Raw genomic sequence first — 72,089 nt, 5'->3', positions numbered from 1 at the left:
AGTCTTTCAATTTCATGGCTGCAGTCACCATCTGGAGTGATTTTGGAGCCCAAAACCATTAGAGTGGTATCATCTGCATATCTGAGGTTATTGATATTTTTCTTGCCAATCTTGATTCCAGCTTGTGAATCATCGAGCCTGGCATTTCACGTGATGTACTCTGCATATAACTTTAATAAGCAGGGTGACAATACACAGCCTTATAACTCCTTTCCCAATTTTGACCCAGTCAGTTGTTTCATGTTCAGATCTAACTGTTGCTTCTTGACTCACATATGGGTTTCTCAGGAGACAGGTAAGGTGGTCTGGTATTCCCATCTCTTTAAGAATTTTCCACAGTGTGTTCTGATCCACACAGTCAAAGGCTTTAGTGTAGTCAATGAAGCAGAAGTAGATGTTTTTCTGTAATTCCCTTGCTTCCTCTATGATCCAGTGAATGTTGGCAATTTGATCTCTGGTTCCTCTGTCTTTTCTAAACCCAGCTTATACATATGGAAGTTCTCGAGTCACATACTGCTGAAGCATAGCTTGAAGGATTTTGAGCATAACTTTACTAGCATGTGAAATAGGTGCAAATGTATGGTAGTTTGAACATTCTTTGGCATAGCCCTTCTTTGGGATTGGAATGATATCTGACCTTTGCCAGTCCTGTGGCCACTACTGAGTTTTCCAAATTTGCTGGCATATTGAGTGCAGCACTTTAACAGCATCATCCTTTAGGATTTGAAATAGCTCAGCTGGAATTCCATTATGTCTACCAGTTTTCTTTATAGTAATGCTTTCTAAGGCCCACTTGACTTCACATTCCAGGATGTCTGGCTCTAGGTGACTGACCACACCATTGTGGTTACCCAGGTCATTAAAACATTTCTTGTATAGTTCTGTTTATTCTTGCCACCTCTTCTTAATATCTTCTGCTTCTGTTAGGTCCTTAGTTCTGTTTCTGTCCTTTTTTGTGTCCATGCCTGCATGAAATGTTACCTTGGTATCTCCAGTTTTCTTGAAGATATCTCTAGTCTTTCCCATTCTATTCTTTTCCTCTATTTCTTTGCATTGTTCATTTAAGAAGGCTTTCTTATCTCTCCTTGCTATTCTTTGGAACTCTGCATTCAGTTGGGTATATCTTTCCCTTTCTCCTTTGCCTTTCACTTCTTTTCTTTCCTCAGCTATTTGTAAGGCCTCCTCAGACAACCACTTTGCCTTCTTGCATTTCTTTTTCTTTGGGATGGTTTTGGTCACTGTCTCCTGTACAGTGTTACGAACCTCCATCCATAGTTCTAGCACTCTGTCTACTAGATCTAATCCCTTGAATCTATTAATTACCTCCATTGTATAATCATAAGGGATTTGATTTAGGTCATACCTGAATGGCCTAGTGGTTTTCCATACTTTCTTCAATTTAACCCTGAATTTTGCAACAAGGAGTTCGTGATCTGAGTTACAGTCAGCTCCAGGTCTTGTTATTGCTGACCTTATAGAGCTTCTCCATCTTTGGCAGCAAAGAATATAATCGATCTGATTGTGATATTGACCATCTGGTGATGTCCATGTGTAGAGTTGTCTCTTGTGTTGTTGGAAAAGGGTGTTTGCTTTGACCAATTTGTTGTCTTGAGAAAACTCTGTTAGCTTTTGCCCTGCTTCATTCTGTACTCTAAGGCCAAACTTATCAGTTATTCCAGGTATCTCTGAACTTCCTACTTTTGCATTCCAATCCCCTATGATGAAAAGGACATCTTTTTTGGTGTTAGTTCTAGAAGGTCTTGTAGATCTTCATAGAACTGGTCAACTTTAGCTTCTTCAGCATCAGTGGTTGGGGCATAGACTTGAATTACTGTGATCTTTAATGGTTTGCCCTGGAACAAACCTAGATCAGTCTTTGTTTTTGAGATTGCACCCAAGTACTGCATTTCAGACACTCTTGTTGACTCTGAGGGCTACTCCATTTCCTCTAAAGGATTTCTTTCCCACAGTAGTAGATACAATGGTCATGTGAATTAAATTTGTCCATTCCCGTCCATTTTAGTTCACTAATGCCTAAGATGTTGATGTTCACTCTCGCCATCTCCTGCTTAGCCACGTCCAGTTTACCTTGATTCATGGACCTAACATTCCAGGTTCTTAAGCAATAATGTTCTTTACAGCATGGGACCTTACTTTCACAACTAGCCACATCCATAACTGAGTGTTGTTTCCGCTTTGGCCCATTGGCTTCATTCTTTCTGGAGCCATTAATAATTGCCGTCTATTCTTCCCCATTAGCATATTGGACACCTGCCAACCTGGGAGGGCTCATCTTCCAGTGTCATGCTTTTCTGCCTTTCATACTGTTCATGGGGTTCTTGTGTCAAGGATACTGGAGTGGTTTGCCATTCCCTTCTCCAGTGGACAATGTTTTGTCAAAACTCTTCAGTATCACCCGTCTGCCTTGGGTGGTTCTACACATCATGGCTCATAGCTTCATTAAGTTACACAAGCCCCTTTGCCACAACAAGGTTATGATCCATAAAGGGGATACTGTATTTATATCTTCTAAATCCTTGATGAGTTCCTTTCTGTGGTTGCTGTTGATTCCGTAGAGAAAGGTGTTTTAAAACCCTGACTATCGTGTGAATTTGTCTACAGGTCTGTTCAGTTCCCTGAGTTTTTGTTTTATGTTTTTCAAACTCTTCTTTGAGGGCCTACATATTAGGATTGTTGTGTCTTTATAATTTCTGTGGTCAGCCCTTGAAGACCCTGGGCCAGACTGTCACTTCTTTACATCAGGTCTAAGGGGATGATGGTGTAGCCATTGGTTACTAAAGGGAACAGCTGCAGGCCCTACGAGGAGCCAAGGTGAGGACACTTCTTCAATAATTGGCAACCAGGCATGTCAGGACTGAGAAATACCAACAGATTAGTCAATACTAGATATCCCATTGTAGGGGTTGTGGCTGACACACCCCTTCACTTTTTTATTTTTCTGGTGTTCCAGGGAAGCAAGTGCCTTGAAGTGGCAACTTCACAGCAAGGGAGGGGACCAAAGCCTAGTTAATAGTTAAAATGATGATCTTGAATGTGTCCTAAGAGTATGACTCACTCCAGAGCACAGGGAGCCTGAATGCCAGCCCCTTCTGTCAGTCCAGTATACCTTAGGCAGGGATAAAAGGCCTCATCCTAAAACTCCCTGTGCCTTCCGCCCTAGGTATATTAGCTTCTAGGACTGCCATAACAAGTACCACAACTTTGGTGGCTACAATAGCCATAAATTTATTCAGTCACAGTTCTGGAGGCCAGAGGTTTGAAATCAAGTTGTTAGCAGTGTTGGTTCCTTCTGGAAGCTCTGAGACAGAACTTACTCTATGCTTTTCTCCTGGCTTCTGGTGGTTTGCCTCTGACGTCAGATGGCCTTTTTCCCCTCTGTGTCTCTTCTGTGTCTCTATGTCCAAATCTCTTTCTCTTTTCTGTTACAAAGATACCAGTCATTGCATTTAAAGCTCACCCTATTCCAGGATGACCTCACCTTAATTTGATCACATTTGCAAGGATCCTGTTTCCAGATATGGTCACATTCACAGCTAGTGGAGAATAAGACTTGAACACATCTTTTGGGAGCACACAATTCAGTCCACTATATCAGAGGTCTTAGGGGGCAGGAGGAAGAACAGCCCTGTGGGTACCTAGAATAGTGCCCTCAAGGAAACCTGCAAAGACTGTCTTTATTACAACTAAGGAAGTATCTCCCTACTGAAGATGAGCACACCCTCTATACTTCTTCCTAGTGGATTGGCATTACCTACTCTCCTGCCCACACTTCTGCCTCATGTCCCTGGCCAGTGTCACCATACCTTGGGAGCAGAGGAGTAAGAAGTTTGGTGAGAAACACCAAAAATCCCAAAGTCAGACACCTCCCCTCTTATTTGGGGGGATATTCTCCAGGGCCCCCCTGCTGCTGGCATTCCTAGGAACTTCAGAGAGCCACACCCACTACCATAGTTTTTGCAAGTGCTTCAGCATGAGATCAGATGAAGGTGCCAGGAGCCAAGATGAGAAAAGGATAAGCACCTTTCATTTAAGAGCTGACCCAGAGACCTTCTAATGAGGAAGCATAGTACAGTTGACAGTGCAATTCCTGCTGCCCAAGTATAAAATAAGAGACTCACTACAAAAGCAAACGTGTTAAAGATTGTCAACAAAAAGCACAAGTACTACTTCCCTGAAATCTTCACAAGCACTTCAAGCTGATTTTTGGCATGAATGTAGAAAAACCAACCCCAGAAGTCATTCCTATGCCTTTGTCAGCAAGTTGGACATAACCCACAAAGGGAGTTTGACTAGTGGCAGGGAAATGCAAAGACTGGACTCCTGATGCCTCTCCTGGGTTCGGTCTCCATGAATGACAGTTATGCCACTGAGGAGGAGATCCTTGGATTCCTGAATAGTGTAGGGGAATACGTTGGGAGGAGGCATTTAATTTGGGGGGAGCCCAAGAAACTCCCCATCAGAGATTTGATGCAGGGAAAATGCCTGGAGTAGGGGCAGATGACCAGAAGTGATCCTCTATGCTGTGATCTTTGGGGTCCAAGAGCCTGGCTGAAACCTGCAAGATGAAAATCCTGGAAGTTTTGGCCAAGGTCAACACTGCTGTCCCAGTGCCTTCCAGTCCTGGTATGAAGAGGCTAGGAGAGATGAGAAAGAGAGCTTGAGCAAGAGGTGCAGCTAGGACTGGCACTACTGCCATGGTCAGTTCAAATTCCAGGGCTATGTCAGTAGCTTTTCCTGCCTCTGGTGAAGTCTGAGGCAGATTCTTCATGTTGTGGATGAAGAATGAATCTTCTTAGTAATGGAGGGCCAAAGTGGGGCTGTAGGTATCTCTGTGTTCCTGTTCTGTGTGGATAACTTTGTGACTTACCTTTTATCTTTGTTTGTTTTTTAATGCTGTCTTTTTTATAGAAATTTTATTTAGCATCAGAATCTAAGTTTATGAATGACATAGATCACAGGTTTGTTGCTGTTTATCAGGCTTAAGAGTCTTGGTATTTTCTTGGAAATAAGAAAAAAATCACATAGTGAAATAATTAGGATCACAAAATAGAAGGGAAATAAAATAGTTAATTATTGGTTTTTTATATTTTAGTATTTCTTTTAGTAAAAGTAAAGACACAGATGTGCTTAGCTTATTCAAGAATATAGGAGAAATAAAACCATAGTTAATTAACCTTTAGGTCATAAGCCCTTTCATCCTTCAGACATTATTAGGCATCTGTTCTTTGGAAGCCTCCTTATTAGTACAAGGAATGCTAAAATAAAGTTGGTCCAACCCTTGCCCATGGTACTTTAGAGTCTAGGAACAGTTTTCACATGATGAAGATGGTGAAACACTGCACAAATCAAATAGAACAAACAAAAGGAAGGAGTTAAGCAGGATGGGCTGCAGATGAGAACACTCAAATATAAATCTCAGAAAGGAAGAATGTTTGAGGTTTTGGACCTGATTGTTTCTTCAATGGGAGGTATTTTTTTTTTTTTTTGGGAGGTATTTTTTAAGTTAAGTTGGATAATGGGCTAGATGAGGCTGTCAGTGTTGTGAGTAGAAGCCAGACACTCCTATGTATCTTAGAGTTGAGAGACTAAGCCTGAAATGAAAAACTGTTCATAACAGTTATTTTGATATTTTAGGTAAGCCAGAGAGAACTTCTACTTGTGACAGTAACGGAAGGTGGCCTGTACTTCGTCCCAGCGCAGTTGAATCTAATATAAAAACTAGGTGTTTTATGTATATTGTGTATAGAGAGTTTCTGTGGGAAAAAGTCTGTGACTTGATTGAGGTACGATGTGAAAAAGATGCTGGGCCTGCAGTCTTTGTCTTTGGGCTGAGAACTAGAGCCTACTCCATTAAAAAGGACATTTGAATTGTTATCTTGAATATAATTTGTAAGTCTACAAATTTTCTGCTTGTGGTGGAATGAATGAAAATATGTGTGGTTTGGATGGAATGGCACCTGGGAGGAGTAGAAGGTGGCCCTTTACACAAATTTCAGGAGCTGTGAATTGTAGCCAAATGGAGAAGACTCTAAAGCACTCAAATAATATTTTACTGAATGAAAGTCCATGTGCCCAACACACAGTGAGGCCAAACACCACCAAAAGGTTGGAGTCTGGAGCAGAGAAAGGCTTATTGCAGGGCCTTGCAAGGAAATGGGTGGCTCATGTCTTAAAAATCCAGAACTCATGGTCTGTCAGATCACACAATCTTCCTGTAAATTCCAACTGCACAAATGTTATTTTCTGGTTAGGTCATGGTCAGGTTATCCTGTATATTTCAAGCTATAGGCAATATTCTTTTAAAGAAGGTGCAGAGCCAGCATGACTAAGCACAGGCACCAGAGCACAAAGGTTACAGTAAGGTTAAAGTAAAAGGAACACATCTAATATGGAGTCAGATTTGTTCTTCCCTACTACATTATGTCTTCAAATGGGGGAAGTTGATGATGTTTTACTTGCAAATCAGCATTTTGGTTGATTTACTATTCCATGTCCTATAGCACTTCATGCTCTCTGAGACATGTATTCACAAACTGTTAATCATCTCAGATATGCCAGGCACTATGATATATGCTTTAGATGTATTACCTATATTCCAGCAATCTGAGAAGACAGGGCTTATCAAACCCATTTAACAGATGAACAGCCTGAGGCTCATAGAGTTTGGTAATATGCCCATGTTGACAGGGCTAGAATATAACAGAGCTGGGACTAGAAGCGTGATCTGAATTCTTCTAGAACCAACTGTTCTGCTGTCATTTCTTCATAAAAATAGTGCTTTTTTCCCCATTTCTCTGCAAAGGCTTTTTTTTTTTTTTTAATAAATCAAGCAACATATACAAGTGGTCTATTTGGAGACACTCTATTTGGTTACTTTGGTCTATTTGCCCATGCCTGCACTTATGCCACAAACTCTAAAATATTAAAAATCTAAGTTTCTAATCCACTTGGAATTGGAATTTGTGTTAATCCATTTGGAAATGAAATATGTGTTGTGTGAGGGGCAGTTTTAGTCACATTTTGTGTTTAATGTGAATATCAAGCTATTGCATTGTAATTTTTTATTAAGACACTGTTCTTCTCCCCCACTTCTCAATAGTAGCTAACTTTCAATAAATCAGGATATATACAATGAGTCTGTTTTGGAACATGCCTGTATCTATACCACAAGCTCTCATTACTGTGATGTTTTCACAAATCTTAATGTTGTATCTTTCTTTTTCACGACTGTATTGGCTATTCATAGACATTTGCAAGTCAATTTAAATTTTACAATTACCTTGTCAAGGTTCACACACACACACACACATACATAAACCTTCACACACAAATTATGTGACTTTATTGAGAAACAGACATTATAGTTACTAGTAGATTAAATTTGGGGAAGATGAACATGTTTATGCTTACCTGGTGGCTCAGATGGTAAAGAACCTGCCTGCAATGCAGGAGACCTGGCTTTGATCCCTGGGTTGGGAAAATCCCCTGGAGAAGGGAATGGCTACCTACTCTAGTATTCTTGCCTGGAGAATTCCATGGACAGAGGAGCCTGGTGGGCTACAGTCCATGGGGTCACAAAGAGTTGGACACAATTGAGTGACTAACACTAAATAACATGCTTATAATATTGAATCTTCCATAGAAATACATATAATATTTTTCCATTTAGTTAGGATGTAAGCAATTTCAAGAAATATCTGTATAATTTTTCTATGGAGTCCTTATACTTTTTATTATATTTATTTTTAAGAATGAGGTATTTATCATTATAGCTTAAAAGTTATTTTTATTTGAATTCACCTTAATACTGTTTGTTACAGAAAAAGGTGCATTTTTATATATTTATCTTATATCTAGCAATTTTGTTTAAAACCGTTTTATTACTTTAACAGTTTTTCATTAGTAGATTTACCTCCTACATGCTTTATTGATGTTTAATTATATTAGCATTGTTTTTGTTTTCTGATGCTTATCTCTTTGGTTAGCTCTGTTTCACATTACCTTCCTATATAGTATCTTTGTTAAAGAGTAGGCTACCCACTCATGTTCTTGGGCTTCCCTTGTGACTCAGCTGGTAAAGAATCCGCCTACAATGTGGGAGACCTGGGTTCGATCCCTGGGTTGGGAAGATCCCCTGGAGAAGGGAACGGCTACCTACTCCAGTATTCTGGTCTGGAGAATTTCATGGATTGTATAGTCCATGGGGTCTATACACCCCATGGTGTATATACGCTATATATGCTCAGTCCGACACCACTGAGGGAATAAAAATGACGATAGACATTTTTGCCTACTCAATATTAAAAGATCTCAAGGTTCCCACAGCCTAGCAAAAGCCGTTATAAGAACGTCGAGCAAGACCAGCAGTCACGTCTGCTGAAACTGAGCGCATGCGTACAATGCCCACTCCTGCTGGGTGACCCCGGAGGTTCTTGGCTGGCGTCACCGGATGTCACGCCCCCTGACATTCCGTTGTAGACGGCAAGACTGTGAGAGCTTGGATCGAAAGCGCGAAGTCCAGTAGTGGAGCCGCAGGTGCCGCTAAGTGTCAGGTGAGCCTGTAAGTGAGTACCGAGGGGACCCCCTGCCCCAGAATGGAGGGTGCCCACCTAATGAGAACACCACCCGAACCCTGGTGGGGTTCCTGCCCAGGCAGGTTCAGGGCCGACCTATCACGCACTTCCTGTTTGGCCGTCTGATCGAGGTGGTGTCTTTTTGTGTGCCGGGCTCGGAGTCTCTGACCTACGGGTCCAAAAGCAAACGCCCCTTAGTAAGTCTAGAGGTGACCCGCCCCCCGCAGAATAGCAGTGACTCACTGATTCTCGACAGGGCAATCGGCCCGAGGAGCCTCTTACCCCACCCCGCCCCCACCCCCGACACCGCACCCCCACCCCCGACTCCTCACCCGCCCACCTCATTCCTACCACCCTACCCTCACGTGCCCACCACGACCCCCAACACCCCACCCGCCAATACCACCCTACTCCCACCCCTCACCAGTGGGAGCAAAAGTGCTGCTGCTTTGCTCAGCCCTTGGAGTCTGAAGGAGTTGACTTTTTTTTAGGATTGGCTGGCTTGATCACCTTGCAGTCCAAGGGACTCTCAAGAGTCATCTCCAGCACTGCACTCCAAAAGCATCAATTCTTCAGCTCTCAGCCTTCTTTGTGGTCCATTTTTCACATCTATACATGAATACTGGAAAAAGCGTAACTCTGACTATATGGACCTTTGTCAGCAAACTGATGTCTCTGCTTTTTAATATGCTATCTAAGTTTATTACAGCTTTCCTTCCAAGGAGCAAGCATCTTTTAATTTCATGGCTGCAGTCACTGTCCACAGTGATTTTGGAGCACACGTATAATCAAAGCTATGGTTTTCCCAGTAGTCATGTAGAGATATGAGAGTTGTACCATAAAGAAGGCTGAGTGCTGAAGAATTGATGCTTTAGAATTGCGATGCTGGAGAAGACTCTTGGGAGTCCTTTGCACTGCTAGGAGATCAAACCAGCCAGTCCTAAAGGAATTCAACCCTGAATATTCATTGAAAGGACTGATGCTGAAGCTGAAGTGCAATACTTTGACCACCTGATGCAAAGAGCCGCCTCCTTGGGAAAGACCCTGATTCTGGGAAAGATTGAGGGCAGGGGGAGAAGGGGTATGCAGAGGATGAAATGGTTGGATGGCATCACTGACTCAAGGGACATGAGTTTGAGCAAACTGCGGGAGATAGTGAAGGACAGGGTATCCTGGCGTGCTGCAGTTCATGGGGTCGCAAAGAGTTGGACACAACTGAGTGACTGAACAACAGCAACAATTCCAGAACAGCCCATTAACATCAAGCTAGTCTATTGCCCTGTGGCTAAGCATGTGAGATCTCTAGAAAGGTTGAGCATGTATCAGATAACTTCATCAGTTTTAGGAATTTGTGAGCCTTGGTCTAGAGAAGTGAAGTTGGTTCCATGTCCTGGCTATTATAAACAGTGCTGCAGTGAACATTGGGGTACACATGTCTCTTTCAGTTTTGGTTTCCTCAGTGTGTATGCCCAGGAGTGGGATTGCTGGGTCATATGGCAGTTCTGTTTCCATTTTTTAAAGGAATCTCCACACTGTTCTCCATAGTGACTGTACCAGTTTGCATTCCCACCAACAGTGGAAGAGGGTTCCCTTTTCTCCACACCCTCTCCAGCATTTATTGCTTGTATACTTTTGGATAGCAGCCATTCTGACTGGCATGAAATGGTACCTCATTGTGGTTTTGATTTGTATTTCTCTCATAATGAGTGATGTTGAGCATCTTTTCATGTATTTGTTAGCCATCTGTATGTCTTCTTTGGAGAAGGGTCTGTTTAGTTCTTTGGCCCACTTTTTGATTGGGTCATTTATTTTTCTGGAGTTGAGCTGCAGGAGTTGCTTGTATATTTTTGAGATTAATTCTTTGTTGCTTCGTTTGCGATTATTTTCTCCCATTCTGAAGGCTGTCTTTTCACCTTGCTTATAGTTTCCTTTGTTGTACAAAAGCTTTTAAGTTTCATTAGGTCCCATTTGTTTATTTTTGCTTTTATTTCCAATATTCTGGGAGGTGTGTCATAGAGGATCTTGCTGTGATTTATGTCAGAGAGTGTTTTGCCTATGTTCTCCTCTAGGAGTTTTATAGTTTCTGGTCTTACATTTAGATCTTTAATCTGGAAGGAGGATTCCCAAGTGCTTAAAGTATTCACAGTAAGAGCCCAGAGTTATCAGTGAGGAAACATTCACTCTCAGACACATGTGATCCCACAGTGTCCACAGATATTGTCATCCTAGGAGGTTGTGGACAGGGATATCCAGAGGAAATATTCCCTTGCTTCCTCTTTGGAAGTCATAAAAGAATGGGCATCTGGTCAGAAGAGGAGTCTTATACAGTGCCAAGAGGAATGTAGGAATTGAATGAGGACTAATGGGACACACCATTCCAGTGTAGGTGTGATCTCCATGAACTTCACTCTGCCTCTGCATTTAGCCCTTGTAAGCCTGAGGAAAGAGTGGTCGGAATTCCTACATACTACTTTAGTCTTCAGAGGGCTCAGGGAAGTGATTTGTGTTTATCTGAGTGGGGTCCTTGGGATTACCAAGGACAGAGTAGAAGGGGTTCCAGAAACTTAAGACACAGAATTAGAACGGAGAGCCTAAGTTACCCTAGGATGGGGTGGAGGGGGGTGGTAACAAGGATACACTCTTAACCATCAGTCCAGGGAAGCAGACAGGATGGTATGCTGCTCCTCTTCCTTCTTGGGCTTTCAGTGAGGAGAGTGTTGGGATATACAGGGCTTAGCACATGAAGTGAGCAAAGGATGAGTCCCAAGGCTTGTTAAGACCAAGGTAAGGTCCCTAAATGAGGTTTGAGGGGCCTGCCAACCCCAGAACAAAGGGGTCCAGATTATCTTACCCATACTGTCAACACTGGTAAGCCTGCTGTGGTGACTGGGTAAGATTCCCCATCCTTTCTTTCTCAGTTGTCTCAGTGAATAGATCTCACTTTTTTGGGGGGCGGGCAGAGATGGCCTTTGTTATCAGAAGGTGATGACTAAGGCCCTACTAGTTGCCAAAGTAAAGCCCCCGAGAAAGGACTGAGAGAACTTCCCGTCCCAGATGATAGGAACCAAACATAAGTCATTTTAGATCTGCTGTTAGCTTTGCGAGGCCCCATGCAGGGCTATCAAACTGAAACATCACCACATTTACTGCTTGGTGAATTCAGGGTTATGAAGATTGGTTTGTGAACACAATGTGGGATCCCATTACCTGTTATAAGTCAAGGAAAGTATCCTAATTGAGGCTTATGGGGATATCAACTCTAGAACCTTATGATCTGAACAAAGCTGCATTTGTCTGTCATGTTTGGGAACTCTGCATGTCAGATCCTCTTAATACTTCCTCAGAGGTTGCAGGAACATGACCTCTAGTGTGAGGAGCAACTTCTGGTCATCAGAGGGAAGGATTCTCATACACTGTCAAGATTCAAAGTAAAGACATTTTTTTGAGCCAAGAGCTGACTATCTACTCGAACATAGATGGGACACTCTCATATACCTGTCATGACTCTGTAGTCATTCCCTGGGATGTCCTAGACAAGGCTAGCCAGAAGTCTCATCAGCTCACTTCTAGGGAGGTGGCAGTCATGGTCTTGTCACGCGAGTGTATGCTCCTCGGTTTTTGTCTTGTCACAACAAAGATTTGGAGTGATGGACATTAAAGCCCCCCTGGCGTGTCACAGCTCTCAGGTCTTGGACAGACCGTGTTATAGCTCTCAGGTCTCTAACGGACCGTGTTATAGCTCTTAGACAAATCAGTGTTACAGCTCAGTGTTACAGCTCTATTTTATTTAGAATATAGCAGGAGAATCCATCTTTGAGGTGTGAGGGCACGTCAATCCAAAGACGCGAAGAGAAGAGCACCCCAGCGTGCCGGGGAGAGAGAGAGAGAGCGAGCTTTGGCTCCTCTTTTTATATGTCCCGCCCCCCCCAGCCCCGCTCCGGGCCTGTCCTATATAAATTGGGCCAGGAGTGCTGTTTGTTCTACCCGAGGTCCTTCCTTTGTTCTATTTTCGTGGGCTTTTCTCTTCCTTGTCTTTTAGCCACCGCCATTCTGGACTCCTTTTCCTTATTCTAACTACCTAACAGTGTGAAGGAGGTGGCTCAAATCAGGAGGCAGTACAATACTGTGTGTGGAGACACAAGAGAAAGACACAGTGGAATCCAGCCCAGAACATAGGGTTGTCAAAGAGCCCCAGAACTTTACCAGCTTAGGGAACTTGGTCAAAGATCTCATGACAACTTCCCTGCTTTCTTCCTTCTTGAGTGTTACAGACAGCTGATGTCCTTGGTCTATGTCCTGTATCATATGAGGTCAGCAAAGGAAGGAGGCCAGGGTCTGTCACAGTAAGGATGAAGAATAAGGTCTGAGGAGTCAATCCACCCAAGAAAAGAGGGAGCTCCACATTGTCTAGTTCTTATTATTGGCCTAAGGAAGACCTAGTAGAGGTAGTTAGAAAGTGTACTTCCTCAGTTCATCCTGGGCTGACTCTGAAAGATAGGGAACTCTTGTATGCAGACAGATTGGCACCAGTTTGCAGAGTGATCAAGTCTGAGGCCCTGCCAGTAGTCAAGGCAAAGACTCTGAATACTGAGGGAACACTGACCCCAGTAGAACAGGGATAACAAAGAGTTCAGCCCTGCACTGTTGTCAGTGCTGAGAGTCTATGGGCAAGGATGTCCTCCGATTACCCCAATTAGATCTCAGTAGGTCAGAGCTTTGTTCTGAGTGGCAGTGTTATGGCAGCAGGCAGAGATCCCCAGACTTATGTAGATTCAAAGTAACATAACCAAGTGAAACTAGGGGGACCACAATACCAACAGAGATAGCATCTACAATTTTAACTTTGTTGTCATCCCTGGGAAATCACAGAGATTCTGGAGAGGGTAACTCAGCACATCCTCCTCAGTCATTTTAGGAGATGTGACATTAATGGGTCCTAGGAGAATAGCCTCATATTTAAGCACGGGAGAAGAGATCCTGGCACAGGCCAAGGTAATGAAACTGAGTGAGGACCGATGGAACCACCCTTTTCAGAAGGGTAATGGTGCTACAGAGACACGATACACCTTCCTATGTGATCCCTGAGAATTTTTAGCCTGGGTTGACTGCCTGGTCCCTGAGGAACATTAAGATTCCTCCTTCGTGAGGGACACAGCAGCCAGGAGACCTGTGAGACCCTTACAGCACTGTTAGCAAAAGTCCATTGAAGGCAGCTTTTATCTGAGCCACCGCAGTTGAGTATACCAGCTGAGTCCACTCATATCTGCCTTCTTTCCCTTAGGTGGTGATTTTCCATTGTCCACACTGCTGCCAAATGCCACCCGTAAGAATCAAACTATCTAAGCGTTTTAAGAGTGCACGACGTGCACAGAATCAATCCCTTCAAGCCTCCACTCAGTTCCAGGACCTGGAGATTGCACAGATCTCGAGAGCTCTGGAGGAGACCCATCTCTTCTCCTACCTTCAAATGCCTGGAAATTTGAAGGAGGCTCCTGGTGGTGATAAACCCAATACTCCTGAGGGTCCTCAGAGTTTCTCCGCATCTTCCATTGGCATCACAGCCACTGCATCCAGCAAATCAAGTGAGGTCTCCATGAATCAAGGTGAGGAGAATAGTCCAAGCACCTCAGAGGCTGTGCCAGGCACCTCAGAGGCTGTGCCAGATTTCATGAATGTGCCTGTGGATGCTCTCGATAGTAAAATAGCTATGTTGGTGAATGTCCTGCTGTTCAAGTATCGAATGAAAGAGCCAGTAACAAAAGCAGATATGCTCAAGGTTGTCGTCAACGATTGTGAAGTCCACTTCCCTGAGATCCTCCTGAGAGCCTCTGAGCGCCTAGAGATGCTCTTTGGCCTTGATCTGAAGGAAGTGGATCCCACCAACCACCGCTATGGCCTTTTCATTAAATCAGGCCTCACCTATGATGGCATGATGCACGGTGAAGCAGGCGTGCCCAAGACCGGCATCCTGATACTTATCCTGGGTGTGATCTTCATGAAGGGCAACCGTGCCACCGAAGAAGAAGTTTGGGAAGTTCTGAATGTGACCGGGCTATATTCTGGGAAGAAGCACTTCATCTTTGGGGAGCCCAGGCAGCTCATCACCGAAGATTTCGTGAGGGAAGGATACCTAGAGTTCCGGCAGGTGGCCAGCGCTGATCCTATGCAGTCTGAGTTCCTGTGGGGCCCCAGAGCTCATGCCGAAACCACCAAGATGAAGGTCCTGAAGTTTATTGCCAAGGTTCATGGGACTGACCCAAGTTCTTTCCCATCTCAGTATGAGGAGGCTTTGCAAGATGAAAAAGAGAATGCTCAGGCCAGAATTTCAGCCAAGGGTCTCCGCCACTGCAAGTTCTAATGTAGAGACTAGCAGCTGCTTCCTCAACTAGGGGAGTCAGGGATAGTTTCTTCATGCATTGTTCAAAGAGGCAGTTAGTGTTCGTATAATTTAGATTTGAGGTGGGCTGAAAGGAGAATAGTATATATGACCGTGTGTCCCTATTTTGTATGTGTAACTTGAATATTCTTTTTTGATATATGCGTTGTTCAAATAATTCTTTTAATATAGTTTTAATTGCTTTCAAAACTTTATGATTATTGATGATGCATTTCATGCTATAATAAGATTTAATTTTAAGAGCTCTGTTGTTTTAGAAATTAATTGTGAATCTATCCATTTTGTCATCTGGAACAAGATAACATGACACTGCTGTAGACGTGCGTGTATGTGTGCTAAGTCACTTCATTTGTGTCTGACTGTTTGCGACCCTATGGGCTGTAGCCCACTAGGCTCCTTTGTCCATGGGATTCTCCAGATAAGATTACTGGAATGGGTTGCTGTGCCCTCCTCCAGGGGATCTTCCAGACCAAGGATCAAAGCCAAGTCTCCTGCATCTCCTGCATTTCAGATAGATTCTTTATCTGCTGAGCCACCAGGGAAGCCCACTGCTATAGGCATTTCCTTACAAATGTGAAAGAAATCGACTTTAAGATAGATGAAATCCAAAGAAAAAAAGTTACTGAAATATTAGTTCTCTTATCTTTTCAATGTTTATTTTTTAAAATTAAATGATAAGTACAATGAATTTGCCTCATTCTTTCAAGAATGTGTATGAAATGTTCTTGTTTAGTTGCTAACTTGTGTCTGACCCTTCTGCAACCCTATGAACAGTAGCCCGCCAGGCTAACTCTGTCCATGGAATTTCCCAGGCAAGAATACTAGAGTGGGTTGCCGTTTCTTTCTCCAGGGAATCTTCCTGACCCAGGGATTGAACCTACTTCTCCTGTGTTGAAGGTGGATTTTTTTATTGCTGAGTCACTGGGGAAGCCCAGTTAGCAGTGTTGGGGGGGGGGGCAATTAGGGGGTGGAGGATTAAGAGACACAAAGTGTTGGCTGTAAGATAGGATCAAGGATGAATTGTACAACATGGGGAATACAGCCAATACTTTGTAATAACTGAAAATGGAAAGTAGCCTTTAAAATTATATAAAATTTTTTTCAATTGAAATACAATCTTCCTAAAAAGTTTAAAAATAATAGGACAGTATAATTTTAAAAAATACATAAATAAAAAATAAATAATATTGAAGGACAGGGGAAGAAGAAATTTTTAAGTCATTCCGTGGTAATTAATTTTACATGAAACTGAATGGTGGGTCAGATGAGGCTGATGGCTTCATGAGCAGGAACAAAACCCTCAGGTGATGTGTTTCAAGTGTTAAAATGACAATGTCAAGAGATGTAAAGTGCTGTTAGCTGTTACTTTTTGATCTCAGGTAAACCAGAGAGAAATTCTCACTTGGAACAGGAATGGAATGTGATCTGCATTCTTGTCCCAGTGCATCTGAACTCATGCACAAACTTAAGTTTTTTTTTTGGTTGTTTGTTTCTTTTGTATATGTCACCTCTAAGGAGTTTCTGAGAAATATAGAAGATACTCCCTTGAGATTAGACACAGAAGCCACAGGGCTAACAGTTGGCCATCACCTAGGAGAGCCAGCACTCACTCCATTCAAAGAAGAATTTAATCAAGGTGTCTTCAGTGTAATTTGGCAAGGGATTTGAGAGCTAAAGTTTTGGTCAGGTTGAAATTAATGTTAAAGTGGGGGAAGGGTTGCATGGGAGGTATAGAGGAGACAAAAATAATTTTCCCTGTCCCCTTTTAAGTTCTTGGCTGAAACTTCCTTGTAATAAAAGGAGAGATTAATAGGGGGAAAACAAATTAATTTTGTATATATGGGAACACCACAAAAAATGAGACTCAAAGAAGTGACTCAAGCAGGAAGCTTTTAGACAAATTTGTGAAGCAATGACATGACAAAGGCGTTTGGACTAAGTGTAGTAAATGGCCAAGTAGTAACATGTTTGTTTATACAGTCGTTTTGGCTCTCAGTTCTCTGTCTCTACTGATACAGATATCTTTTACTTAAGTCCTGGTACAGGGAGAGTACATTTCATATTGGAGATTTATCTCGTGCTTTCAGGGGGACAAAGGAGGGCCAACTATTTCTCAAGTACCTTCAATTCAAAATAACCAATATGCCAAAGTAGAACTTTGAGGGTGAAATTTGGTAGTGCCCCCTTATCCTGGTTGTTTTTTAAATTTTATTTGTGCCAGATCTTAGTTGCGGCATGTGGGATCTTTAGATTGTGGCATACGGGATCTTTAATTGCAACATGGGAACTCTTAACTGCAGCATGCACAATCTAATTTCATGACCAGGGATCAGACCCAGAGTCTCTGCCCTGGGATTGCAGAGTCTTAGCCACTGGACCACCAGGGAAGGCCCCTGGTTGTGCTTTTTAATATTTCACTTACCCACAGTCAACTGTGGTCCTAACTATTAAAATATAAATGCAAAATTTCAGAAATACATGATTCACAAAATTTAAATTGCTCACAGTTCTGAGTATTGTGATTAAATCTCATTCTGTCCTGCTCCATCCTCCTGGGACAGGATCCCCTTTGTGCAGCATATTACTCCTGTTAGTCACGTAGTAGACTCGTAGACTCTGTTATCACATTGACTACTGAAGTTTCAGAGAGCTTGTGTTCAAATAACCCTTATTTTATTTAGTAGCCCAAAGTACAAGATTAGTGATGCTGGCTGGTTTGTGCCTGGTTTGTGAGTTGAACTTTATTATGGGCATGAATGGGAAGAAACATTATATATATATATATATATATATATATATATAGAGAGAGAGAGAGAGAGAGAGAGAGCGTTTCAGTCATCCACTGTAGGTAACACACAGAGAAGGAAGGACTAATATATTATGAAGCCCACAAATGGTGACTGGGAGAGAGGGAAGAGGTTCATCCTTGACACAAATTCTAGGAAATTTCAATTACATCTAGCTGGGAAGACAGTCCGACTGATTTGGTCTGATTTGACATACTATATCCCATAGCACTTTATGTTTTCTGAGAAAGCCTATACCTAGACAATGCACACTCATACACACACATGCACAAAGACAGGTAGGGGGTCAGGATTTGCAGTCAACTTAGTCACAGCAATAACTCGCATTCATCAAAGCCCTATGATACGCCAGGCACTGTGCCGTGTATACACATTACGAAAATCTTATAAAATGGAATTATAAAGCCAAATTCACATATGAAGATTCTCAGGCTCAAAGAGCCTGTGATTTTTTTCTGACTTCATGTGTCTAGTCTGTGACAGAGCTGCCACTAGACCTCTTATCTGAATTCATCCAGAGCCGACTCTGCTCCACTCTCCCCAGCCTGAAGCAGACCTTCTGCCTCTTACCTCTCTCCTCACTACCCCTTAGTGCCTCTCAGAATAAAAAAAGAAGAATGTAGTAGCCAGGAACTTAAAGCAAATTTAAAGAATAAAGATTGAAACAAGAAACAAAATTTGAGGATTGTCTGTGCGCTTCGTCTACCTAGGATCTTCTATCCCAGCCCTTCAGAGGGTTCCTTAAGAGCTCACTCTGCCCAGAGGTTAGCATTTTATCAGCTCCGGTTCTCTCTGCAATACAGTGTCCGACCCCTGAGTCTTCTCCAGTGCACTTTGTTGTCCAAACTGAAACCTGACCTGCTGGCCAGTTTTTCAGTCCTCCTCTGTAAGCTATACCTGTGTCCAGTAGAGCAAACAGGGCAAAATTCACCAGAACAAATAAAATACAGTTATAATGACTGTTCTGTTCTTGTCTACTCATTCTATCATCCATATCATTTCCAGGTCAGTTTTTCTGTTTGTTTTAGAATACATCTATAATTTTATTAGAAAACCGTTCTTTTGGCATTAGTTGGTTACAGTGAGAGCAAGATGCTGTGAGTGTGGCAGAGAAGCTCTAATGTAACAGCTGCATTCTCTGCTTTCTGAACCAGAAGGTAAGTTACTTATATCTACATACCTGCAAACATTAACGCTGCACATCCTGACACACAAACCATTTAGGGAGGAGTTGATGCTAAGCGGTTAGAGTAAATGTTGATAAGACTACAAAAGGTCCTTTATGGGACTTTCTGCTTCCTCTTCCTCCCCAAAATCCTCTGCTTAAGAAAAAAAAGAAGTTACTTGGAACTAGTCTGAATAGCAGCCGCATCCAAGGAGCACGCACACAGTTCCTGTTAAAAAGAAGTACCTGTGTGCTGTATGTTTTACACCACAGGCAAAAGAAATGATCGCTCTAGTTTTTAACTCCTTCATTAGAGTCTCTTAAAAAAATAAAAGCATCCCATCAAGTTGGTCACGATGGTGTTATTGCTGTACATTTGTAGGTGGGTCATTTTCTGTGCTGTTTGCTTTGAAGGGATCTTCCAATGTATCTCCAATATTCCTTTCTTACAGTGTCCTTTTCTTTAGCTAGGATTTCACATATCTCTAATGCATTATTAAGAATGTCCTCCTTGTTGCCACATTGGTTTTCTAGCATGTCTTCATAGATATCCATGAGAAAGGCAATTAGGTAGGGGGAGCTGTGACTTGGTTGTAAGTCAAGTAATTGATTTAACAGATTGGGATATTTGAAAAGACCATGATCTTGCAAAATCCTTTTCAAATAATTCCACACACTTTCATTATGTGGGACTAGTTTGATCATTTCCAAAGTGTACTGAACTTCTCTCTCCAATATAGCATGATCATTGTGTTAGAAATTACAAAGTATCTTTGGTTCCAGACAGTTATTTCTCACGTGCTCTTTGAGAAGTTGGTCTACATACTGCAGCTCATTATCCCAAAGCTTAAATTCCTGAATAACCCACTGTCTGGTGTTGCCAGGTGTGGTAATTCTTTGCATGCTGGGTAAGAATACCAGCAAAAATTCAAGCTCCTGTGATGGGTCTCAGCCATTCCACCAGCACTCCCCTATGATGCCAAACTTGATAGTTTTGGGGCTGCTTCTCAATTATTGCCGAGATGTAGTTCATTTCCTCATGTAGATCCTTCTGGAGTGACTTTAAGAGAACTCTCCAGAAATGCCACACTGTGTAATTGGCTGAATTTAACTCAGTAGCATCTCAGGTTAATTTAAAAGCCCATTCACTTCTCTCGTCGCGCTGCAGGACAGCCCGGAAATAATCATAGATGTCCTGAAATTTCTCACTATAAATGATCTGGACCACTGGATTCGGGCCATCATTCTGCGGCACTGGATCTATATCAGCCCATTCTGCCCTGTCCCTGTACAGGACATAGGTGGGTGAGTCCAGGCTCAGAAAACCGTCGTCCATAGGGACGCCGCCACCTCTTCCTGCGGCAGCTGGGAGGCGGAGGATGCGGCGGGGGCAGCAGCAGCTCCGGCTCCCCGCCCTGCGCGGCCTCCCCGACCCCGTGGGCAGACGCCATTTCTGCTCTACCCGGAGCGGAGTCCAGGTCAGTTTTGATTAATTAATTTTCTCCTAATATTATATTCTTCCTTCTCCCCAGTCCTGGTAATATTTGATTGAATGCCAGATGTTATGAAATTGCAATTTTACCTAATTTACACTTTCCTGTAAGAAATAAAACTTTTAAAAATTTATTTTCTATTGACGTATGGTTGATGTAATATTAGTTTCAGGTTAACTACATACTGATTCAACCTTTACATGCATTATAAAATGATCACCACAGTAAGTCTAGTAACTCTCTCATCCCATAAAAAATTACTGTAATAGTGTGGACCAAATTCCTTATGCTGTATAATACATCACCAGGGCTTACTTATTTTATAACCAGGAGTTTGTATCTCTTAATCCTCTTCACTTATTTTGCCTAACACCCCACCACCTCCACTTTGGCAACCACCCTTTTGTTCTCTGTATTTATGAGTCTATTTTTATTTTGTTTTTTTAGGTTACACATACAAGTGGAATCCTATATTTGTCTTTCTCTGTCTCACAATTTCACTTAGTATAATACTCTTTAGATCCATCCATGTTGTCCTAAATGGCAAGATTTCATTTTTTTAATGGTTGAATAATATTCTCTTGTGTATGCCACATCATTTTTATCCATTTATCAATTAATGAGCACTTAGGTTGCTCCCATATCTTGGCTATTGTAGATAATTCTGCAGTAAATATTGATGTGACTGTATCTTTTAGAATTACTGGTTTTGTTTTCTTCGGGTAGATAACCAGAAGTGAAATTGTTGAATGATAAAATAGTTCTATTTTCAATTTGGGGGGAAATCTTCATACTTTATCCCAAAGTGGTTGTATCAGTTTACAATTCCAACAAATGTCTGAAGTTTTCCTTTATTTCACAGACTCAGCAAGATTTGTTGCTTGTTGTCTTTTTGATGATAGCCATTTTGACAGATGGGAGGTGGTTTCTTATTGTGGTTTTTAGTTGCATTTCTCTGATGAATAGTGATATTGAGCATTTTTCATATGCCTGTTAGCCATCTGCATGTCTTCTTTAGAAAACTGTCTATTTGGGTCCACTGCCCGTTTTTTACTTAGATGTTGAGTTGTGTGAGCTCTTTCTCAATCCTGGATAATAACTCCTTATCAGATATATTATTTGCAAACATCTTCTACCATTTAGTAGGTTGCCTTTTCATTTTGTTGATGGTTTCCTTTTTTTATGCAGATGCTTTTTACTTTAATAGAGAAAAAGAATAGAATGGGAAAGACTAGAGATCTCTTCAAGAAAATTAGAGATACCAAGGGAACATTTCATGCAAAGATGGGCACAATAAAGGACAGAAGTGGTATGGACCTAACAGAAGCAAAAGATATTGAGAAGAGGTGGCAAGAATACACAGAAGAACTATACAAAAAAGATCTTCATGACCCAGATAACCAGAATGGTGTGATCACTCACATAGAGCAAGAAATCCTAGAATGCGAAGTCAAGTGGTCCTTAGGAAGCATCACTACGAACAAAGCTAGTGGAGGTGATGGAATTGCAGGTAGCTATTTCAAATCCTAAAAGATGATGCTGTGAAAGTGCTGCACTCAGTATGCCAGCAAATTTGGAAAACTTGGCAGTGGCACCAGAACTGGAAAAGCTCAGTTTTCATTCCAATCCCAAAGAAAGGCAATGCCAAAGAATGTTCAAACTACCACAGAATTGCACTCATCTCACACGCTAACAAAGTATTGTTCAAAATTCTCCAAGCCAGGCTTTAACAGTACGTGAACTGTGAACTTCCAGATGTTCAAGCTGGATTTAGAAAAGGCAGAGGAACCAGAGATCAAATTGCCAACATCCGTTGGATCATCGAAAAAGCAAGAGAGTTCCAGAAAAACATCTGCTTTATTGACTATGCCAAAGCCTTTGACTGTGTGGATCATAGCAAACTATGGAAAATTCTGAAAGAGATGGGAATATCAGACCACCTGACCTGCCTCCTGAAAAATATGTATGCAGATCAAGAAGCAACAGTTAGAACTGGACATGGAACAACAGACTGGTTCCAATCAGGAAAGGAGTACGTCAAAGCTGTATATTGTCACCCTGCTTATTTCACTTATATGCAGAGTACATCATGTGAAATGCCAAGTTGGATGAAGCACAAGTGGAGTCAAGATTGCTGGGAGAAATATGAATAACCTCAGATATGCAGATGACACCACCCTTATGGCAGAAAGCGAAGGAGAGCTAAAGAGCCTCTTGATAAAAGTGAAAGAGAAGAGTGAAAAAGATGGCTTAAAACTCAACATTCATAAAACTAAGATCTTGGCATCTGGTCCCATCACTTCCTGGCAAATAGATGGAGAAATAATGGAAACTGAGAGACTGTATTTTGGGGGGCTCCAAAATCACTACAGATGGTGATTGTAGCCATGAAATTAAAGGACGCTTGTTCCTTGGAAGAAAAGCTATAACCAACCTAGACAGCATATTAAAAAGCAGAGACATTACTTTGCCAACAAAGGTCCATCTAGTCAAAGCTATGGTTTTTCCAGTAGTCACGTATGGATGTAAGAATTGGACTATAAAGAAAGCTGAGCGCTGAAGAATTGGTGCTTTTGAACTGTGGTGTTGGAGAAGAGTCTTGAGAGTCCCTTGGACTGCAAGGAGATCCAACCAGTCCATCCTAAAGGAGATCAGTCCTGGGTGTTCATTGGAAGGACTGATGTTGAAGCTGAAACTCCAATACTTTGGCCACCTGATGTGAAGAACTGACTCATTTGAAAAGACCCTGATGCTGGGAAAGAATGAAGGCGGGAGGAGAAGATGTCAGAGGATGAGATGGTTGGATGGCATTACCAAATCAATGGACATGAGTTTGAGTAAACTCCCATGGGGTTGCAAAGAATCAGACATGACTGAGCAACTAAACTGAGTCCCATTTGGGTTTTTTGTTTTTATTTGTTTTTCTTTTTTTTCCCCCTTGACTTAAGAGACAGGTTCTAAAAAATATTGGTAAGACTGATGTTAAAGAATATACTATTTCCTTCTAGGAATTTTATGATTTCAGGTCTTATGTTTACATCTTTGGTCCATTTTTTGCTTTTGTATATGGTATGAGAAAGTGATCCAGTTTCATCCTTTTTCATGTAGCTGTTCATTTTTCCCAACAGCATTCATTGAAGATGCTGTCTTTTCTCCATTGTATACTCTTTCTTCCTTTGTCATAGATTAATTGGGCCTAAAAGTGTGGGTTTATTTCTGGGGTCTCTATTTTGTTCTAGTGAACTATGTATCTTGTTTTTTTGCAATGCTATTCTATTTAGATCACTGGAACTTTGTAGTATAGTTTGAAATAGGGCAGCATGATATTCCAGCATTGTCCTTATTTTTGAAGATGATTTTTTAACTATTCAGTGTAATATAGATTTACTTTAAATTTCAATACATCAGTATACTCAAGATTTGTTTTGTAATGCTGTGAAGTTACTTAGAAACAAAATAATCTTTTTTTAATTTTAATTAATTTATTTTCATTAAACAGGCTTTCTCTAGTTGTAGCGAGTGGGGACTATTCTTTGTTATGGTGTACAGCTTTCATTGTGGTGGCTTCTCTTGTTGCAGAGCACAGGTTCTAGGCTCACGGGCTTCAGGAGTTGCAGCATGTGGCCTCAGTCATTGTGTCTCACAAGCTCAGTTGCTCTGTGGCATGTGGAATCTTCCCAGACCAGGGATTGAACCTGTGTCCTCTGCATTGGCAGGCTGTTTTTTATCTTCTGTACCACCAGGGAAGTCCCCTTTCTGTTCTTGCTTTCAACTTTTGTTAGTTGGGACCAGAGCAGAATTAGCTATGGCTTAACTCACCACACTACTTAGATAAAACAATTTTCAGTACTCTTGCTGATGCCCTATGAATCCTATTGTTTATCACTCTGAGAGGAAGTACTCCCTGCCCTGTGTGGGCACCACAGTCCTTTCTCTGTGCAGCACTGTCCTCTCTGGTACTCTCTCTTAGGAACTCTACCTGAGTAGTCCTTCCCAGACACTTAGCTTCATCTCATCAACTCATGGGTTCCACGTGGTCCAGGCAGTAAGCTTGGGAGATTACAGGGTCACATCCTTTGTTTTCCTCTCTCAGTGATCACTGCCTTTTATGGGATGATGTCCAATATATTGACTATTGTTCTCATATATTTTATCTATTTTTCTGTTGTTTCAGACAAGTTCATAAATCTAGTCACAGTTACTCCATCTTCACCACAAGTTGTATAAGTCATAAGTAATATCTAAATAATTACAGCATGCTAATGTCTTAAAAGAGCAAACCAAACTTTCAAATGCATTAAAATAAAATTAAGATTCAAAGACTGAGTAAACCTGCAAAGGCACATACCTATGTAATTTTGTCCTTTTGAGAATTGTAAAGAAAATTAGAGAATATAAGTTTTCTTATCTTAGAGAAGGTACGATACCTTTAAGATTGGTGCTTTTTTTCACTCATCATTATAAGCTCCAGATTGATCCCATTTGTAACATGTACATTTGTCTCTTCTTTCTTATTGTGAGATAATATTCCATGATATGTATCACAGTCTTATCCATTCCTAATAAAAGGGAATTTGATTTGCTTCTAGTATTTGGCTATTACAAATTAAGTAGCTATAAAAATTAGGATGCAGATTTTTTATGTGTGAGTATAAATTTTTATTTCTCTATGAAAATATACAGTTTTGTACCTGTTCAAACATAAGTTTACTGTATTAGAAACTTCCGAAAGATTTTCCGGAGAATGTGGACTATTTCACATTTCCACCAGTCCTTCCACATCTTCACCAGGACAGGGTAGTTTTAGTATTTTTAAAGCCATTTTCATAGATACATAATGTTATCTCAGTGGTTTAAGTTTACATTTCCTTAAAGGATATGTAATGTGTTTTCAGGCTTTCATCTGCTTATCTGGTATCCACATGTCCTCTTTGGTAAAGCATATATTTAGGTCTTACGCCAATTTTTAAATTAGACTCTGTTTATTACCATTGGATTTAGAGAGTTCTTTTTTTATTTAGGGAACAAGCCCTTTTGCAGATATGTGATTTGCAAATATTATCTCCCACTCCGTGTATTGCAATTTTCTTTTCTTAATGCTGTTCACAGAGCAAAAATATTTCAGGGTTAATTAAGTCTAATACAGAGATACTTGATTTGATGGATTGAAGTCAAGTATGAGTACTTTTCACAATGGAGAGGAGGGGCATGCCATGAAGTTGTGGTGAGACTGAAGTCTGCAGTACAAGACAGATGATAAGATAGTTCGGAGCATACATTTTAAGTTCCTTTTCAGCTATTGCAATTGTATCTTAGTACAGTGAATTTCTATTTTTTCACTGCAGGAATATGAGGTGGCAACAGAAATCACAGCTCCCATCAAGTATCAATAGCATCATATCAGGAGAGTATAAAATTTGAACTGCTGGAGGCAGTATGAGTGACCCCAGAGGATGCAATAACCACCTGAAGTCTCTTTAATGGGTGAGAACTGGCCTTTAATTATTATTTCAATAGAATATGAAAGAATGATCTTGAATATAAAGACTAGAATAGGACAGAGAATATCAGAATCACATATAATGAGGCTAGGTATTTTTATTATTTATATATTCTTATGGATAATGGTAATTTTAAATATTTTTATTTATTTAGTTTGGCTGCACTGGTTCTTGGTTGCGACATGTGGGATCTTCATTGTTGTGGCATGTGGGTTCTTTAGTTTGCAGCTTGCAGGATCTTTATTGTGTCATGTGAACTCTTAGCTGAACAATGCAGGATCTAGTTCCCCAACCAGGGACTGAACCCAAGTCCCCTGCATTGGGAGTACGAAGTCTTAGCCCCTGGACTACCAGTGAAGTCCCAATAATGGTAATTTTAAGTCACTACACTAGACAGTGCAATGTTGTAGAATGCATGCGAAGTCACTTCAGTTGTGTCCAGCTCTTTGCAACCCCATGAACTGTAGCCCACCAGGCTTCTCTGTCCATAGGATCTCCTAGGCAGGAATACTGGAGTGGATTGCCATGGCCTTCTCTAGGGTATCTTCCCACCCAGGGATCAAAACCAGGTCTCCAGCATTGCAGGCAGATTCTTTACCATCTGAGCCACCAGGGAAGCCCATAATATCATATATTAATGCATATATATGGAATCTAGAAAAATGGTAAAGATGAACCAACTTGCAGGGCAGGAATAGAGATGCAGATGTAGAGAACAGACATATAGACACAGGTAGAGAAGGGGAAAGTGAGACAAATTGGGGACTAGGATTGACATACATACACTACCACGTGTGAAATAGCTAGCTAGTGGGAAGCTGCTGTGTAGCACAGGGATCTCAGTTTGGTGCTCTGTGATGGCCTAGAGGGGTAGGGTGGGCAGGAGGCTCACAAGGGAGAGTTTATACACATATGTGTATAGGTATAGTTGTTGCTGTATAGTCAGCAAGTTGTGTCCAACTCTGCAACCCCATGGACCACAGCGTGCCTGGCTTCCCTGTCCTTTACTGTCTCCCAGAGTTTGCTCACACTCATGTCCATTGAGTCAGTGATGCCATCCAACCATCTCATCCTCTGTTGCCCCCTCTCCTCCTGCCCTCAGTCGTACATACATATAGTTGATTCATGTTGTTGTATAGCAGAAACTAACATGACATTGTAAAGCAATTACACTCCAATAAAAATAAAATAAATTTTACATTAAAAAATGTACAGCCTCACAAAATCCTGTGTATCTGCCTTTTCTATGTAGCAAATACATCTTTGGGTTTCTCAGGTGGCTCAGAAGTAAAGAATCCACCTGCCAATGCAGAGACAGGGCTTTGATACCTGGGTTGGGCAGGTCCCCTGGAGAAGGAAATGGCAACCCACTCCAGTATTCTTGCCTGGGAAATCCCATGGACAGAGGAGCTTGGCAGGCTATATAGTCCATGGGGTCACAAAAGAGTTGGACACGACTTGAGGACTAAATAACAACAACAAATACATCTTTAAGAAAGAAGGTCTTTAGGATAATAATTCTACAGGATAAAAGGAAGGACTAGATCAACATGTTTTTTTCTCTGACAGCCCATCCTTAATCTTAGGGCTCCTGCCTTGTGCTTCAGCTTCTCTACTGTGCTTGGGACCCTGACTCATGCTGTGTAAGAGTTGGGCAAAAATCTCAGCCCATACAGGGAAGGTAATACTATCCACAGAGCTTATCAGCAGTCAGAACTCCAAGTACAGAGATCTGAGTGGACCACATGCTCTAGAACTTGAGTCATGAGGAGCAAAGATCTGCCCCTGCTGGTAGTCTGGAGAGGCTGTAGGCTGCTGTGGCTATATACATCTGAGGTGAGAGGTAGGATCTGGGAGGTCTGACGTGCCTTCACAGCTGAAGAGTCCTACTCCTCCTTCTTACTTCTTTACAAGAGTATTCCTCAGACTTGCCTGTTTTAAGGACAATTAGCACTCGCCAGGGATCTTGAAGGGTCACATCCACCATCACTGCTCCTGCAGCTGTATCATGTACAATAAGTGATTAAGGCACCAACAGAGCCAGGAAGGGAAAGCAAGCACTTTAAGCTTTCTTGTACAAAGTGAAAGTGAAAGTGTTGGTTGCTCAGTTGTGTCCAACTCTTTGCCACCCCATGAACTGTACCCCATCAGGCTCCGCTATCCAGGGGATTTCCCAGACAAGAATACTGGAGTGGGTTGCCATTTCCTTTTCCAGGGGATATACCTGACCGAGGGATCAAACCCATGTCTCCTGCAGTACAGGCACATTCTTTACTGCCTGAGCCGCCAAGGAAGCCCATTCTTGTAGAGGCACCCTGTAATTAAGAAAGTCTCTTCTTTAGTACCATTTCTATAGCTGAAGTATAAAATGAAAGAGCCTATTATGGAAGCACAGATGCTTTTGAATGTCAACAAAAAGAACAAGTCAGAATTTCAGGCAGAGCTATCTGTACTTCCATGGCCACTGCAAGTTCTATGCCAAGGCTAGGAGCTTCTTCCAGAGCTAGGGAAGTCCAGGGGTAGTTTCTTCATGCATTTTTAGAAGAGGAACTTAGTGTTTAATAGAATTTAAGTCTGAGGGGAGAGTGAAAGGAAGACAGTATATAAGCCTGTGTCTTCCTATATTATATGTGTTACTTCAAAATGTATTTTTTTTGATGTATATATTATTCAAATATTGTTTCTTAAATATATATTACCATCAACATCTTCAAGTTTATAAATTACATTGGTCACACATTTCATGCTATAATGACATTTACAAATAAGAGATTTATTGTTTTGTAAAACAGACTGTGAAACCATCCATCTTATTTTGTCATCTGGAGTAAGATAACATGGCATTGCTATAGGCATTTCCTTGTAAATGTGAAAGAAGTCTAAGATAGTTGAGGTGTTCTGAGGTAGAAAACAGAGAGTCAAGATTGGGAGAGAATAACCTTTGGTTTAAAAATAGGGCTTCTCTTCTTTTTTTTGTAAGGTTATAGTGTATTGAAAATGAAAATTAAGGAGCAGTAGAGGAGTACTAGAGGACTTTAAAAGAAATAAGAGAAAAAGAAAAATAGAAAATAGAAGAAAAAAGGAAAGAAAAAAAAGAAGAAAAAAGAAAACAAAAAGAACAAGAAAAAAAGAAAAAAAAAAGAAAAAAAATTTTTTTTCCCTAATTAAAAAAATCGTAAAAATCTATGAAAATGAAAGTTAAGGAGTAATGGGGGAGTAATAGGGAATTTTAAAGGAAAATAAAAGAGAAAAAATTAAAAAAAAAAAAAAGTAAAACTATATCTAGGAATTTCTCTGGAGCTGTTGCGGTCAGTGTGGGTTCGGCTCAGTTTCAGATAGCTCCTCGTTCCAGCTTACACTTCTCGATATCTACAGGCCCCTTCCGGTGTAGTCGGTGTTTTCTATAGGGATTTTAATCTGTTGCACCAGTCCCTTCTGAAGCGGTTCCCTTTGTTTATTTGGCTTCTGTTTGCCGGTCTCTTCAGAGCCTCATTTCCGCCCTGACACAGGCGGGCGGACGTGGACTCTTATTCAGGTAGCTAGTTCCGTCGCTCTGCGGGGAGGGGCTGGCGCTGCAGGGAGGGGCTGGCGCCGCAGGGAGGGGCTGGCGCTGTGGGGACGGGCTGGCGCTGCCGGGAGGGGCCGACGCCGCTTTCTCTGTCTGCGCTGCTCAGGCTTCCGGCTGCTCTATATGGAGCGCGGCCCGCGCTGCGCGAGGTTCCAGCCCTCGGGTGTTCCACAAAAGCGCGGAAGGAAAAGCTGCGCCTGCTCTCTGTGCCTTCCCCGTCAGAGCGGTCCAGGCAGCGAGGGGCTTGGTGGGCGCACTCTCCCCAGGTGTGGCGCGCCCACTCCCTTCCGCGGACCCAGTTTCAGTTTCCGCTGGCGCCAGTCGGGTGCGTGTGCCTTCTGCCCTCTGCGTCCCCAGCCCCAGTCCCCGCCCGCGCCGGTCGGGTGCCTGCGCCCTGTGTCTCGCCGCGACGTTCCCCTCCCCGCTGCCTCCTGCCTCCGGCGGGGCTGGGCCGGTCCGCAGCCTGCGAGCTCTTCTCTGGACTTTCTCCGTCTCTTTGTTCTGCAAACGGCCGGCAGTGTGTTCGGGCCGGTTAATTTTCTCTCTCTCTTTTGGTCTCCCACAGTTCAACTTGGCAACTCACAGAAGCTCCCTCCGATTGTCCTCAGGGCACTCAGGCCCGGACCCTACCCCAAGCAATGCCGCCTAAGACTCCCTTCCCGGGACGGATCTCCGTCCTTAGCTCTTTTGTCTCACTTTTTATCTTTTATATTTTGTCCTACCTCCTTTCGAAGACAATGGGCTGCTTTTCTGGGCGCCTGATGACCTCAGCTAGCGATCAGAAGTTGTTTTGCGAAGTTTGCTCTGCGTTCAGTTATTCTTTTGATGAATTTGTAGGAGAGAAAGTGGTCTCCCTGTCCTACTCCTCCGCCATCTTCGAGATGAATAGAGAAAAATAGAGAAGAAAATCTAAAAGATATTGAAATCTTGGCTTTCTTATTCCTTTTAGCTCTTGTTCTCTAAAATTAAATGACATGTACATGAATTTGCTTGGCTGTTTCAAGAATGTAAAAAAAACAAATATTAAGAAATTATACCTTAAGCTCACCGGGTCATTCATTTCCGAAAGCTTTATTGAATACCTGCTCTTTGGACAGAACAGCCCTAGTAGTGAGAATTTTAGGATTAATGACTCAGGACCTGCCCACAGTGTTTTGATATATAAGAGCGATATTCCGTTAAGGACAATGGCAGGGTCTTCTAATGCCTGAAGGACAAGTAAAATGAAGGAGTGAGTAGGTCCAGGTGGACAGGCCTATGAGACTGCCAAAGTGTTGATGCAGTTAGGTGTGGCAGTTTGGATCTTGAAGAAACTTCAGGTCCTTCAGGAGTTAATTTCACACTAAACTGCATGATGGGCCAGATGAGGCTGAGAGCATCATGAGCAGTGAGCAGACCCTTGGATGATATATCTCCAACTTGAAACCCAGATTCCTAAAGTGGTCAACTCCTGTTAGCTGTTACTTTTGAATCATAGTTAACAAGAGAGAGATTCTCACCTGGAACAGGAATGGAAAATGATCTGCACTCTTATCCAGTGCACTTGAACACATGTACAAACTAAGTCTTTTACATATATATTATCATCTCTAAAGAGTTTTTGAAACTATAGATGATAATCCCTTGAGATAGAATTTGGAATTGACATAATCATAGCAGTAACCATTAAAAATATTTTTGTTTATTTGGCTGCGCCAGGTTTTAGTTTTGACATGCGGGATTTTCAATCTTCATTGCAGCATGTGGGATCTTTAGTGATGGCTTGTGAACTCTTAGTTGTGGCATGAGGGATCTAGTTCCCTGACCAGGGATGGAACCCAGGCCCCTGCATTGGGGGTACGGAGTCTTAGCCACTGGCCCATCAGGGACATCCGCATAGCAGTAACTCTTACTCATTAAAGCTTTAAGAAATGCAAGGCACTGTGCCATGTGCTTTATATACTACATGCACATTCTAACAGTCCTAGAAGACAGGACTTATAAAACCAAATTTATATAAAAGAAGAGCCTCAGGCTCAAAGAGCTTGTGATTTTTTCTGATTTCACATGTCTAGTCTGTGACAGAGCTGCCGCTAGACCTCTTCTCTTAACTCATCTGAAATCCACTAGGTTCCACTCTTTCTGGCCTGAGGCAGACATTCTGCCTCTTACCTCTCTTCTCACTACTCCTTAATGCCTCTCAGGATATATTATAGAAAGAATGTAGCAGCCAATGTCTTAAAGCAGGTTTAAAGAATAAAGCTCAAAACAAGAAACAGAATTGGGAGATTGTGCGTTTTATTAATCTAGGGTCTTCTACCTTGGCCCCAGGGCTTCTTGAGAGCTGAGCCTGCCTAGAGGCTGGCATTTTTATCACTTCCTGTTCTCTCTGCAATACAGTGTCCTTCCCCTGGGTTTTCTCCATTGCGCCCTCTTGTCCAAACTGAAAGCTGACCTATTGGCCAGTTCTTCAGTCCTTCTCTTGAAAGTTGCACCTGCTCCCAGTGAAACAAACAGGGCAAAATTCACCTGCCTCCCCCTGACTTAGAGCATTCCAGCTCTCTGGTGGTCCCCTCCCTCACCTGTACCTCTATGACAGTAGCATCCTGTATCACATAAAAGGTAGCTTTGACATTGAAATTTAGACCTGACCACCCACTGGGCATCTCCTCCACATTCTCAAAATGTTTTCCCAAAGAGCTGGTGGATATAGTCTAATTTGTCATAGAATTTATCAATTTGGGGCATAAAACCTTGAAGTTGCAGAAGAGGTTTTGAAATCCCCTTGATATTTGCAAGATAGAATAGATTTTTAATTTTTTATTTGTTTTTGACACTGGCCACTGCACACACACACACATATGAGCTTACCCATGTGGTCCATAAGAAAATCTCCCCTCATATGTGATAGTAGAAAACAGATTGTTCTGGGACAGAGTAGGCTGCCCCCAAATATACCTTAATGGCATATTGATTATTTTGAATTAAAATTACTTAAGAAATGACTAAACCTTGAGGGACATTCTGACCCTCCTCTCTGAAAGCAGGAAATAAATCTCTCATGTGAAAGATACACTCCTTTTATCTTTTATTTAAAGATAAAAGAGCATCCTCATTGCCAGAGATAGGGAATTCTAGGCAGAGGCCTGTATAAACAAACAACCCTTGTTACTTCTTTAATTTACAACCCAAAGCCCCAGTTCTTTTAAGTTTCTTCACTAAGGAAGCACCCAAAGCCTAAAATTCTTGGTCCTGACAGTTACTCACGTGTGTATTGTTATGTGTCTAAAAAGTATAAAAGTTTCCTGGCCACTACTTAGGTCTCCATGCACATGAATTAAACTTGTTTCTTTTCTTCCTGTTAATCTGCTTTTGGCCAGCCATAAGAACTCAAGAGTCATGGGGGGTGGGGGGTGGATGGGGTGATAATTTCCCCTTCCTGGAAGAGATCAAAGACTGTGGAAATCATTGCAAAGCAAGCATCTACTGAGGATTAACTTCCTTAAAGCCCTCAGGTCCTTCCAGGAGGTGAAAGATTGTTTATTGACAGACACACTGTCTTTGGTTAGCAGAAATAAAAAAATCCTGGCTTTTCTTTGTGCCTCAGGACACCAGTTCAAGTCTTCAGAATTTGATCCAGCACCAACAACAAGAAGAAAATTCTCATCCTATTAAGATTTTTAAAGGTTATGGTTTAGGTCAGTGCAGGAAGGTACTACTGAGTGAAGAAGACAAAATCTTCCATCTGATATTTTGCAGGATCCTTTTGAAAATTTGATGCAAGCCCATGATTGGAAACAACTGTCACATAGTAGGACCTCAAAAAATTGAGGAATTACAAGGAAATTTGGCCCCTTCAGAAACTCTGCCAGGAAATAAAGAAGGTGGTCATCATAAATTCTACTAGTTGCAGTCTGTTGAGGACCTACTATGTAACAGGTCATAGGGGAGAAAGAGTGTTCATCCATTTCTTGTTTTCCTCAACTTCCTAGGCTCAGGGGAAACTGTATGACCAAGGGCACTTATAGTTAGAAAGATCATGACTAGCCCTTGCCATTGATCTATGAACAGAAGCAATATTTATCATTTTGAGGCCAAAGCATTTGCTATCCAGTTTACCATGTATAGTCTGCTGTTTTTGCATTCATCTGTAAACATGGAAGTTGTGTGTTTATTTGTGGACCTACAGGAAGCAAACAACCTGGACTCCAGTATCTCGTGTTAGCACAGAATGTCTGCCAGTCCACATGGAGACATAAACTTTTGTTGTATCATGCTATTCATATTTCAGGTTGTGTCTGTTATATCATTTAGCAGTCACTTTTTCTGGCTAAAACATAGCCATTCATTCTTATGTTAGGCTTATTTAAATATTTTAATCATTTAAATATTTTAAGATAATTGTGCATATATTCTTTTTGCAAGAAATTCTAACAGTACTGGGGAATCCCAAGTGGTACAGTGATAAAGAATCCGCCTGCCAATGCAGGAGATGCAAGAGACATGGGTTCCATCCCTTGGTCAGGAAAATCCACTGGAGAAGGGAATGGTGACCCACTGCAGTATTCTTTCCTGAAAAATTCCATGGACAGAGGAGTCTAGCGAGCTACAGTCCATGGGGTTACAAAGAGTCAGACATGACTGAATGACTTGAGCACACACACAGGCTAACAGTACTGATAAATTATAATTATCTCCCTTTAAAACTCAAAAATTCTTCCACTTCGTCAAAGGTGAATACAAGAAACATCTGGTATATAGAATTGTAAAGCTGATTGTAGTTTTTTTTTCTCCCATAATAGATGTACTATAAAAATGTGTTCAGATATTTTTTAATGCATGGGTTCACTAAAGCTTTTACTCTTTCATTATTCCTAACCAATGTATATTTTTATTGCAGATATTGTATTTTTCATCTCTTCAGTTGCATTTTGAATCTTCTTATATCTTCTGTATCACTAACGAGTTTAATCTGTCTTCTTCTTTCTTAAAATACAGTTATAATAAACTTTGTGGTGTCCTTATCTACTCTTTCTGTCATCTATATCATTTCCAGGTCAATTTTGACTGATGAAATTTCTCCTAGTTATTGGTTATATATTTCTATTTCTTTCCATGCTTGGTAGTATTAGATTGGATGTCAGACATTGTGAAATTGTGATTTTACCTTCTTCACACCTGTGCAGAGCAAAAAATACATCTTTTCATTTCAGTAAGTCAGTATTCTCAAGCTCTGTTCTGTAATGCTATTAAGTTGACTTAGAAACAAAATAAGCTTTTCAGTTCTTGCTTTTAAGCTTTATTAGTTGGGACCAGAGCAGCATGAACTATAGCTTATTTCACCACACTACTTAGACAAATCTTCCCTTGTAGCTCAGTTGGTAAAGAATCTGCCTGCAAAGGGGGAGACCTGGGTTCGATCCCTGGGTTGGGAAGATCCCCTGGAGAAGGGAGAGGTTTCCCACTCCAGTATTCTGGCCTGGAGAATTCCATGGACATGTATAGTCCATGGGGTCACAAAGAGTCAGACACAACTGAGCAGCTTTCACTTTCACTTCACTTTCACTTAGACAAAACACTTCTGAGTACTCTTGCTGATGCCCAATGAATTATATGGTTTATCACTCTGACAGGAAGTACTGCCAGTCCTGCATGGGCTCCACAGTTCTTTGTGCAGTTCTCTTTTGTCCAATACTCTCTCTTATGAACTCTAACTGCTCAATCTACCCCACATCCTCAGCTTCATCCCGTCAACTCAGAGTCTTCATGCTCCACCTGTGTCCATGCAGTAAGTTGGAGAACTTACAGGCTCACATCATTTGTTTCTGTCTTTCAGTGATCACTTGTTTTTATGGTCTAATGTCCATTATCATAATTTATCTGATTTTTAAATTGTTTCAGTTATGTGGATAAATCTGGTCTCAGCTACTACATCTTCACCAGAATCAGAAATTTCATGAGTCATAAGTCACATCTAGATTTTTGGACAATGCAAATACCTTAAAATAACAAAACAACATTTCAAATGCATTAAAATAACAATTAGGATTGAGAGAGTGAGGCAAACCCACAAACACATATGCCTATATAATTTTGTCCTTTGGAGAAGTTTATACAAATGAAATTATACAGTAGATAAGGCTGACTTTTAACATTGGCTTTTTTCCCCCCACTCAGCAATATTTCGTGAGATTGATCCCAGTTGTAATATGTACACTTGTCTCTCTTTTATTGTGATTATAGTATCCCATGGTGTGGATAACTGTCTTTTATTCCTCACTGAAGAACATTTAGTTTGTTTCAGGTTTTTGGCTATTACACATAAAGCTTCTACAAACATTCGGATGAATTTTTGTGTGTGCTTGAATGTGGGTGGCACTAGTGGTAAAGAACCCGCCTGCCAATGCAGAAGACATGAGATGCAGATTCTATCCCTGGGTGGGGAAGATCCCCTGGAGAAGGGAACAGCTACACACTCCAGTATTCCTGCCTGGAGAATCCATAGATAGAAGGGCCTGGCAGACTGAAGTCCATAGAGTCACAAAGAGTCAGGCATGACTAAAGCAACTTAGCGTGCATACACACACAAGTCTAAGTTTTCATTTCTCAATTAAAATACATAGCAGGAGCCTATTCAACATAAGTGCAAGTTAACTTTCTAAAAAACTTCTGATTGATTATTCAGAGATGTTGCTGACCCTTTCAAGTTGGGCCCCCACAAAGGGTCCTCCAGCCTGGTGTCACTTGAGCCAATAGAAGGAAAAACGTTTGGTTCAGAAGCAAAGCTGACAGTCCAGGCCATGGGCAGGGCTGCTTTATCGAGATCAGCAGGGAGGGGTCAGAGTTCTTCCTGGGAGGGGCAGAGTTCTGTGTGGCGGGCAAATGTGTTCCTCATGCTTCAGATCGCAGTGTAGGTGCAGCGTCTCTGCACACGGCCCTCTGCCGACACCTTGAATCGAGGCATCAGGTTCAGACTTCTTGCAGCTGGAACTCTGGCCTAAAATGCCAGGTGCAAGGACTCTCCATGAGGCACCATATGAGCCAGGCTGAGTGCAAAGTCTATTTTATGCCAAGGGCACTCATTATCCCCTTTGTCACTTGAGACACAAATACTGGACCATTGTTGCTTTGTAGGGATACTGGGAGCCCAAACATGGGGATTATTTCTTGTGGTAATATCTTAGCCACTGCAGCCACCATTTCAGTTCTAGCAGAGAATGCTTCCCTCCACCCAGAAAAAGTATCTACTCATACTAGCACCAAGAGATAGCTGAAATTGCCTGGTACTCTCTGCCTGACTGTGAAATCAACCTTCCAATTATCTCCAGGATATGTCTCTTCAGTTTCAGTGGGCTTTATCTGGGGGCTCCGGGGAGTCTGGGGTTGGAGTTGTTTCTTGTGCAGATGAGGAATGTCTCATTTCTCCAACTGAGTATACTTATCATGCGAAGAGTTACCATGACTTCAACTAAGGAATTATATAGGGCTTCCCTCCCATAGTGAGTTCCTTGATGGACCTCCCTGATGGCCTGACAAGTTCCAGCTGGGGAAAGAGGTCTTGCCCATGTTTGTTAACGAGCCGTCCATGACCTCCTATATCTCTAATGAAGCTCCATTTTCAGACTTTGTCTAATTCTCTCTATGTGTGGTTTGGGGAATAATTGGATGGATCTGGCCTTCAGAGTATGAGGGGTAATTGTCAAGTTAGTAGCTCTAGAGCCACCCTTGTGGCAACTGCACCTGCCTCGTTTCCCTTTACTACTTCTGCATCCCCCTTTTGGTGAGCTCTACAATGAACCACTGCCATATTTTTTTGAAAGCTGTACTACTTCTCAGAGCTTCAGTATGCTTAAGCCATGTTTCACCTGTTTATTCTCTGCAGTAAGCAAACTTCTTTCCTTCCAAACAGCCCCATGTGCCTGTAGGAGGGCATGTGCATACTGGAAATCTGCGTAAACATTTAAGATCTCCCTTGTCTTGAGCTCTAAGGCTCAGATGAGGACTCTCTCATAAGACTACTCCCTTCGGTGAATCATTCCTCTTCAGCATTCAGGAGAGGCTTACTTCCTAGGTCTGGGTGACTGGAATAGATCATGTCTATGGTTTCTATACAGCCATGCACCTGAGGCCCCGTTTCTGTGGGTAGCGCTGTGGAAGGATTTAGCATATAACAGGTTTCTGTGGTAGCCACTGATTTGTCTAAAAGCAGAGTCTGAACTCAAATCAACCTTCCAGGGGATAGCCATTCTGTTCCCTAATAACTTACTAAAGCCTGAACCTGATGTGGAATCCATATAGTGATTGGCTGACTGAACATTAACTTTTCAGCTTCAAGAGGGTTGTAGTAGCTGCTGGTAGGCAAGGAGGCCATCCTTTAAGGTTCGATCTAATTATTTAAAGAAAAAAGCTACCACCAAGTAAAGGGTCCTGGATTTTGAGCTAATGCCCCAAGGGTGATTCCTCTTCTCTCAAGAATGTGAAGGTCAAAGGCTTTAGCTGAATCTGGGATGGCTGGGGCAGGGCCTGAAGTAAATACATTTTCAGTTCTTGAAAGGCCCCTTCATATTACGATTTCCACTCAAAAGGATCATCATTCTTTCCTTTCAAATTTTCACATAGAGTCCCAGCTATTAGACCATACCAGATGTACCAAAACCCAGCCATCTCCAAGAAACCCCTAAGTTGTCTTGTGATTTTAAAAGTGAGGCTACAAATGGCTCCTTTCCTTTCCTGGGGTGGGCTTCTCTGACTTTCTATGAGAATGAAGTCTAGGTACTTCACCCTAGTTTGTGATATTTGAGTCTTTATCTTGAATACCTTATATTCTTTATCAGCTAGGTGATTCAGGGTGGTTACAGTATTTTTGTCACAGGACTCCTAAGTAGGGCTGGTGGTCAGAATGTTGTTGACATACTGGAGGAGAGTTCTCTTCTCTAGATGTAAGTCTTTTAGATGTTTAGCTTAATTTTCCCCAAAGATAGTGGGGGATTTCTGAGCTCCTGGAGCAGGACTGTCCAGCAGTATTATTTTCATTGCCTATTTGAATCCTACCACTCAAAAGCAAACATTTCTTGTGAGTTTGACGCTAATGGAATACAGAAGAAGGCATCTTTTAAATCTAATACAAAATACCAGGTCCAGGTGGGTAAAAGAGTGGCCAGCAGGGTGCAGGGACTGGGGACTACTAGATGCATATTCTCAGTGACTTTATTGACTTCTCTGAGGTCCCATACCATCTTACATTCTCCTTTGGATTTTTTTTTATGGGAAGAATGGGGTATTACAGGCTGATTGACAGACTCTAATAAGGCCCTGGTCAATTAGACCTGTATAACAGGGGCAATGGCCAATAAGACTTCTCGACAGAGAAGATACTGGTTTTTAATTGGGCCATGTATGTTGGGATTTTAGATAGACTATCACAGAACTGGCTCCTACAGTTTATCCCCTGGTCCCTGGGCCCAGACCTTGGGATTTACTCCAGGTAAGTCAACTTGCTGTCAACATTATCATCTTGTACCCTTTGTTTAAGGGAACAACAGTCTCCAATTTGTCTTCCATTAGGTGGATAGTAGCCCCCAGTTTATGTAAGATCTCTCTTCCTAGCAGAGGTATAGGGCATTCAGAGGCATACAGGAAGGAATGGGTAAGTGTGTGTTCATCAAATTTACATTCTAATGGTTCTATGAATGCCTATTCTTGGGCCTTCCATAATACCCACATAATTTTACGACTCTTGTGACCTAGTATGCCTGATGCGGTGTTCAGAACTGAGTAAGTGGCGTGGATCTCAACTAAGAATTTGACAGCCTTTCTCCCCATGTCCACTGTCAGCTGGGGCTCCTCAGGGATCAGTTGGAGTGTCAGCTTAGGAGCCTCCTGGCCCCATCATTCATCTATTCGGATTCATCTACCTTTGAGGGTAGTGGCCAAGATCTGCCATTTCTGTCTCCCCTCAGGGGCAGTGAGGGTGGTCTGTCTTCCAGTGTTCCTTGATATATGGTGCACTGATTGGTCCTAGTTTCCTTGGCTTTTGCTATCTTTCAGTGGGGTTCAGGGGTCACTAACCAAAGTCAAGAGTCTCTGTGGGTGGTTAGTCCAGATTCTCATGCTGACCAATTGACATTGGAGGGCAATAGCCAGTAGGTGGGCTTACCTCCAGGCCTTTTTATCCTCTAACTTTTTATCCTCTGTATCTCAGTTATTGAATACCCAGTAGGCAACCTCAACCAGGCTAAGTGAAGTGTCCAAGAAATAAAATGTCATATGATATCACTTATATGCAGAATCTAAATAAATTATACAAGTGAACTTATTTACAAAACAGAAATAGACTCACAGACAAAAAACAAACTTCATTGGTAGCTCAAATGGTAAAGAGTTCACCTGTAATGCAGGAGTCCTGGGTTCGATCCCTGGGTCAGGAAGATCCCCTGGAGGAGGGAATGGCAACGCACTCTAGTATTCTTGTCGAGAGAATTCCATGGACACAGGAGCCTGGTGGGCTACAGTTCATGGGGTTGCATAGAGTTGGACATGACTGAGTGACTAACACTTTCACTTTCATGGTTACCAAAGGGAATGGGGAAGGGGGATAATTGGGAATATGTGTTTAACAGATACACACTGCTATATATAAAGTGAAGTCGCTCAGTCGTGTCCGACTCTGTGACCCCATGAACTGGGGCCTACCAGGCTCCTCGGTCCATGGGATTTTCCAGACAAGAGTACTGGAGTGGGTTGCCATTTCCTTCTCCAGGGGATCTTCCTGACCCAGGGATCAAACCTGGGTCTCCTGCATTGTAGGCAGATGCTTTACCATCTGAGGCCCTAGGGAAGTCCAACTCTTTTGTGACCCCTTGGACTGTCGCCTACCAGGCTCCTCTTGTCCATGGAATTGCCTAGCCAAGAATACTGGAGTGGGTAGCCACTCCCTTCTCCAGGGGATCTTCCCGACCCATGGATTGAACTTGCATCTTATGCATTGGCAGGTGGCTTCTTTACCACTAGCACCACCTGGGAATTCCTGCTATATATAAAAGGTTAAAATAAATGACCTGCTGTATACCACAGGGAACTGTAGTTAATATCTTATAATAACCCATGATGAAAAAGATTCTGAAAAAGAATATCTTTGCATAACTTAGTTACTTTGCTGTGAAACACAAGACATCAACTATATTTCATTTCTTTAAAAAAAAAAGTGGTAAATGGAATATATACCTGGATGAGTCCTCCTCTACTGGGGAGCTGCCTCAAAGGGAGTGCTTTTCCTGGCAGGCTGTTGGGTCCTGGCTTGTAATTAGTCTCTGTGTACTTGCTGGATTGGGTTCTGGAGAATGGGGCTGGTATGATGGGGGCCCCTCAGGCCTGTGGCCTAAATTGGGATTTATGAGGGAAAGGAGTAGGGAGGGAGCAGTAGGAGGAGTGTTAGGGAAGAGATAAAATGGTCCTCAGGGGGAGAGTCAAGGACTGGTATTACTTCAGTGGACTATTTGAACATCCCTTTCAAAGGCCTTCATTCTGATAAAAGGTCATAAAAACCTGGACATTGGGAAATGCATCTCATTTCTTTTTGTCTCTGGCATAGCAGATTCAATTGTAAAATGGTGTTCTAATTAAAAGACCCATTGACAGGCCAACTTTCCCTATCTCCCAGCTAGTATTGGGGTCAGGTTGTATTTCATAGTAAGATAAGGTGTTTTTGAGTCAGGGAATGATACCCAGAAAACTTCCAATTCTATGGGATACACCATAGCAGGCTATCCTTATGATGGACATTTGGTTCCCTATACCTTAGATGTTCTGTTTTTGTTTCTAACTACCGAGGGGACAATTGGAATGATTTGTTGGCATGTAAATACCACAAGATTTGACCCAAATAAGATTTCATGTTCAGGAAATATGGGACTAGCATCAAACTGTTAGTGGATTCCTCAAAAGACCAAAATAGGAGGCATCCAAAAGTCATAGTCTATGATGTATTAATAACTGGGGGTTCCACTAAAATCTGTAATGGGCTGTGCTTGATAGTCCCTCCTTGGTCAGAATATCCCAGAGGAGGTTGGACAGGGCTGCCTCCAGGCTCCAGCAGCTTAGCCACCTTAGTTCCTGACCAACTTGGCCCTTAGGGAGTTGCACAACTGTTGAAAGCGAATGTCTTCTCTCACCTTTCAGCTAACAAGGAAGAGTTTTTGAAATTCCCACCAGTTGGGATCTAAAAGCATGAGAGATTCCCATGGGGTACTCACCAGATCATTGGAATCGCTGGTATTCTGTGCTGATACCCAGCAGGACAGCCTAGGGAACCTCAGTTAGGGAAAAAAATCACTCAAGGTTCCCCTCACAAGCAGAGGCGGGGAGGAGAAGTCAGGTGTCGGGTGTTTCCTGCTCTTGCCATCAGCTCACAGGGCTCTCTAGCCCAGTTCAGAGAAACTAGCACTGACTGGAAGAGGTCAAGTCCCTGGTTGCATATCTACCTTGGGACCATTCACATTTGGGCATCCCTGGTGCCTTTTCCTAAACTCAGATTAAGCATCCTCATTCCCTTTAGTCAAATATTTTTTATTACCTGGGCCTTTTCCCGGTCTCACCCCTTGGCTCATGAGACTGGCCACTTGCCTTTACCAAACTGAGCGTGACTATAGAGAGTGCTACTTTTGACTCCTGGGGGTTGACAAGGAGGGCAGAAAGCCTAAGTGTGGTCCCTACTGCCTTCTACTGGGCTCAAGAGGACAGAGTTACTGGCAGACAGCGGGCAAGACTGCTGTAGCTTCTTGTCCACAGGTCTCCACCATCCCTGGGTGTTCAGTACCTCAGGAAGACCAGCCAGGCAGATATGTATTTTAGTTTCTGATCCTCAGTGATGCAGTGGTATGATTTCTTCAAAGGGGTCACAGTCCACATTAACCTGGGGACTACAGTATGTGCACCCCACACCTGGGTGTCGAGTTGCTGGGCACAGTTGCTCTGAATTCAACCAAAGGTTGCTGCCATCCTACCCCATCAGAGTGTAGGCAAAGAGCAGAATCAGTCATCTTCATGTGAACCTCCAAAGCCTCCATCGTCCTCCCACTGGAGCCAAGGTGAGCCCAGAGCCTAGTGAATAGGTGCAGGCAAAAAGGCCATGGTCCATCACATCTTGGTTGCCAAAATTTGTTAGCAACACTTTTGAGTCAGGCCCCAGTAAGGGTCCTCCTGCCCAGTGTTACTCATTCCAATAGAAGGGGTCTACATCTGATTGAGAAGCAAAGGAAAGCCTTATATTGTGATTTAAAGAATGGAGAGGTGTGAGCTCTTGCTCCAGAGAACATGCTCTCCTGAAAGATCATCAGCAGGGCTGCTTTATAGGGTTCTTGTCAGCAGGATAAATTCAGGCTGATTATTTTTAAGACACAAAAAACTCACAAAATATTTCTTTTTATCTCCCTCTTTGCTGCCTAAAGGGGCTTCCCTGGTGGCTCAGAGGTTAAAGCATCTGCCTGCAATGCGGGAGACCTGGGTTCGATCCCTGGGTCAGGAAGATCCCCTGGAGAAGGAAGTGGCAACCCACTCCAGTGTTCTTGCCTGGAAAATCCCATGGACAGAGGAGCCTGGTGGGCTACAGTCCACGGGGTTGCAAAGAGTCGGACAGGACTGAGCGACTTCACTTTCACTTTCACTTTGCTGCCTAAAGAACTTAGATAAAGAGCCTGTTTCTGGAACAGAGCTATTGCCGAAAGTATCTGCAAAGACTATGGGCTAGATGTAAAGGGAGAAATTCGACAGGGCCTAGAGATCAGAGTCAACTGTGTATTGCATTGTCTCTGCATGGTCCATCAAACATTTATTTATCAAATGTATGTTTTCCATCTCCATGTGAATTGCATTCCTTTTCTTTGACGTTCCCAACCACTGCCCTGAAAATTCTCTTTTGTCTTGAGCTGAAAATGGCACTTAATGTGAGAGTTTCAATCATTTCAGGAAGTTATTCTATTGTCCTGTGTCTATTCCATGTATACATATTCTTGAACTTTGATTTTCTTTTATTAATCTGTCTCATGTCTATTTAATTCTTAGACCAGACTGAAAAACCTTCAAGAGTAGAGGGAAAATTTTTTTCTGCCTAACATAAGGCAGTAGTTCAAGGGAGAACAGTCACCTATAAATGTCCCAAGCCAAAATGTTTTGTGGATTCAGTAAGCTCCTTGTTCTTCAGTGAGAATGAAGTTTGAATTTAGCTTTGGGGTGGACAAATCATATGTATTTAAGTGTTCAACAGAGAACAGATCTCTCAGATATTATCTCACAGTTGTGAGACTAAAGTCTGAGGTGCAAAATGGGACCTGGCATTTACTCTTGAATCCTAAATAAACTAGAGAGGACCTGTTAACTGACAGAAATAAAGTAGATATTTTGGGCCCTTGTCTTGTTACATTTGATTGCAGTTTGCAAAGTTATTGTTTTGCATACTCAGTTGTAAACACATGCTACCTTTCATAATAAAGGAAAGGTGACTCCAAAAGAGAAACAAGAACCCCGAGAGTGGCCTTTGAAAAACTATATGAAGGCTGGGAGAAACTTTCTTTTACCTTTCTAGGTTCTCTGGCTGATCTAAAAATGAAACTGGTGTAAGACAGATTAAAAAGAGGAACGTTTAATAACATGTTCCAAAATAGACACAAGAGAACTAAGTAGCTCCCCAATATGGCTGAAACACATACCTTAAATTCCATCTTCAACTAAAGACAAGAAAGGATGTTAGAGGTAGCAGTTAGTCTCTAAAAAGGAAGAAGGCAATTCATATGAATATGCAATAGCAAATATTTGTTAAGCAAATGTTTGCTGGTCCGTGAAGAGGCATTTGGACACAGAGTCGACTCTGATCTCTAGGGTCTGCTGGGTTTAACCCATCACATCTAGCCCATAGTCTTTACGGACACTCTAGTGATAGCTGTATTCTGGGAGCAAGTCCTTTAGCTGAATTTTAGGCAGCTAAGTGGGAGACAAAAAGGAACACTTCCTGAGTCTTCTGCCTCTTAAAAATAATCTACCTAGATTAATTCTTACGCCAAAAAAAAACATTTTAGGGTAGCAAATTTTGCTCCCCTACAATGCCTTAAAATCTAGTCAAATAATTCATATTTGTCAAATAGGATTTCACAATATTATGGGACAGGGAATGTTTTACACTTGCCATTTTTCCTATTTTTGAACAGAATGCTTATAGCCATTGTCCTATGCCTTTCCCAGTATTATATATTGGGTGTCTTAGGGCCACATAATTTGTTCCTTTTGTTTCAGGGATCCACAAAGAGAGAAGTATTTGCCTCATTTGGTATACTTAACTATGTACTTTCTAAGAGTCTCATCTGCACATGAGTCTTATTTTGATGATACGATTTAGATTTTTAATTACTGTGATAGTGGATTCAGATTTGGGAGGATCTTGGGAAAGGGTGAATGTATTTGGCACGAGGAAGAGATTTGGGTATTTGAGTTCGGAGCATAAGTTGTGGTAGACAGTGTAAAGGAGTCACAATGATCCTGATTTTTTGGTGTTCATACCTCTGTATATTACTTCTCTTGAGTGTGGGTAAGGCCTGTGACTTGCTTCTAACTGATAGAATATGGCACTAATAGATATATCACACCCATGATTACATTTGATGTCCAAGAAGCTGGAATGTTATTCATTTGATTACAGACAACCTGACTTCATTTTGCTGAAAGACTTGCTTACACTCTCCTGCTGGCACTGAAAAAGAAATATACTATGTCAAAAATAAAGCTATGAAAAGGGTCACATGACCTGGAAATGCAGGTTACCTTTAGAAACCATTAAAACTGATTTATAGAATTAGAAAAAAAAAAACAAGCTCTTAGCTGTACAGGTAAAAAGAAATTAACTATGACACCAAATTGAATGAGTTTGGCAGTTGCTTTTTCTCCAGTCAAGCCTTCCTATTAGAACACAGCTCTGTAAACATCATAATTTCAACCAGGAAACAACCTGAAGCAGAGAAGGCCGTCGGAGCTATGCTTGGACTACTGATACACAAAAACTATGAGATAATAAATTTGCATTGTTTTTTTACTGTTATGTTTGCAGTAATTTGTCACATAACAAAACTAAAGCATGATAAATAGTTTACAATATTTTCCCAGAAATTAACTCTTCATTTTTCTCTTTCTTCATTCCTATATTTCATGTTTCTAATCTAAAGTGGTTACCTTGTGACAAGCAGTAATAGGTTCATATAACTTTAAAACAAAATTTATGTATTTATTTGGCTTGGTTGGGTCTTAGTTGCTGCATGCGGGCTCTTTTATTATGGCAGGCCAGCTCTATAGTGCATGCTCAGTAGTTGCAGAGTGCTAGCTTAGTTGTCCCACGGGATATGAAATCTTCCCAGACCAGGATCAAACCTGTGTCCCTTGCACTGGAAGTTAGATTCCTAACCACTGGACCACCAGGGAAGTCCCAGGTTCATATAACTTTAGAGTAAGTAGTTGTTGTTCCTTGACTATAAAGGATGAGTGCAGCTGGAATGAAGTATGTGAAGCAGACAGGGATGGTTGCATGACTTGCTCTGGGCTAGTAAATATCCGTGACTGAAATGGTGACCAACATTGTACTGATTCTCTTCAAGTTCTTCTTCAGCTTAGGGCTGTGTGGACCTATTTCTTGGTTGTCTTCTTGCAGTTATTGTTGTTCAGTCCCTCAGTCTGGTCTGATTCCTTGCGACCCCATGGACTGTATCACACCAGGCATCCTTGTCCTTCACTATCTCCTGGAGTTTGCTTAAACTCATGTCCATTGAGTCAATGATGCCATCAAACCATCTCATCCTCTGTCACCCCCTTCTCCTCCTGCCCTCAATCTTTCCTAGCATCAGGGTCTTTTCCAATGAGTCAGCTCTTCAATATCAGGGGATCAAAGTAGTGGAGCTTCAGGTTCAGCATCAGTCCTTCCAATGAATATTTGGGTTGATTTCCTTTAGGATGAACTGGTTGGATCTCCTTGCAGCCCAAGGGACTCTCAAGAGTCTTCTCCAGCACCACAGTTTGAAAGCATTGATTCTTCAGTGCTCAGCCTTCTTTATGGTCCAACTCTCACATCCATACAAGACTACTGGAAAAACCATATATTTGACAGTATGGACCTTTGTCAGCAGGGTGATATCTTTGTTTTTAATTTGCTGTCTAGGTTTGTCATAGCTTTTCTTCCAAGGAACAAGCATCTTTTATTTTTATTTATTTATTTATTTTTTTTAGCATCTTTTGATTTCATGGCTGCAGTCACCATCCACAGTGCCTTTGGAGCCCAAGAAAATAATGTCTGTCACTGTTTCCATTGTTTCTCCATCTGTTTGCCATGAAGTGATGGGACCGGATGCCATGATCTCAGTTTTCTGAATGTTAAGTTTTAAGCCAGCTTTTCCACTCTCCTCTTTCACCTTCAGCAAGAGGCCCTTTAGTTCCTTTTTGCTTTCTGCCATTAGGGTGGTGTTATATGAGGTTATTGATATTTCTCCCAGCAATCTTGATTCCAGCTTGTGCTTCATCCAGCCTGGCATTTCGCATGATATACTCTGCATAGAAGTTAAATAAGCAGGGTGACAATATACAGCCTTGACATACTCCTTTTCCTATTTGGAACCAGTCTGTTGTTCCATGTCCAGTTCTAACTGTTGCTTCCTGACCTGCATACAGGTTTCTCAAGAGGCAGGTCAGGTGGTCTGGTATGCCCATCTCTTTCAGAATTTTCCACAGTTTATTGTGATCCACACAGTCGAAGGCTTTGGCATAGTCAGTAAAGCAGAAATAGATGTTTTTCTGGAACTCTCTTGTTTTCTCGATGATCCAGTGGATGTTGGCAATTTTATCTCTGGTTCCTCTGCCTTTTCTAAAACCAGCTTGAACATCTGGAAGTTCATAGTTCACATATTGCTGAAGCCTGGCTTGGAGAATTTTGAGCATTACTTTGCTAGCGTGTGAGATGAGTGCAATTGTGCAGTAGTTTGAGCATTCTTTGGCATTGCCTTTCTTTGGGATTGGAATGAAAACTGACCTTTTCCAGTCCTGTGGCCACTGCTGAGTTTTCCAAATTTGCTGGCATATTGAGTGCAGCACGTTCACAGCATCATCTTTTAGGATTTGAAATAGCTCAACTGGAATTCCATCACCTCCACTAGCTTGGTTCATAGTGATGCCTCCTAAGGCCCACTTGATTTCACATTCCAGGATGTCTGGCTCCCTTGCTCATATCACCTCAGTTCTTTCTGTTACTGACCAAATGTGTGTCTCTAGACTTTTCATTCTTTCTCCACCAGATTTACTGAGGCCCTTGATGAATGTTGCTTGCTCTCTAGCTGATAGAATATGTTGTTTCTTTATGCTGTTTCTTCTGTTACATAAGATCTGTATGGCAGATAATTTTACAAGTATTATCAATTACAAAAGAAAAAATAGAAATAATAATAGTTATATTATGTAAAATATCAGTACAGAAATTTAGATATTACAAGAGAACACTAGAAATATGTTATAACAATATCTCAGGATAAACTAATGGCAGATAAAGAAAGAGTTCCGTCTATAGAAAAATTAATAAAATAAAAACTGAGAGGACAAAAGAATTTTCATTCTACAGCCCATAATGAAGAATGGAAAAATTATCATTATTATCAGAGTGTGAAGATGACCAAACAGGAGCACACAGACATTGGGTATTTTCTAATGAACATTTGAATCATCACCTCTGGAGTAATCTTGCTAAAGAACAAACATATTGGCCAAAAAAGTACTAATCTGATCAGGCTTCTGCTTCCAACTATTGATGACTGTTATGCTGAATGTTCAGTGAACAGGTTTCCTTGTACTCATTTGTGTACTATAGTATAAGAATTTCCATGAGAAATCACTTATTATAAATGTGGGTGTGTGCTAAGTCATGTCCAGCTCTTTGCAACCCCTTGGACTGTAGCCCACTAGGCTGTCCATGGGATTCTCCAGGCAAGAATACTGGAGTGGGTTGCCATTTCCTCCTCCAAGGGATCTTCCCAACCCAGGGATTGAACCTGCATATCCTGTGTCTCCTTCATTGTAGGTAGATTCCTTACCTGTTGAGCTGTCAGTATCGTACCTTTAATTTTGAATATTCAGATGAGATTCTGTTTTTAAGCAAAATATAAATTGCAAAGGAGGACGATCAGAAAGATAATTGTAATCAATAGAAACTGAAACTCTAGGCTTAGACAACTAGATCAGATTAGATTTAGAGGCCAAATATACCATATAATCAGGGCTTCCCTGGTGGCTCAGATGGTAAAGCATCTGCCTACAATGCGGGAGACTTGGGTTTGATCCCTGGGTGGGGAAGATCCCTTGGAAAAGGAAATGGCAACCCACTCCAGTATACTTGCCTGGAAAATCTCATGGACCGAGGAGCCTAGTATGCTACAGTCTATGGAGTCACAAAGAGTCGGACACGACTGAGTAACTAACACTTACACTTACTTATACCATATAATCAGGGCTTCCCTAGTAGCACAGACAGTAAAGCATCTGCCTGCAATGCAGGAGACCTGGGTTCGATCCCTGGGTCAGGAAGATCCCTTGGAGAAGGAAATGGCAACCCACTGCAGTGATCTTGCCTGGAGAATCCCATGCACAGTAGAGCCTGGTGGGCCACAATCCATGAGGTCTCAAAGAGTCGGGCATGACTGAGCGACTAACACACACACACACACACACACACACACATACCATATAATCAGAGAAAAACTAGTCAGCATGTTACGTAAACTTTTTTTAATCACACACAAAAAAACCTGAAATTACTCCACATATTATAGCAAACAGGCTCTCTCTGATACAAAAACAAGATATATAAGGAGACCCCCCCAAAAGAGTATTTTAGCCAAGTCCACTCCATTGTTCCAGAGTTCACTGGAAAACATAAGCAGAGCAATAGCAAAATAAATGAGAAGTAAGAAAAATGTAAAAAGAAAGATAATATTTATCATCTGCATATGATTTCTGATATGCAATGTCCAGTAACCTCAAAAAATCAGGGACTTTCCAAATCATTCATTTCAGTCCCTTCCTAAGAAAGTAAACTTTGTAGAACAGAATGTGTATGGGAGGCTAAGTCAGCCTGGTGAAGAGAAAGAAGACTGTGATTTGTCTCCCGACAGCCCACCCCCTGACCTGGTCCCTACCTGCCTCATGCTCCAACTTCCCCATATCCCATTGAGGATGGAACATGACTCATTCCAAGCACTGCAGGATTGTGGTAAGGGAACTCATCAAGATTTTGCTGGCATTTCTCAGGAGGTCTTAAGTCATGAAAAAAAAAAAAAAAAAAAAAGCCAAAAAAGAGAATCCCATGAATGGGAACACAGGAGAACAACAACAGAGAATAAAGTGGGATCACACGCAAACGGGCTAGTGGCTGCTTTTCACCCTAAAAGCTCCAGGCAAGGCTGTCTGGCTGAGACACGCCCTCAGTTACTCTAAAGGGTTCTCGCGTAGGACGACCTTGGTATGAGGGTCAAGATGTCAGTTCATCAGAGGGAGGCATCTGGGGCTTGGCAGAACCCAATGTGAGGACTGCATACAAGACCCGCAGCCACCTCCGCTCAGAAACTGAGCGCCGCGTGAGTGCCCACCCCTGCTGGTTGCCCCGGGTGACCTCAGGGCAGGGGTCACCGGAAGTCACGCCCCCTGACTTCCGCCTGCGGAAAGCGAGGCTACGAGCGCTTCGATCTGAGGTGCGGACTCCAGTTAGCAGCCGGAGGACCCCCAGGTGCCGTTCGGTATCAGGTAAGCCTCTAAGTGAGGACTTAGGAGACCCCCCCGTCCCAGAAAGGAGGGCACCCACCTAATGAGACCTTCATCCCAACCCCAGGAAACACGGGCAAGTTCAGACTGAGCTACCACCACTTCCTGTTTAGCGGTCTGATTAAGATGGCTGATTTTCTGCGTGGGCTCAGCGTCTCCACGAGTGTTGAGTGTTGAGGGGATCCACCCCCCACAGAATAGCAGCAACTAAATGAACCTCAGCCAGGCAATCAGCCCTGGGAGGCCCTGGACAGGGGCGGCCAGAAGTGCTGCTGATTTGCTTGGCCATTGGAGTCTGAGGGAGTGGAAGCCTTAATCTGGGGCAGGCAGTGTCATGTCGCCACACGAAGGCATCACAGGCCACGCAAGAATTCTGATGAAGACCCCAAGTGAGTTTTTAGAGATTCCTCTGACCCCAAGACAAAGGGCGTGCACAGTGTCTACTCCGTCTTGTCAGCACTCCATGTCTTGTCATGAAGTTCTCACTTCCATTTTGGAGTCTCAGAGAGATGACGCCTTGATTGGAGGCCTCAAGCGGTAGATAGAGCGGGTACATTACCAACCAGAATTCAATTTGAGGAGCAGATGTGAGGATTGTTGGAGCCCTTGCCCTATTGTCAGCCCTGAGAGGCCCAGGGAATTAGGCAGGCAGCCCCCTTACCCCCTCCCAGCCCCCGTGTCTCGGGAAGTAAAAAGCCACCACAGTTAAGTTTAGCAGCTGAGGCCATTCATATACGCCCTGTTTATCTTAGGTGGTGAATCTCATTGCCCATCCTCCTGTCTACCTACTGCCATCCACAAGAGTCGTCATGCCTCGGCATCAGAAGCATCCGCACCACTCACGTGGTAAACACCGCAAGACCTTCTATAAGTCCTACGGTTGGGAGGTTGCACGGGTCTCCAGGGCACTGAAGGAGACCAACACAGCCTTCCAATTTCTAATGCCTGGTGATTTTCCTGGTACTCCTGAGAGTTATCAGAGTTTCTACTCATCTGTTGCCACCACTGCCACCTTTTTGATACAGTCAGATGAGTTTTCCACTAGCCAAAATGTAGGTTATAGTCTAAACACCTCACAGGTTGTGTCATACCCCGTGAGTATGCCCATAGATCCTCTAAATGAAGAAGTGGCTTTGTTGGTGAATTTCTTGCTGCTCAAGTATCAAATGAAACAGCCAGTAACAAAAGCTGATATGATGAATGTTGCCATCTACAAGTGTGAAGTCCACTTCCCTGAGATCCTCCGGAGAGCCTCTGAGTGCATGGGAATGCTCTTTGGCCTTGATCTGAAGGAAGTGGATCCCACCAACCACTGCTATGTCCTTTTCATTAAATTGGGCCTCACCTATGATGGCATGATGCACGGTGAAGCAGGCGTGCCCAAGACCGGCATCCTGATACTTATCCTGGGTGTGATCTTCATGAAGGGCAACTGTGCCACTGAAGATGAAGTCTGGGAGGTTCTGAATGTGACCAGGATGTGTTCTAGAAGGAAGTACTTCTTCTTTGGGGAGCTCAAGCAACTCATCACCGAAGATTTCGTGAGGGAAGGATACCTAGAGTTCCGGCAGGTGGCCAGCGAAGGTCCTGTGCAGTCTGTGTTCCTGTGGGGCCCTAGAGCTCATGCTGAAACCACCAAGATGAAGATTCTGGAGTTTCTGGCCAAGGTTAATGGGACTGACCCAAGTTATTTCCCATTTAAGTATGAGGAGGCTTTGCAAGATGAAAACGCAAAAGCTCAGGCCAGAATTTCAGCCAATTGTGTCTGCTACTACAAGTTCTTGTATTGAGACTAGCAGCTGCTTCCTCAACTAGGGGAGTCAGGGATAGTTTCTTCATGCATTGTTCAAAAAAGCAGTTAGTGTTTGTAGAATTTAGGTCTGAAGTGGGACTGAAAAGAAGATAGTATGTATGCCTATGTGTCACCATTTTGTATATGTAACTCAAGAATTTTTTCTGTGTATTATTCACATGTTTCTTTTAATATATATTTAATTGCCTTCAAAATCTTCAAGTTTATGAATAATGTTGGTTATAGACTTAATCTTGCAATGAGATTTAATAGTAAGAATTTTATAAAACAGATTGTAAAACCATCTTTGTCATCTGGAACAATATAACATGGCATTACTATAGGCATTTACTGGAAATGTGAAGGAAATCAGTATTAAAATAGTTGAGTTCAAGAAACAGAGAACATGTAAAAGAATTTCAGTCCATGGCCCTCATATCTTTTATTAAATTAAATGAAAAATGCTTGAATTTGCTAATGTGCTTATGAACATATAAGAAGTAAAGTTCAATCAGTTAGATCCCATTCTCACTGTTTGTTTTTATTTCTTAACTTTTATTGAATATTTGCTCTTTGAAAATCACCATGTTAGTATTGGAGATTGTAGGATAAATAAGATCTAAACCTTGCTCTTATAATTTTTACTTCTAGGATTGACAGTCCAATAATAATAATGGTGGAATGTGTAATAATATCTAACAGGCGAGCAAAAGGAGTTAGCAGGAGTGTGTGGTATTCCATGTGAAGCTGTCAAGTGTAAATGCTCTGGGGCAAGGAAATTTAGGGTTTGGGGAAGATGGGATTCATTCTATGAGAGTTCATTTTAGGTTAAAATTGGATATATAGCAAGATGGACTGATAGAGTGGTAATCAGTGATCAGACCTTCAGATGGTGTGTCTCAGAGTTGAGACTCAAAAGGCAGGAGTGGAAAACTGTTCCTTGCAGTTACTTTGGGGTCATGGTTTAGAAAGAGAAATCTTTACTGGGGTAGGAATGGAAGTTTTTTTGTAATCTTGTCTCTGTGCCAGTTAACATAATTCACAAAGTAAGTCTTACGCATATTGTCTTTAAGGGATTTTTAAGAGATAACAATGAAACTTTCTCTAGGTGAGAAACCACTGGGTTGGCAAATGTTGCCCTGGACTGGGAGAGCCAGAGGCTACTCTGTTTAAGGGAAATGTAAATAGATTATTTTCAGTGTAAGTTTGCATAGTCTGAGAAATGCTTATGTTTTGATAGATGTGAAATTAATGAAAATAAGGGTGATTTGAATGGGGAAAAAAAAATAAGGAGATCCACCCTCTGTCTCTTGATTCATTTCTGTTCTCACTACTTCCTAATGCCTCTTGGGAGAAAAAGGACCTGGAATCCAAAGCACTAAAAGCACATATAAAGAAGAAAGGTGAAAATGATAATGAAATACAACTTGGAGATTGTCTAAAGGGCATCATTTACCTGTGGAGATTGTCTAAAGGGCATCATTTACCTAGAATCTTGCTATCATTAACCCTGGGGTTCCTTGAGAGCTGACTTTGCCCAGGGGATAGTATTTCCATCTTTTGTGTGTAGGGGTTCAGAATATATCACTCCAGAATATGCCACTTTGGAATATTGATTATTTTGAATTAAAGGTACTTGAGAAACTGTGCAGGAGGGACACTGTGACCCTCCTTTGTCCCCCTGAAAGTAGGAGATAAGTCTCCACTGTGAAAGGTACTCTGCCTGTACGAGGAAGGTAGAAGGCATTTTTATAAGAAGAGAAAAGGAATTGAATGCCAAGGAGATGATGTAAAGAAATCTTGTTACTCCTTCACCATTTACTGCCTCTAGCCCAGACCCTTCTGCCTTGTCAGTTCTTTACAAATTTATTGTTTGTGTAAAAGTTACCAAAGTTTCCTGATTTGATCACTCCTTTGAGTCTCATGTCTTTGTGGGGCTCCTGTAACTACATAGATAAGGTAATTAAATTTGTTTTCTCCCTATTAATCTGTCTTTTTATTACAAGGGATTCTCAGCCAAGAACCTAGAAGGGTAGACGGAAGATTATTTTTATTCCCCTACATGTGCATTATAGCACCCTTCCCCTGGGTCTACTGTAGTGTACCCTCATGTCCAGATTGGAGCCTCAACCTGCTTACCAGCTCTTCTCTGTATCCTTCTCTGTAGCCTGCACCTTCTCCCAGTGCAACAGCCCAGGATCACCTGCCCTTCCTTTGACTTAAAAGTATTCCAATTCCCTGGCAGTCCCATTCCTCACCATGGAATCCCTGTTAGCAATATACTATTCCATGTGTAAGGTCATTTTGACAGGAAATTTAGACCTGATCATCACCACTGGGCATCTTCATCACATTCTCAAAATGATTTCCAGATAATCTGGTGAGTAAAAACTGATTTGTGGGCTTCCCTGGTGGCTCAATGTCAAAAAATCTGCCTGCCAACACAGGAGACACAAGGTTGGATTCCTGTGTCAGGAAGATCCCCTGGAGAGGGAAATGGCAACCCACTCCAGTATTCTTGGCTGGGGAGTCCCATGGAAAGAGAAGCCTGATGGGCTACAGTTCATGGGGTTGCAAAGGGCCGGACATGACTTAGCGACTAAATAAACAATGTCTAATTTGGCTAAGAATCCACTAGTTTTGGTACTATATCTCCAAGAGATGAGATTTTGGTACTTTCAGTAGAATTTTAATGGTTTCTCTTATTTGAGAATAGGGGGAAAAACCTATTTCTTTGATGAGAGTTAATTTTAAGTTAAATTTGGATATAAGACAAAATGGGGCTAAGGGAGTGAGAGGGTTATAAGGCTATTGGACATATAAATTGATAAATGAGCTTACCTTGGTGGCTGAAAACCAAAACCTCTCCTATAAGTGACAAATGGGGAAAGACTCTAAAATAAGTAAGCAAACATCTATAGTAACTAAATTTCTGTAAACTCTGGACTCCTCCTGGGAGGTAGAATATGGTTCCTTAGTATTACATTTGGATGATAGATAAATACGTATATTATGTATTTCTATTACATAGAAAGAAGATGGATAGATAATGTAGAGAGTGAGAGAAAATCTTGGTTTTCAATATGTATAACTGCATCTGTGCAGTTGTCCAGGTATTTTCAGTCACATAGCAAATTGCAGAGAATCACAAGTTAAAGTTTTGTCAATGCACCAGTAGGAAGAAGAAAATTCTCAGTATACTATGATCATAGTGGTTATTGAAAAAAGCAGTGTAGAACAATACTTTTGAGTGAAGTATAGCAAGCCCTTCCTGCAGAGATTTACAAAGTCTTTTTGAAACGTGTATGTGACCCTTTACTGGAAAACACCTGTTACATAGAAAGATCTCATATAATTGGAGAACTGCAATGGACATTTGGCTTCCCCAGAAACTCCATCAGCAAATGAAGAGGATCATTGACATAAATTCTAGTAGTTGCTCTCTACTACTGCTACTGGGCACCTACTATGTAACAGCGTATGAAATAGACTACAAGTGCTCAACCACAACTTGACTTCCTTCCTGGCTTCATGGGAAGGCTACATTGCCCAGTTTTCTTGTACTTAGAAAGGATCATGTGACTAGCCCCTCTAGCTGAGATATGAGCAAAAGCAATGTTTGTCACTTGCAGGGCAAAACATTTGAGAACCAGTATGCCACTAAAATGATTTCTCTTCCATCCACTAGCAAACATGGGGACCTTATGTTAAGATGTGGAGGTACAAGATGGAGGCAGCCTAAATCTCTGGGTTACCTGGTAGCAAAAATTCCTTACCAAACCAATCAGGTATTACGTGCACAAGAAATAAACTCCTTATATTAAGACATTCAGATTTCAACTGTTGTCTGTTCCATCAGCTAGCAGAAATTTTATCTGATTCATGTACAACTACTACTTCTGTTGTTAGACTTATTTAAATATTTTCATAGTAAGGCTAGTCATGTATTCTTGGTGCAAAAATTCTAAATATAGACAAATCATAATCTCCATCTTTATAATATTCCTTCATAATGCAGCCACATTCTTAGAGGTAGCTACAATTAATAATCTAGTATATTATTTCAAAGCTAGTTCTAAGCTTTCTAATATATAAATGTATTATAAAAATATGTTACTATTTTAAAACATAATGGATAGTGATACACATAATATTCTGCTATATATCTTTTCCATTTAACATGAATACAGGATTTCTCCATGACAACACATATAGATTGTCTTAACTTTTTAACTGTCCCCATAGCATGTATTGAGGTGGGCATGGCAACCCACTCCAGTATTCTTGCCTGGAGAATTCCATGGACAGAGGAGCCTGGTGGGCTACAATCCATAGGGTCGCACAGAGTCGGACACGACTGAGCAACTAAACACAAGCACCATAGCATGTATTGGCATATTTAACCATCTCCCCAGACAGACATATTTCTTTCCCATTTGTTGCTGTGACTTAAAGAACTGAAATATTTCGAACATGACTTCTTGTGCTAAAGTGTACTGTTCTGATAGCAAGGTGGAAATTGGGTTACAGTGGATAGTGTGTGGAGATTGCAAATTTTTATAAATATTGCAGAAATTTCTTCCTCCAAATAATCTAGCAATTCATAGTCCACCAAATTAATGCATGTGATTATCATAAACACTGTACTTAAATGACATTATAAGTCAAAAGTGCTTAATTTGAAAAACAAAGATTGGATCAAAATAACCAGTTGACAGGGGATAGGGACAGTCAGGACATTTACACTTAGTGAAGGATAAGGATTCAGGGAAAGAGCAATGTCAAGGGTCCATGAAAAAGACAACATATAGATCCAAGTCCAGAGAGCCCAGAGCAGGCCGATAGTCAAAGTTCTCAATACAGGTGTAGACTGGAGAAAGAACCAGAAGGAGAGGAAGTTGTGAATCTGGGTGGAGAGTCCAGGACAACTCACGTGAATAGACTGGAAAAAATCTCTGAATCACCACTAGCGGCTGGAAATTGTACGACTGAGTGGGGAGTTCTACTGATGAAAGTATCAGAATTATCTACCATCCGGTGGAATTCCCCCACCTTCTGTTATGTCAAACATAGCTGTCTTTCCTGCATCATCTAACAGTGTTACTGGTAGATTCTGGGAAAGCTACCTGCGTTGAACTGCTCTGGTGATCCACTGAACCTTTGCCAGTGTATCAAGCTGAGATCTGTCTTGATTCCTGCTGGCAATAGGTATTTTGTTTTCTGTGTACAGTGGACCCTCTCTACTGAGGTTGGGGCTACATAAATGTTAATGAGTGATGACAGACAGTTGAGATAGGCCAGAAGTACCAGTGAGCAGTGGAAGGCACCGTGCAACTGCAAGGAGGAGGAAATTTGAAGGGAGACATCCTAGTACTCGTTTCCTCAGTTTCTCTTCAGATAAAGCACAGGTGTGGACATGTCTCCTGAAATAATCTAGATGGTGTCCCTAACACAGACTGCTTCTTATTTTTCTGAGTTTGTGGCACACCAGAGAGTGGGTATCTTCTGACTATAATCAGTGGTCATATTATCAACAGGTGCTGACTGCCTAGGGGACAGGGTTAACCTGAAGTTTAGAGATTTGCAGATTGGATTCAGAGCCTGTGGAAATTGTACTCTTCTACTTTGAACTGACTGTGGGTGATGGGAATGTGAAGAGTCTCATACAAGAAGCATCATACATACTGTTGTAAGCATTCCCAACTCCAAGACAGCGTTTGAGCCTACAGCCATAATAGACTGTTCAAATAACTATATATATCACTTGTAATGGGAGAATTTTTTTAGTTAATTTCTAATGTTCATTTTAGATAGCAGATAATTTTAATATTTATCTACAACATGATTTAAGTTGCTAATTTCCATTTTTAGGAAGAAAATCTTAAAAATCACAGTAGACTCAGAGTGAACTATTATTAGTTGATAGACTTGGAAAAACCATAACCAGCCCTGAGAACTTAAGGAAGCCACCCAGTCTAATTATGTCTAATGGCACAATGGCATGAAGACATGAAACACATCTGTTCCATCAAGTTTAGTATTTCATGCAGTGATAGAGGTGGATGAGAAAAAGGGAAACGATTCATGAGAAGGAGAAAAAAATTTAGAGCCTCAATTTCTCTTTGACAATGAAAGACGCTTTTAACTACTGGGCTTCTGTGTAAATTTTGATTTAAAGAGAAAAAAAATTATAATTGCTCAGTGTTTAGAAAAACAGTATCAGAAAACCACTGAACAATATAATCACTATTTTTTTAGGGGGCAGCATTTTGTATTTCCATTACTGGCATATACTTCCTGAAATACTTTTTCATTTATAATAACTATTTTTTGATGTGTCTCTATATTCTAGAGGATTGAATGAGTTGGTAAGAATGACATTCTGTGACTTCGGCACTATCATTTCATGGTGTTGGTTCACAGGGGCAAACTGTGCCAAACATTTCAGTTGGCAATTTCCAATTAAGTTATTTTTAATAGAATTTGAAATAAATTGATGTTTTATATCAAATTTATTTTTATTTAATTTTGAAAAAAATTTATTGTAGTTGGTTTACAATGTTGTATTAATGTCTTCTGTATATCAAAGTGACTCAGTTTTAAATATATATTCTTTTCCATTATGGGTTGTCACAAGATATTGAATATAGTTCCTTGTTCTATACAGTAGAACCTTGTTGTTTATCCATCCTATATATAATAGTTGGCCTCTGCTAATCCCAAACTCCCAGTCCTTTCTTCCCTTAACCCCCCTACCCTGACTCCTTGGCAATCAGCAGTCTGTTCTCTAGGTCTGCGAGCCTGTTTTGTAGACATGTTGATTTGTGTCATATTTTAGTTCCATGTATAAGTGAAATCCGGAGAAGGCAATGGCACCCCACTCCAGTACTCTTGCCTGGAAAACCCCGTGGATGGAGGACCCTGGTGGGCTGCAGTCCATGGCGTCACTAAGAGTTGGACACGACTGAGCAACTTCACTTTCACTTTTCACTTTCATGCACTGGAGAAGGAACTGGCAACCCACTCCAGTGTTCTTGCCTGAAGAATCCCAGGGATGGGGGAGCCTGGTGGGCTGCTGTCTAAGGGGTCGCACAGGGTCGGACATGACAGAAGCGACTTAGCAACAGCAGCATAAGTGAAATCATATGGTATTTATCTTTCTCTTTCTGACTGACTTTACTTAGTATGATAATCTCTAGGTCCATCCATGTTGCTGCCAATAGAATTATTTTGGTTTTTGATGGATGAGTAATATCCTATTATATGTATATACCACATCTTCTTTATCTGTTCATCTGTCAGTGGACATTTAGGCTGCTTTCATGTCTTGGCTATTGTAAATAATGCTGCTATGAATGTATGGATGCATGGATGCATGTATCTTTTCAAATTGGAGTTTTGTCTCTGTATATGCCCAGCAGTGGGGTTGCTAGATCATATAGTAACTGTTCTTAGTTTTTTGAGGATTATCCATAATGTTCTCCATAGTGGTTGTACCAATTTACATTCCTACCAACAGTGAAGGAGGGTTCCCTTTTCTCCACATCCTCTCCAGCATTTATTGTCTGTAGATTTTTTGATGATTGGAGGAGGCAATGGCACCCCACTCCAGTACTGTTGCCTGGGAAATCCCATGGATGGAGGAGCCTGGTAGGCTGTGGTTCATGGGGTTGCTAAGAGTCGGACATGACTGAGCAACTTCACTTTGACTTTTCACTTTCATGCATTGGAGAAAGAACTGGCAACCCACTCCAGTGTTCTTGCCTGGAGAATCCCAGGGATGAGGGAGCCTGGTAGGCTGCCGTCTATGGGGTTGCACAGAGTCAGACATGACTGAAGTGACTTAGCAGCAGCAGCAGCAGCAGATTTTTTGATGATAGCCATTCTGACTGGTATGAGATAAAACCTCATTGTAGTTTTGATCTGCATGTGTCTATCTGTATGTCTTCTTTGGAGAAATGTCTATCTATTAAATTTATTTAAAAATTTTAATTTTTCCTTCAAAGAAACTCACCCTATATTTGTGAAAAATAAAAGCCATATCTGTCTAATTTCATCTATAAAGTCTAAACATTATTTCTAGTAAAAAGGTAAATGGGAAAAGAAAGCATGTTTCCATTTAAATATGCTTTAATTTTATTTTAATATCACAGTTGATGTTTAAACATTAGCATTATATTACTTTTTAAATGATAAAAATTAAATATTAAGAAATACAAATGTGTAGATAGCAATAAAGAAGTTATAATATATAACTTAACTGTAATAATACTTAACAGTCTTCTCTAGTCACCCATAAATTTGAACAGAATACTTCTAACTCTTCTGAAGAGTTATCTTGAAGTCAAAGCTCTCTGCAATGTAATTGCAGCTTTAGGCCAGTTACCCTAAGGACGTGAAGTCTTTAAATGGGATTGAATTTAAAGAATTATCTTAGGAAATGCTGCTGAAAAAAATTTCTAGTAAAGTTTACATATTTTATTCTAATTAAAATGTAAAAACTCAGGATAAGAAAATACATCTTAATATTTGCTAGCAAAAAATCAGATGGTTGCTTTCTTCTCTTAAACAGATGTTTGCATATGTCAAAACTCATCAAAGTTTCTTTCACTCATCTAAACTTTTCACCTAGAAGTGGCAACATATAAGTACTTGTAGTGAACTTGGGCTTATGAAAAAAATCTAAAACCCTACTTAAAAATCTAAAACCCTTCCCCTTCTTGGCAAGATATATGGGCAAACTTTTATATATGGAGACATAAGCATGAACATCAGTATTGGATTTGGGTTACAGATATCAAGATCCTAGTTTCAAAGATGAAAAATATAAACTAAAAGGATATACAAATGAATTAAAATATATTTCAAGAGTTAAACATAATTAGCAATCACTATATTACTTTTAAAATGTCACTAATTGACCGTGACTGAAATGTAGACACAGCAAACAGTATATTGAGATGAATCACAAGATCTAAGCTTAAGTGTTACAGAGTAAAGCAGAAGAGTTAAAACATGAATTAGAGTATTCTAAAATAACACTAACCTCAGAGTTTCCAAGACCCCATAAAAGCCAGTCAGATATCAGAGTGACTCAGACACCATCCCTTGCTTTAAAGAAATAGGTAATTAAGAAAAAGAGCAATGACAAGTAGACAGACTATTGTATTACTAAGTAAAAAATGACGAAGTATTCAAGCAGAAGCCCAGAGGAGGAAGTGGCATTTGAGATGGGCAATGGAGAATGCTAAAATTTTGAATATCTTGTGTTTGGGGCAAGGCAGAAGATACATTCTTTTTTTTTTTTTTTTTTCATTTATTTTTATTAGTTGGAGGCTAATTACTTTACAATATTGTAGTGGTTTTCGCCATACATTGACATGAATCAGCCATGGATTTACATGTGTTCCCCATCCCGATCCCCCCTCCCACCTCCCTCCCCATCCCATCCCTCTGGGTCTTCCCAGTGCACCAGCCCTGAGCACTTGTCTCATGCATCCAACCTGGGCTGGTGATCTGTTTCACCCTTGATAGTATACTTGTTTCAGTGCTGTTCTCTCAGAACATCCCATTCTTTCAGAATGGAAACATGGTATAAGGTGAGAGGTAAGCATAGTGTTTGTTCAGGAAAGAAGTACCATTTGGGTCATGCATAGGAAAAGAGGAGACAAGAAGTCAGTGATGAAACTAAGGGATGCAGTGGTCCACAAGGGAAGCCCAAGAACACTGGAGTGGGTAGCCTATCCCTTCTCCAGCGGATCTTCCCGACCCAGGAATTGAACTGAGGTCTCCTGCATTGCAGATGGATTCTTTACCAACTGAGCTATCAGGGAAGCCCTGTAAATAGTGCTGCAATGAACATTAGGGTACATGTACCTTTTCTAATTATGGTTTTCTCCAAATATATGCCTAATTAGGAATCAGATTGCTAGATCATATGGTAGCTCTATTTTTAGTTTTTTTTTTTTTTAAATTTTTTTATTAGTTGGAGGCTAATTACTTCACAACATTTCAGTGGGTTTTGTCATACATTGATATGAATCAGCCATAGATTTACACTTATTCCCCATCCCGATCCCCCCTCCCACCTCCCTCTTCACCCTATTTTTAGTTTTTTAAGTAACCTCCATACTGTTCTCCATAGTGGCTGTACCAATTTATATTCCTACCAACAGTGTGAGAGGGTTCCCTTTTCTCCATACTTTCTCCAGCATTTATTGTTTGTAGACATTTTGATGATGGCCATTCTGACCAGTGTGACATGATATGTCACTGTAGTTTTGATTTGCATGTTTCTAATAATTAGTGATGTTGAACATGTTTTTATATGCTTTTTGGTCATCTGTCTACTTCTTGAGAGAAATGTCTATTTAGATCTGCTCATTTTTTGATTGGATTGTTTTCTTTCTTGGTATGGAGCTACATGAACTATTTCTATATTTTGGAGATTAATCCCTTGTTGGTCATTTCATTTGCAAATATGTTCTCCCATTCTGTGGGCTGTCTTTTCATGCTGTTTATGGTTTCCTTTGCTGTGTAAAAATGTTTATGTTTAATTAGGTCCAATTTTTAATTTTTTTTTTAATTTTCATTACTGTAGAAGGTGGATCCAGAAAGACACTGCTGTAATTTATGTCAAAGAATGTTCTGCCTCTTTTCCTCTAATAATTTTATAATTTCCAGCCTTACGTTTAGTTTATTTTTGTATATGGTATTAAAGAATGTTATAATTTCATTCTTTTTACACATGCCTATCCAGTTTTTCCAGCACTGCTGATTGAAGAGATTCTCTTTTCTCTATTGTCAAAGGCTTTAGCATAGTCGGTGAAGCAGAAGTAGATGTTTTTCTGGAATTTTCTTGCTTTTTCTATGATCCAGCTGATGTTGGCAATTTGATCTCTGGTTCCTTTGCCTTTTCTAAATCCAGCTTGTGCATCTGGAAGTTCTCGGTTCACGTACTATTGAAACCTAGCTTGAAGGATTTTGAGCATTACCTTGCTAGCATGTGAAATGAGTGTAATTGTGAAGTAGTTTGAATATTCTTTGGCATTGCTTTTCTTTGGTATTGGAATGAAAACTGACTTCTCCAGTGGCCATTGCTAAGTTTTTCAAATGTCGTCGCATATTGAGAGCACACTTTAACAGCACTGTCTTTTAGGATTTGAAATAGTTCAGCTGGAATTCCATCACTTCCACTAGCTTTGTTTGTACTAATGCTCTCAAAGTCCCACTTGGCTTCACACCCCAGGATGTCTGGCTCTAAGTGAGTGATCACACCATCGTGGTTATCCGGGTCATTAAGATCTTTTTTGTATAGGTCCTCTGTGTATGCTTGCCACCTCTTCTTGTTATCTTTTGCTTCTATTAGGTCCATACCGTTTCTTTTATTTTGCCCGTCTTTGCATGAAATGTTCCCTTGGTATCTCTAATTTCCTTGAAGAGATCTCTATTCTTTCCCATTCTGTTGTTTTCCTCTATTTTTTGCATTGATCACTGAGGAAGGCTTTCTTATTTCTCCTTGCTACTCTTTAGAACTCTGCATTCAAGTGGGTGTATCTTTCCTTTTCTCCTTTGCCTTTCACTTCTCTTCTCATCTCAGGTATTTGTAAGGCCTCCTCAGACAACCACTTTGCCTTTTTGCCTTTCTTTTTCTTGGGGATGATCTTGATCACTGCCTCCTTTACAATGTCACAAACCTCCATCCGTAGTTCTTCAGGCACCCTGTCTATCAGATCTAATCGCTTGAATCTATTTGTCACTTCCACTGTATAATCATAAGGAGGTCATACCTGAATTGCCTAGTAGTTTTCCCTACATTTTGCAAACATTTGTTTAGCAAATATTTATTTTTCCATCTCCATGTGAATTGCCTGACTCCCTTTTGAAAGGACCCCTACTTCTCCTTCCATCAGATGGCACATAAAGCCTCAATTGCCTAACTTGTGTTGGGTCTCATTTTTCTGATGGGGTCCCTATATATATGTGATTAAATTTTACTTTCTCCTGTTAATCTGTCTCATGTCAGTTTAATTCTTAAACTAGCCAAAATAGCTAATGGACTTCCCTGGTGGCTCAGAAGGCAAAGAATCTGCCTGTAATTCAGGAGACCCAAGTTTGATCCCTGGGTCAGGAAAGTCCCCTGGCGAAGGGCATGGCAACCCACTGCAGTATTCTTGCTGGGAGAGTTTCATAGACAGAGGAGCCTGGCCGGCTACAGTCCATGTTTGCAAAGAGTTGGACATGACTGGGCAACTAACACAAACAACCAAAATAACCTAGAAAAGGTAGAGGGACATTTGTTCCTCCCCTAATACTTTTTCAGGCAGTTCTCTTGGGAGGGATCCAAACAGTATCACACTGCTTCCTTCTGCATTTGCCATATCTAAAGAATACTTGGGCAACCTGGACTTATCATTAGTGAAATGTTGTTGGCTCTCCAAGTAACCCTTTTTCTCTCTGTTTATTATATCCTTTCAGACCCTGATAACTCAGTTGGTAAAGAAGCCACCTGCAATGCAGGAGACCCTGGTTCGATTCCTGGGTTGGAAAGATCCACTGGAGAAGGGATAGGCTACCCACTCCAGTATTCTGGCCTGGAGAATTCCATGGACTGTATAGTCCATGGGATCACAAAGAGTCAGAGATGACTGAATGACTTTCACTTTCAGAACTTCTAGCCGTTGTTTCTAATATCGGGATTTATGACCCCCAGATTCTGGGGAATGTCATATGTAAAGTTCCCTAAATAGTTTATTAAAGCCCCTTCTTTCACTTGGCTTCATGAAAGATGGGCATAGACAATAGCACACAAATAACTCTCTAAACTAATACCTTTGTATACCTTTGAATTATATGGTACAATTGCTTGGTTCTTGACTTTTGAGCCCTTAAACAAAACTGAGTCAGAAAGCATCCCATTTAAATGCCTGGCTATGTTATCATTATATTATTATTCCTATCCCCCACACTGTCCATGGAGAAAGAGTTAAGATATAAGTATAATTATTGGCAAAATTTAATGTGGCTCATTTAATCTTAATAAATAATGCTCATAATGGTTTTTAATAGTAACAGAAGCTCTCATCTATTTAATTGTTTTTTTCCAGACAGTTCAAGGTTCACAGAAAAATTAAGAGGAAGATACAGAGATTTCCCATAAATATTTTGCCATCTCATTTATTTAAAACATTTTAGTGTTTATTGATGCAGTTCCTTGTTATTATTTACACATCCCAATGATTCAGACAAATATAGTCATAGTTCAGATAGAGTCCTTGATTCATTCTATTTGGTGATTATAGGCAGTGTGAATATTAGATAATGGAGTCTGATAGTTGGTATACTTTTACATCCTCCATTTTCCAGGACCCATGATTATTGCCTTGTTAATCAAGGCTTATTGAACCATGCTACTAGTCCACTGGAGGTAGTTGGCCCTTTTGTTCTCACATTCATTTTGTCCCCTTGGCACTTCTCTGAATTTAGTGCTGAGTTTTCTACTAATCACACCATCCAGCTATTGACTAATGGTCACACTACTGAAATAAAAGTATAAACATAATGTAACAATGTCAGATTACCCTATTTCTATTGTCTATGTGCCTTCAAATCTTGCAACATCAATGATAAATATTGAATGCTGAAATTTAAAGAAATAATTTATAATGTCTGGAAGAATTATAAACTTCTTAGTAATGATTACTTTTTGGTTCAATGAAATTGAAATTAGGCACATTGAAAGAACATGATGCATACAGATTTAAGACTTCAGCACTACCTTAATTTTAAGAATATATAAAATAACTGAAAGACTAGTATCACAAACATTGATTGAATATTCTTTGCTTGAGCAAACTGTTTAAAAATGAACACATATTTCATTCAGAAAGTGTGGGGGCATCTTCAGATGATACATAAAATTAAACATTGTTTTTTGTTGTTCAGTCGCTAAGTCATGTCCGAGTCTTTGTGACCCTATGGACTGCTACAGGCTTCCCTGTCCTTCACTACCTCCTGGAGCTTGCTCAAACTCATGTCCATCGAGTCGATGATGCCATCCAACCATCTCATACTCTGTCACACCCTCTCCTCCTGCCCTCAATCTTTCCCAGCATCAGGGTCTTTCCAATGAGTTATTACCAAATATACCTAAAGCTCTGCTCCTCTAAAGAAAATAGCAAAGCAGCAGTATTGTTCATTCATAAGAACTACAGCAATTCAGTTCAGTTCAGTTCAGTCGCTCAGTCGTGTCCGACTCATTGCAACCCCATGAATTGCAGCACGCCAGGCCTCCTTGTCCATCACCAACTCCCAGAGTTTACTCAAACTCATGTCCATCGAGTCAGTGATGCCATCCAGCCATCTCATCCTCTGTTGTCCCCCTCTCCGCCTGCCCCCAATCCCTCCTAGCATCAGGGTCTTTTCCAATGAGTCAACTCTTAGGTTGATGCAAATGTTATTTCAGTTTCAGACTGTGAATTTTAAATCATTATAACTAGGCTCAAACACATCTTTATTAATCAAAACAGGAACCATTGCAACCAACACATTTTTGTCAATGAGAAGTAAGTTTGTTTATTCCTGTAGTGTAAAAATCTGTGTTTTGGGATTCGATGAACTCTTGGAAAGAATTTTCTGCCCCCTGCTAGTTGTGGAAGTGTTTTTCGTGCAGAAAGTTGTCAGATGCTTGAAGAAGTGGTAGTCAGTTGGCAAGAGGTCAGGTGAATATAGTGGATGAGACAAAACTTCATAGCCCAGTTCATTCAACTTTTGAAGCATTGGTTGTATGACATGTGGTCGCGTGATGTTGTGGAGGAAAACTGGGCCCTTTCTGTTGACCACTTCTGGCTGCAGGTGTTGCAGTTTTTGGTGCATCCCATTGATTTGCTGAGCTTACTTCTCAGATGTAATGGTTTCACTGAAATTCAGAAATCTGTAGAGGGTCAGACGGGCAGAGGACCACCAAACAGTGACCATGATTGCTTTTTGGTGCAATTTTGGCTTTGGGAGGTACTTTGGAGCTGCTTCTTCATCCAGCCACTGAGTTGGTCAATGCTGGTTGTCGTATAAAACCCACTTTTTGTTGCACATCACAATCTGATCAAGAAACAGTTCATTGTTGTTGCATAGAATAAGAGAAGATGACTCTTCAAAATGACAATTTTTCTTTTGATTTTCGGTCAGCTCATGAGGCACCAACTTATTGAGCTTTTTCACCTCTTCAATTTGCTTCAAGTGTCAGATGACCATAGAATGGTAGACAGTGAGTTCTTCGGCAACTTCTCATGTAGTTGTAAGGGATCCACTTCCATGAGCCTCTCAGTTGGTCGTTGTCAACTTCTGATGGCCGGCCACTGTGTTTCTCACCTTCAAGGGTCTCATCTCCTTTGCAAAACTTCTTGAACCACCACTGCACTGTACGTTCATTAGCAGTTGTTGCTGTTGTGAGTTGTCTCTGCTTCTTTACAACCCATTTTGAAGTGCAGTAAGAAAATCACTTGAATTTGCTTTTTGTCTAACATCATTTCCCTAGTCCAAAATAAATATAAACTAAACAGCAAGTAATGTCATTAGCAGAAAAACAAAGTGGGAAATGTACATTAAAGTGATGTGTGATATAACCACATTTATTTATGAATGTATTCCAATATCAAATGGCAAATTTCAGCAATGCAAAACTACAGTTACTTTTGCACTAACCTAATATTATTTCATTAAAAATATTGAAGTAGCATAAAGTAAATAATAATACTTTCTTTTCTTTTGGAACAGTAGTTCTTTGAAAAAACAGTTCAAAATGCCCAAAATGCCAGATTTTGCTAAGACTGTAGTCAAATGAAAGTACTTAGTCTTGTTAGAAATTCCACTCAATGTTACAAAATGATCCATTGTTGCTTTCAGAAAAACTACAAGATTACAGGGTGACAAAATTTCCATTAGCAACCCAATGTAGTAACTGAAGCAAAGGGTCCCAAGAGGACATTATCATAGCCGTGATCTATTGAAGAAGACTCTGTTACTAAGGTATGAGAAAATGTTAATCAGTGAAAAATGTTAATTATAGTGTTAAAAGGCTTTACGCATATACACAAAAATGAGCTACTGGGAACAGAAGGATTAGGATGTAAGCAAGGACTGGCAAGCATTCCAAAGGCCCCTTATTCACATAAGAAGAGGTCTCTTTATTAAATAGAACATTTTTTTTTCTTTTGCACAGTTAAAACACCACATTATGAATTTTCAAACACAGACTAGATCTTTGGTGTTTTTTCTTCTTGTTGTTATTTTTAATGTGGCTTCCAACAACCATCTTTGTTAGGAATGGAAATTTCTCCAAGCAGTAATTGACTGTCTGGCACCTTATGTTTTGGGGCAAGTCCACAGAAGTCTCAGGCCTAAGACATTTTGGTTGGTTTTCAGTTCTGCTGCCAGCTCGAACTCTGGTTTTATCACAGTTATCAGCTCATTCATCATCTGTGAGTTTTCAGTGCTGGTACTTTGAGAATTGGTTTTCTTTGTTTACAAGAAAATGGTCTGCTTAAACTAACTGTAGGTCTATGAGTTATTCTTTTGACATAGGAACACAACGGTAAGTTGTTAAAAAGGAGATTGTCGTTGCTATCTAGTCAGTCAGTCATGTCTGACTCTGAGACTCCGTGGACTGTAGCCTGCCAGGCTCCTCTGTCTATGGAACTTTCCAAGCAAGAGTACTGAAGTGGGTAGCCATTCAGAAGGATCTTCCCAACCAAAGGATTGAACCCAGGTCTCCCACATTGCAGAGTCTTTACTGTCTGAGCTATCAGGAAGCCACCAGGGAAGCCCCCAAAAGGAGGTTATCAGATGATAAACCCTGAATTTGTAATTTAGGCCATCTTGGGTGAAGCCTCAGCATTGCATCTTAATAAGCATTCTCAAATAATTCTATGCCTGAAGTCCGTGGTGTATATTTTAAGTTAAGTTGTTAAATTACTTTAGGTTCTGGCCCTGCACTAATTCTCACACCAGCACCTCCTAAGTTCTAGAGGCATAGTTCAATAACAGAAACCATTTCATTTACATGAAGATATATCATAGGTTTAATTTTTTAACCTGGACTCCACTGAATATACTGACAAATTTATTTAAAAGTTCCTCTATTTGTGTGCTCTAAATCTCCTTCAGTAATTTTACTCTAAAATGAGCAAGAGGTACAGCTGGTGTTGGCCACAGACCTGATTTGGGACTTTTTGCTTTATGACATAGGAACTATATTTGGTTTTTGGCCATGGAGAAATGTTCAGAAAGAACCAATATTAATATCATTCTGTAACATTTTAAAATGTCCAGTGAACAAAAATTCTGAACCATCTAATATTTTATTTTGTAATGCAGTCCATGGTATTTCCACTGGCATCTATCCAACACACCTGGGCTCTTTAATTAGTACATAGTTAAATGTATTTTAATGGCATGTATATTGAAACTGTTATTATAAAATGTAACTGCAATAGTTCTGTTTGTGAACAAATTTTCCCTAATATATACTACATGGCCTATGTCAAAATAAAGTGACAATGAAGAAGAGAAAAGAGAGACGAAAGAGAGGTTGACTAAGATTCTAGAGAAGAAGTCAGAGAGTTATTTGATCTTGGTTTCCAGATGGGAAACTCCAGATTTATCTCCTATTACTTGCACTTATTTTTCTGCAGAATCTGTGATGAATGAATCTTTGTGAGGGCAGTCACATTAGTTCATCTTCTTTGGAGAAATATCTCTTCAAGTCCTTTGTTCATGTTTAATTAGCATTTTTGTCTTTTAAAATAAAAAATATTTTATTGGAGTATAGTTGATTTACATTGTTACGTTAGTTTCTGCTAACATAACATTCACATTGTACAGCAACATGAATCAGTTATACATATACATATACCCACTCTTTTTTTAGATTCTTTTCCCATATAGGTCATTACAGAGTATTGAGAAGAGTTTTATGTGCTATACAGTAGGTCCGTTATCCCTTTTATATATAAATCCACATTTTAACCATCAACTTTTTTTATAGCTAAACTTATTTGTAACTTTATTCTCTATTTCCTGCCATTTATAGATATTCTTGACAATGATAAGCCATCATTTGACCATGACAGTGCCACCTTCCAAATTTGCCTGTCTGTATACAACATGTCAAATTTTACCCCAGTACCCCCTCATCAAAGATACTGTACTGTTGCCATACTTCACCAAATAAGATTGACTTATTTAATGTTTATTATCCTCAGTATTTTTTTTGAAAGGAGGGACACCCAGAAGACAAATTATTTTTTGACATTTTTGATCCTTTAACTGAGCTAAAATTCACCTCACCTACAGTTCACTATTTTAACTATTTTAAAGTACACAGTCCAGTGGCTTTGGGTACATTCAAGATATTGTGTAACCATCATCACCATCCAATTCAAGAATATTTTCATCAGCCTGAAAAGACAACCGGCTGTGACAGTAAAGAATCTTCCTGCAATGCAGGAGACCTGGGTTTGATCCCTGGGACAGGAAGACTCCTGGAGAAGGAAATGGCAACCTGCTCCAGTATTCTTGCCTGGAGAATTCCACTGACAGAGGAACCTGGAGGGCTGCAGTCCATGGGATCGTGAAGAGTCGGACACGACTGAGTGATTCACACTTTCACTTTCATACTCAATAAATGGTCACTCACTGTTCTTCCCCTCCCCTCAGCTACTTGTGACCAGTAATCTGTATTCTACATCTGTGAATTTGCCCCTTAGGGACATTTCATATAAACAGAAACATAAATTATGTGTCATTTGGTGTTCTGGATTCTTTTACTTAGCACACTATTTGCAAAGTTGACCCATGCTATAACATGTATCCATACTTCTTTCCTTGTTATGATTGAAAAATAATCCACTGTGGGAATATACCACATTTTATCTATTCATTTACCAGTTGAGTTTTTTTTTTTTTTTGGCTGTTATACATAATGCTGCTATGAACGTTTTTGTTTGAGCTTCTGTTCTCAATTCTCTTGGGTATATACCTAGGAGTGGAGTTTCTGAGTCATATGGGAATTCTCCAGTTAACTTTTTTGAGGAAATTCCAAAATTTGCCAAGCACTTAACCATTTTACATTCCCATCAGCAACGTATTAGTTTTGCAGTTTATCTGCATCCTCACCAACACCCATTATTTTCATTTTGTGTTTTTAATTATTGTAGCCACTCAAATGAGTGTGGAGTGGGATCTCATTGTGCTTTCTCCTCAATGACAAGTACTATTGAGCATTTTTTATGTGTTTTGGGGGGCAATTTGTTCATCTTCTTTGGAGAAATATCTCTTCAAGTCCTTTGTTCATGTTTAATTAGCATTTTTGTCTTTTAAAATAAAAAATATTTTATTGGAGTATAGTTGATTTACATTGTTACGTTAGTTTCTGCTAACATAACATTCACATTGTACAGCAACATGAATCAGTTATACATATACATATACCCACTCTTTTTTTAGATTCTTTTCCCATATAGGTCATTACAGAGTATTGAGAAGAGTTTTATGTGCTATACAGTAGGTCCTTATTAGTTATCTATTTTATATATAGTACTGTGCATACATCGATCCCAGTCTCCCAATTTATCCCTCTCCTTGTTTTATCCCCTGGTAACCATAAGATTGCTTTCTACATCTGTAACTCTGTCTTTTTAAAAAATAAATAAAATTTAATTGATATTTCTGTCATTTTAAAATTTGGGGTATAACTAATATACAAAAAACTGCACATATTTAATGTATACAATTTTATGAGTTTGGATATATGCATACACTTGTGAAACCACCACCACAATCAAAGTAATAGACATACACATCACCTCTAAAAGTTTCCTTGTGTCTCTTTGAATTGTTTTTTATCATAAGAATATTTAACATGAAATCTACCATTTTAACAAAATGTTAAGTGCACAATACAGTACTGTTGA

The 72,089-nt window shown here is 40.8% G+C and overlaps 2 protein-coding genes and 1 pseudogene across 3 annotated transcripts; 2 read left to right on the top strand and 1 right to left on the bottom strand.

The window, feature by feature from the left end:
* Positions 1 to 8,489: 8,489 nt before the first annotated feature.
* Positions 8,490 to 15,423, top strand: LOC122435230 (melanoma-associated antigen B16-like). 2 transcript variants are annotated; one of them, XM_043459251.1, is made up of 2 exons: positions 8,490 to 8,573; positions 13,876 to 15,423. In XM_043459251.1, exon 2 carries the CDS (start codon positions 13,909 to 13,911, stop codon positions 14,950 to 14,952), a length of 1,044 nt encoding a protein of 347 aa, XP_043315186.1. In that variant the 5' UTR covers positions 8,490 to 8,573; positions 13,876 to 13,908; the 3' UTR covers positions 14,953 to 15,423. The 2 variants fall into 2 exon arrangements, with proteins under 2 accessions (XP_043315186.1, XP_043315187.1); XM_043459252.1 differs by having other exon boundaries at positions 8,568 to 8,581.
* A 3,902-nt stretch (positions 15,424 to 19,325) lies between these two features.
* Positions 19,326 to 20,414, bottom strand: LOC122435281 (annotated as a pseudogene).
* Positions 20,415 to 50,231: 29,817 nt separating this feature from the next.
* On the top strand, positions 50,232 to 52,644 carry LOC122435913 (melanoma-associated antigen B16-like). Its single transcript, XM_043460019.1, has 2 exons — positions 50,232 to 50,312; positions 51,083 to 52,644. The coding sequence occupies exon 2, from the start codon at positions 51,140 to 51,142 to the stop codon at positions 52,118 to 52,120; it is 981 nt and encodes a 326-aa protein (XP_043315954.1). The 5' UTR covers positions 50,232 to 50,312; positions 51,083 to 51,139; the 3' UTR covers positions 52,121 to 52,644.
* The last annotated feature ends 19,445 nt before the right edge of the window (positions 52,645 to 72,089 follow it).

The sequence above is a fragment of the Cervus canadensis genome, chromosome X (genome assembly GCF_019320065.1).
Source record: "Cervus canadensis isolate Bull #8, Minnesota chromosome X, ASM1932006v1, whole genome shotgun sequence".
Classification (NCBI taxonomy): Eukaryota; Metazoa; Chordata; class Mammalia; order Artiodactyla; family Cervidae; genus Cervus; species Cervus canadensis.
This window is presented reverse-complemented; position numbering and strand designations above follow the sequence as displayed.

Bases quoted from the DNA above. Each gene is read 5' to 3' on its own strand.
- LOC122435230 (XM_043459251.1), top strand. From the start codon at position 13,909: ATGCCACCCGTAAGAATCAAACTATCTAAGCGTTTTAAGAGTGCACGA.
- LOC122435913 (XM_043460019.1), top strand. From the start codon at position 51,140: ATGCCTCGGCATCAGAAGCATCCGCACCACTCACGTGGTAAACACCGC.